A 52,723-nucleotide genomic window follows, 5' to 3' on the forward strand; every position below is an offset into this window, starting at 1 on the left:
TTGACTAGAATGATGATGAAGATGATGCAATGTTGTGTTGCATTATGCTGACTGTTGATCTTCAAGAGGTGACTTTGACCTCGGTGAGAATGTTTTGACACCGTCATCCATTCTGTCCAATATTTTTGAGTATTTTCAGTGACAGCTTGCATCATCTATTCATGGAGCTAAAACCCTGTTAGAGAGAAGTTAGTGCAGCACACAGCTTTAAATACAGCCAGTGACTCAGATGTTCAACATCCAGGAAAAGTTCAGTCCAAGTGAGAGGATGTTCATGTCTTAAGGAATTGGCTTGTTGAGTCGAGCTGTACTATAAGTTTGAAGGGAACATAACGCATAGTATGCAGAGTGTAGCGCAGACTGTGCAAAGTTCAGAAAGAGTTAATGAGTTACACAAATGAAAAATGACCAATTACCCTTATATGTTTAGACTAAAATGTCAAAAGAATGTATGTTTTACAGATAAGGCCTGTAGTCTTACCTGTAAGAGGCTGATTTTAACCTGGTTACTACGTACTGCCTTCAGTTTGTTTGTAATAAAAACCTCTTGCCAGATGAGATTGAAGATTCCTGCGTTAGATAATCAAGAGGCTAATGTGTGATTCGTGGTCTTTGAGTTTATAGTACAAATAAAGTAGTAACCAAACTGTTCATGAAATAGCATTATAGTTAAATAACAAACATGCATTATAGTAAACAGGCTAAGCCACAAAATAGCTTTATAGCAAATTTAATAACCACAAACTAACATTATAGCTGAATAATCATAATCGTTGATAAGTATCCGCCTGTATTTTATGGGCATTGAGGACGTCATTAATCCTGACCAAATCTCCAACTTTATTTGCAGATATGCTGCCCCAAACTTGCAAGGAACCTCCACCACGCTTCACTGTTGTCTGCAGACACTCATTACTGCCCTTGCCAAAGCTAAATATTGTTGATGCAGGATAACTACCTTGTACCCTGTTGTTGTGCTCAGTGTGGCCATGGTGTATGACCTGTGACATGAAACTGTCTTCCACAACCTCACCATAGTAGAGTTTGGCTGCTCCTTTACACAATCCTAAGCCTCCTATATGTTTCAGTTAATGACAAAATTTCAACCTACATATGAAATTTGATGATCATTAGCACCTGCTTGGTATAACTGCTATAAATGTTAATCATACACCTAACTCTGATCCTACAAAATCTCTGACTTTGTACAAGTGTGCAAGTGTTGAACTGATGCTGGTTTAAAGCCCAAGGTTGGTCACACCAAATATCGATTTGATTTAAAAAAATTTTTTCCTGTTTGCTCACTTTCCATTTGTAAATTGATCAACATAAACAATAAATACATACATTTTTGAAAGGATTCTTACTTTACAGCCTAAAACCTTCGCACAGTACAATAAGTTTACACAAAATGTTTTATTATTTTTTTTGTCCAGATAAAACACGCTTGTTGTATCATAGCAATGCAAATCTGTCTCATTCGACCCAGTGCTGCTCTTGGGTCTGAATTGGAGTTCAGGACCACGGACAGCTCCGAACCAAACCCACCCTCTGGGTTTCCACACATTCTCTGGGATTAGCCCCTTCGCGTCAGAGGAAATCCTGACTCACTTCCGCTTCTGGAAATACCATGTGGCAGTGAGCCGATCTTCCATCTGCCTGGCCTCATTCCTGAACCAAAGACGTCAAACGATTTCAGCTTACTTCCTGTGCAGGAACTTTTCACTGCCACATAAAAGGCCTGGAACTAAAATGATAACTTTGTTCCATTAAATTACAAGTCTCGCCTGGCCTAGAGGCCAGGGGGAAAGTGAATCTCCTTCCGTACTGGAATATTTTTGGAAAACTGATGTCTGGCCTGATTTATTTAGAAACAATTAATTCAGTCTGGTCATCGCAGTCACAGTGTACACTGAAACATCCACGATTCATCCATTCTGCATGAATGAGTCATTCATGCAAACCTGATTCATGAACAAAAGATTTGCAATAATTATTTTCTTGGAAATCTAATAGCATGTGTGACCATAAGTGACCAGTGTGTATCAATGACCTGATCATGTGAGTAAGAGTTGATGTGTAAAAGTTTAAAGATTTCTGTGATGAGACATTTATTTAGTATTAATGGAAGGAGTCTCCACCATCAGACAAAGGTTTATGGTTACAGTCATAGACTTAATAAGAACAGGACAAACACTCAACGATGTCACTGATAGGTTTTTTTGAAGAGCGGTTCTGAAGCTACAGCGTGGGAGCTCTGATTATCACTATATTGGCTTTAGCTTAGCTAAAATTCTAACACTGCTTTTAATAGAAAAAAAATGTGTCTAACATAAATTTTTATGACAATGTTACTACTGCATTTGATTGAACTCCATCATCCATACCCTAAACATCGTCCCATATCAACTTAATCATTTCTGGTTGTAAGTTAAAATTTTTTAAAAATTATAATAGGATATCTTCAGGTGTTTTATTCCTTATGTACTGTAGTGTAAGTAAAACTTGAATCTCTACATCTAATGAGTGAGGATTTGGTAAAATAACATTTAAAAGATAGAATAATTATAGAAAAAAGAAATTGATTTTGAGCACACACTCCAGGCTCTGATGCGTTTTACAAAGAAACACCTCCATGTTGGCTGTTTGTCCTTTATCTATCTCTGGCTATTACACAATGGGTTTATCCAGGATGGGCTTGTCTCGTCTCTTCGAATTCCCTCGTTCCCTTGTCTCCTTGTTTTGAATTCTGTGGCTGTTTGTTTCAAGTTCCTTAGTTCCCTTGGTTTCTCATGTATAATTCTCTCGTGTCCTTGTTTCCTTGTTTTTAGTTTCCTAGTGACCTTGTTTCATTGTCTCTAGATTAGTTCTACATTTCTGAACCGCTCTTTTTTCTCCGATGTCTCTAATTCTTTAGTCCTGCTTGTCTCTTTGTAGTTCATTAGTTTTCTGTTTTCTATCTCTCATTCCTCATCATTTCCACTAGACATATTTGTTTGCCTGTATGTTTTAATAACCGTCTACTTTCTACTTCAATTGAGATTTTATTAATTGTTTCACCTGTACTTTCTAATATAGAAGTTGTGTCCTTGTTTCTAATTCCTTTAGTGCGATGAGGCCCGCTCAATTTTAATAAGGCTGTGGATTTGGATCACGATTCCTGAAAGCACCCTAATAATAAAAAAAATAAAATAAAATAAAAAAGCACATCTCTGGCCATATTTACTATCAAATTTAATATACATAATAAGGATATCTAATTATATGTAATTATATATAAAATAATAAAAGTAATATTTAGGTTAAGCCATGCCTCGGTAAGAGTGCGCAGGTTCCATCAGTCACGCTGGCAGTGCAGGAGATGGATTCTGTCCCTTTATCGGTTGTGTCATGTATACAGTAGTAATGTTTAAAACTTTATTATGGTATGTAATGACAGGGTGACTTTTTGCAGAACCAGCTCACTGCTCTGCATGGCTTTCTAAACAAGTTCTACAAACACCCAGGCTTGAAAAACATTAAAGTTCAGGTTTAAGTTATTATTATTATTATTATTATTATTATTATTATTATTATTATTATTATTATTATTTTACTTTACTGGAAATTTAGCTGTTTTGCCCTAAATGCCCTGAAAATAACCTAAACACAGGGTTACAGTAGTAAGGCTCCTTCCTAGTGGTTACTATTTGTTTATGTACATGTACACCGAAAATCAAGGTATTTTAATAAATATATCTTTCACATAATTTTGGAAAAGGGTGCAGACAGGAGGGACGCGAATACAGGACACAACAGATCAGATGGTGTTCTTGAAATGTTAATAAAAGTTGCAATCAGCAATGATCAGAAAACTGAGGAAGTACATTGACGGGCGTATTGGCGCTCGCTGACAGGTTCCGTGCTTGGAACTCGGGGTCAGGTTGGTGAGTGGACTGCGACAGGAAACTGGGGACGGAGGTGAGCAGCGCACTTATCCTGGGACACGGTGGGGTCTATACAGAGATACAGTGGTGTGAAAAACTATTTGCCCCCTTCCTGATTTCTTATTCTTTTGCATGTTTGTCCCACTTAAATGTTTCTGCTCATCAAAAACCGTTAACTATTAGTCAAAGATAACATAATTGAACACAAAATGCAGTTTTTAAATTAAGGTTTACGTTATTAAGGGAGAAAAAAAAACTCCAAATCTACATGGCCCTGTGTAAAAAAGTGATTGCCCCCCTTGTTAAAAAATAACTTAACTGTGGTTTATCACACCTGAGTTCAATTTCTGTAGTCGCCCCCAGGCCTGATTACTGCCACACCTGTTTCAATCAAGAAATCACTTAAATAGGAGCTACCTGACACAGAGAAGTAGACCAAAAGCACCTCAAAAGCTAGACATCATGCCAAGATCCAAAAAAATTCAGGAACAAATGAGAACAAAAGTAATTGTATCTAGGTCACGTCCCCAAACCTTTGAAGCTGGCAGTTATAAAGCCGCTTCTTAAAAAATCTAATTTGGACGCGAATCAAATAACAAATTAGAGACCGATTTCAAACCTTCCGTTTATATAAAAAATATTAGAAAAAGTAGTATCAGCTCAAATATGCACATTCTTGCAGGAAAACAACATCCTAGAAGAATTTCAGTCAGGTTTCAGGCCCCATCATAGTACAGAAACTGCACTAGTTAAGATTGCAAACGACTTGTTTTTAGCTTCAGATCAAGGCTGCATCTCAATACTAGTCTTACTTGATCTAAGTGCTGCATTCGACACCATAGATCATAATATTCTCATAGATCGCCTACAAAATCATATAGGTATTCAGGGGCAGGCATTAAAATGGTTTAGATCATACCTGTCTGATCGATACCATTTTGTAGATCTAAATGGAGTACCGTCTGATGTAATGCCAGTGAAATATGGGGTCCCACAAGGGTCAGTTTTAGGACCTCTCCTGTTCTCAATTTACATGCTTCCCCTGGGAAACATCATTAGAAGGCATGGGATTAGTTTCCATTGTTATGCTGATGATACCCAATTATACATCTCAACAAAACCAGATGAAATACCCAAGTTGTCTAGATTAACAGAGTGTGTCCAGGACATAAAAGATTGGATGACCAATAACTTTCTTTTACTAAATTCAGATAAGACAGAGATATTGCTCATCGGCCCAAAAACCAGCACACAACAGCTTTCACAATTCAGCCTGCGTTTAGAAGGATGTACTGTTACTACTAGCTCAACAGTAAAAGACCTGGGCGTGATATTAGACAGTAACTTGTCTTTTGAAAATCATATTTCCAATATCACAAAAACAGCCTTTTTCCATCTTAGAAATATCGCCAAACTTAGGAGTATCCTATCCGTATCTGATGCAGAAAAGCTAGTTCATGCATTCATGACCTCCAGACTGGACTATTGTAATGCATTACTAGGTGGTTGTCCTGCATCCTCAATAAACAAGCTACAGTTAGTCCAAAATGCAGCCGCCAGGGTTCTCACTAGATCCAGAAAATATGATCATATAACACCTATATTATCATCCCTGCACTGGCTACCTGTTCAATTTAGAATTAATTACAAAATAGTACTACTTACATACAAAGCTTTAAATGGTTTAGCTCCCACATACCTAACCAGTCTTTTGATACGCTATAATCCACCACGTCCCTTAAGATCACAAAACTCCGGACTTCTGGTAATTCCCAGAATTTTAAAATCTACAAAAGGGGGCAGGGCATTTTCATATTTGGCTCCAAAGCTTTGGAATAGCCTTCCAGACAGTGTTCGGAGAGCAGACATGGTTTCCCAATTTAAAAGTAGACTCAAGACGCATCTTTTTAATCTGGCATACGCGTAACTCATCCCATAACCTCATACTCCAGTACACCTATCCTGAATGGCAACTACGCTAATTCTCTCCATCTTTTCTGTATTTCCCTACCCATCCCGAGGCATCTGGAGATTGTGCCAGCTTTAGTAGACAAAGGCCAACCCTGCGAGGTTTCTAAGGCATCTTGAGAAGGACCTGCTCCAGCTAGATTCTGCTTTATGATGGCTGGAGCTACCATCCTGCTCCTGTGCTTCCAGTGATCCAGACGCCATCTGCCCTCTGCACCTACTGCTGAACTGAATCTACACAACTTCTGTTATATTGAACTTTCACCTGCACAACACACATGATGTTATTTCTATCTGTTATCACCCAGATGAGGATGGGTTCCCTGTTGAGTCTGGTTCCTCTCAAGGTTTCTTCCTATTGCCATCTCAGGGAGTTTTTCCTTGCCACTGTCGCCGTCACCCTTGGCTTGCTCATCAGAGACATTTCATTCATCATTCATTCATTTCATTATTATCTAGACACATTTTTCTCACACATACACACTTCCAAATATTTTCTTTTCTTTTCTTTTCTAGAAAAAAAAAAAAAATTCTTTAATTTTTTTTGTGAAGCTGCTTTGAGACAATGACCATTGTTAAAAGCGCTATATAAATAAAATTGAATTGAATTGAATTGAATGAGGCCTCACTTGCCTTAATTAAGGTCAGTGTTCACGACTCCACCAGACTTTGGAGTGGCCTATTCAAAGTCCTGACCTGAATCCTATTGAGATGTTGTGGCATGACCTTAAAAAGGCGGTTCATGCTAGAAAACCCTCAAATAAAGCTGAATTACAACAATTCTGCAAAGATGAGTGGGCCAAAATTCATCCAGAGCGCTGTAAAAGACTCGTTGCAAGTTATCGCAAACGCTTGATTGCAGTTATTGCTGCTAAGGGTGGCCCAACCAGTTATTGGGTTCAGGGGGCAATTACTTTTTCACACAGGGCCATGTAGGTTTGGATTTTTTTTCTCCCAAAATAAAAAAACATAGTTTAAAAACTGCATTTTGTGTTTACTTGTGTTATCTTTGACTAATAGTTAAATGTGTTTGATGATCAGAAACATTTTGTGTGACAATCATGCAAAAGAATAAGAAATCAGGAAGGGGGCAAACAGTTTTTCACACCACTGTATAGTGCATCCGGAAAGTATTCACAGCGCTTCACTTTTTCTCCATTTTCCTATATTACAGCCTTATTCCAAAATGGATTAAATTCATTATTTTTCCTAAAATTCACAAAATAAAAAAGTCAAATCACATGTACATAAGTATTTACAGGCCACTGTGCTTGGAACCTTCAATGCTGCAGAATTCTTTCTGTACCCTTCCCCAGATTTACAAACAATCCCTTCATGTCTTGGTTTGTGCTCTGACTTGCACTGTTAACTGTGGGACCTTATACAGAAAGGGGTTTGTCTTTCCAAATTATGTCCAATCAACTGAGACACCACAGGTAGACTCCAATTGCGTAGTAGAACCATCTTAAGGATGATCGGTGGGAACAGGATGCACCTGAGCTCAAATTTGAGTGTCATGGCGGAGGCTTTGAGTACTTATGTACAGTACGTGTGATATTTCCATTTGTTCTTTGTAATATATTTGCCCAAACTTCTTTAACGGTGTCATTATGAGGTATCGTCTGTAGAATTTTGAGGAAAATAATGAATTTTGATTCATTTTAAATACATTTTGAAATAAGGCTGTAACATAGCAAAGTGTGGAAAAAGTGAAGCACTGTGAATACTTTCCAGGTGCACTGTAGCAGGTGGTCTACTGTAACCTGAGGAAGACTTGAGCTCATTAAAGGGTTAAGACAGGGGATTAAGGAGTGAGTAGCTTAATCAGTACGTACACAACTCTTTGGTTTTAAACACGTACCCACTTTCAGCAGGTTAGTTGTCTGAATCAGGACAAAATCACAGAAAGACTCAGGAAACCCCCCTGACCATCGAATGCCAAGGCATGGCTCCCATAGGAAGTGCTCCAAACAAGATGGCCACCAACCCAATGGAGCATATCATGGCACATGAGTGTGTAGTACACCTGGATGATTGTCCAAGCCTGGCACTTGATTTTTACTTTAGGTTTAAATTAAGTTTAATGTTTAGGTCAACAATTATATATTAGCACGTGAATAGCTTTTATCTTAATTAAGGCAAAATCGTCTAACATGATATCATTACAAAACACATATAAAATACATCCATCTCCTGTTCAACTTATAGTGTGCAGCGCTGCAGGGAGACTGAAGCCTATTCCTGGGAGCTTAGGGCACAAAGCAGGATACACCCTGGATGTGATGCGACCTTATCGCAGGACACCAGCGCACACATTCGAATCATATACTGTACCAAGGGTCATTTGGAAACACTAATCATCCTAGACCACATGGCTTTGGACTATGTGGGAGGAAACACAGCAAACACAGGGAGAACATGCAAACTCCATGCAGGCAAACCATCAGCAAGATTCGAACCCTGGATGCGTGAGGGGACAGCACTAACCATTAAGCCACCGTGCCGCCTAAATCTAAAATGATCAAGCCTAATTTCAGGAATTTTTACTCATTTCAGTTCATTGATATCGCGTCATTTGTATCGTCTTGTAGTCAGGGTTATCGTATTTATAACAAAAGTGTCCAGTCTCATCCAGAAAGCGCCGGTTTGGGTGCAGGTTTTTATTCCAACAAAAGACAAACCACACCTTCTAGTCTGTTGAAAGCCAAGCTTGTCTGTTCCAACATAAGGTATCAGGTGTGGCTGGAATGAAAACCTGCAACGACACAGTCAATTTGGCAAAAAGATTACTGAGTTATATTTAGGCCAAGTTTCTGGTTTCCGTCTTTGACATTTAAACAAGTTTCCAAGTTTGTTTTGTATGTCCCCTGACTTGTGCCAGGTCGTTCACCAGGTTGTTTCTGCTCATCTGGGATTTGGTTGCTGTTGGCAAAAATAAGGAACCCAAAAAAACCTTACGCTGTGACCATCTCCACCTGTCGTATTAGTTTGAGTCATTTAAACAATAAACACTAATATATAATGGATTTGAAATGACTAAGAATTTCTGAAAACAACAAGCACTAAAAAAAAAAAAAACAAGATAAATTGTGTTGTGTTTAGGATCTGATGCTCCATCCACAGAGTACTTTTCAGGACACAAGTATTCCGAGTATTAAGACTGCACCATTAAGTGATTGTGATTGGCTCGCTGATCTTCTGTACATCGGCTGTAGGTACAGAGGTCCGGTTACATAAAATCTTTTGAGATAAGCGGCTATTTTGACGGACATCGCTTACTGTTTAATCCTTAGCGGTTAATGATTAATTCATTGATATAAATCAGATATCACTTTGAATTGGATTAACTTTGTCCAGGTTCCGGGTTCGATTGCTGCCTCGGGGGCTGTGTGCATGGAGTTTGCATGTTCCGTGCTTGGTGGGTTTCCTCAGGGTTCTCTGGTTTCCTCTCACAGTCCAAAGACATGCAGATTAGGCTAACTGGTGTTCCCAAATTGCCTGTAGTGTGTGTGTACTGTATACTGTATGTGTGTAAACCCTGCGATAGATTGGCACTCAGTCCAGGGTGTACCCCGCCTCGTGACTTAAGTCTCTGGGAATAGGCTCCAGGCCCCCTGTGACCCTGTATGCAGGTTCGGGTGGTAAATAACTTTGTCTAAAACTAAATAAAAACTAAAGTAAGAATAAAGGCATACTTCTCTGTCCATAAATTTTTTTATATTCTGTTTTATGTGATATCAAAGAATCGGACCAGATATAGTAAATTAAATAAAGAATCTACAAAATTCTGTGAAAATACTTCACTTTCTGAGCTAATGTTTCTACGAATCTTTGGATGGCTGTATATGATTGGATAAATGTTGGGAGAGTTTCTGTCCATTGAAACGCTTAACTTGGTCAGGACCATCATGACCCTGCTCCACCTGTATTAAACCCTACTGGCTGTTTGAAATGTCAATCAAATGGCATCTATTTCAAGAAACCTAGTGGGTTCTCAGACTTCATTGGATTTTATCTGGTTTATTAGCAGGGTTCTAAAGAGCTTTATGACTTTAAAGACCTTGAAAATTATCTTCTGAGTTCATAACCAGAGTACGAGCTGATGAGATTACTTAAAAGATAATGAAGATACACACCTCCTGCTGCATTTTTAATTATCTGTGAATACAGCCTGGTTTTCTGACCTCTATCGAACCCTTGGACTCACACACAGGCTGATATGAAAGCTCTGTGATGTGTGTCTAAATACCGCTTTTCACAATTTGTCTCCAGCAGCTTCTGACCCTGATAAAGATAGAAACTAACGACAAACAATTATGATGGTTTTGCAACCTGTCTAGACCGAGTGAGATAATATACTCTTTGCATGGCAGTACATGAAGTGCTAACATTTGAATCACCCCAGGGTATTTTGGGTGCAAATGGATTCAAATATGAAATTTGTAGAAAACGATCGGCGCATTGCACAGTAACCGGTTTAACTTCTCAGCTTGTCCTCTTTATCTGTTCCTGGTTCTCAGGATTCTTCTACCTGTTCCTATGAAATGGGACGTTAAAGACAAACCGAGACTGGGATGAAATTTCCAGTAAATGAATGCGATTAAAATTTACAGAAGACTACGAGCACATAATGAGAAAACTTTCTACCTTGATGGTATTTAAGCACTAGTGAATGACTGGGATGAGTGCGTTAGTGTAGCAGAGGATTATATAAAGACATAAAGGGTGTTTTACTCTCAGAACTTTGACACACACACCAACTTTGCAGGAGTTCTGAGACTTTGTGTTAGCCTGAAGGAAAAGTAACATATCGGACCTTTAATCGCTCAGTTCTAATCACAGCCTTGTAGTTCCACATTCTTTATTTATATTTATATATTACTTATATTATATAACGTGATCATATTTTGTAATGAATAACTCTAAGTGTCATGTGTTTTAGGAAAACAATCATTGCCAATCAATTGTGGTGTAAACATAATCAAATCAGACCAGACAAGAGAAGTGCTTTGCATAATTTTATTCATATTTTCTATAGATTCTTTTTTAGTTTTATTTTTTTCATTTTTTTTGGTCTTCCAGCAATTCTGCGAAATACAAATAAACTCATAGGCACGTACACATTGAAAAAGCACACCCTGTTGTATTAGTGTTCAGGATGATGATGTGTAAACATGGTATTAATACATTAATACAGCACGTTAAAAACAACAACAACAAAAAAAAAACTATTTGCCTCTGTAAATATGACAATGTTAAACAAAAACCAACAGAATTAAAATTGACTATAATATAATATAATATAATATAATATAATATAATATAATATAATATAATACGATGCTACAGTTTTACATCTTCATGAAACGTGTGTGGTTTCCGTGGCTACGGTTTGTTCATGCATATAACACACCCTTCAGGAGAGCGAGCGACAAAGACCACGCCCTCCTGATGCTTTTTCTGCCCGTGACGTGTTAGCACCCTGAAATGAGTCGGATTAGTCCGCATAGTGGGTTAATTATTCCTGAAACGAGTTAATTAGTCCCGGCTCGTGGGCCGAGGGTCGTCCCGCTCCGGCTTGAAGGCTCTCACGGACGGCCGGTTCTGCCACGACGGGATCCGCCAAGACACCGATTTATCTACCAGAAACCAGAATCACAAGACAGTTTTTATTGTTCTCTCGTGCTCGGGTGTGTTATAGACAAAATAACAGAGTGCAGCAGCAGGAGTGTGTGTCCCCAGCATCATCTCTACTAATCTCACATGCCAAAAGAATACACGAACAATCCCTGTGTTTTCATTCCCGTCCTTAACGCACCAAGCCACTAGAGATGTGGAGGAAAAAAAATCACCAAAATAAAACATTTTTGAGGTGGTAAAATGTTGCCGTTCCTCTATAATCCTACAGGTGGTGCACTCTAAACTATTCACACACTGGTACAAAAAACGAGATGTTGCTATAGAAACGATAACGCTGTGATCCTGGGCTGACCAATCAGGAACGAGAACTCAAAACGGACGAACGCACAACTATCTACAGTACAATGAAGTTCCAAATAATGTTACAAGAAATGATTTGAACTCCACGGCTAGATTTTGCTAACCACTATAGCTAGTTTTCAAGATTGACTTTGTAGTTGTTTCTTAGGCAGCAAGATTTACTCACACTTCCCAGCCCAGACACAGTTTGACTTGCTAACTGGCTAAAACTGTTTTGATGGCACTTAGTATCAGTGTAAACAGTTCTGTCACTTGTCATATATGAATAAAGAAAGAAAAAACTAAACACATACAACTGAAAAGTTATTGTCTGAAAATATTAAGTATTTAATTGCTCAGCAAGAACTAAGTGAGGACTCAAGTAGAAAGAAGCGCGAAAGTGTGAGACAGTGAGTTTAAGACAGAACGGAGACACGTGGTGTGGTCACTGATTTGGAATTCAAATTCTCTAAGAACGGCACTTGTGTTGCCAGATTGGGTGGATTTCCATCAATCAATCAATCACACCAATTTGGGGACACTGGTCACGCCAGATATGTTTTTCTACCCAAATTAAAACTAAGAGACTTAAAACGTTAACTACAAATGAGACAAAATGAACAAGTCCTTGTTGGAGTAAAATTGATTTGCTTCAAAAATTTAGATGAGGGCATTAGTGGGTTTTTCTCCTGCCCTGTGCAAGGCCCGGGTTCAATTCCCACCCAATGCCCCAAACCCAGCCACTGGATGCAGTGCCGGTCCCAAGCCCATATAAAATGGGAGGGTTGCGTCAGGAAGGGAATACGGTGTAAAACCCGTGCCGACCAACAACAACAACAACTGAGCTGAATATTTGGAAAGATATACATGGTAATGGTTCCTTGGGTCACGCTGTACATCACGAAGCCAAAAAAAACCTCGACCAAAATGTTCTCTGTGTCAGATAACAAACGATAGACGTCCTCAACTAGCTTGATCCGGAAAATAAACTTATCGATAAACAAAAGCATTGTTCAGAGTAATAATGAGGTCACAAGGGAGATGCTTCTACCCATTCTTATGTTTTGTTTCCATTCCGACAGCGCTGCAGTACGTGGAGCCGTCATGAGTTTCACGTGATCCTACACCGCTGTTAGACGAGCTGAGATTTAAAATCCAATATTTCTCAAACAAGTTTGTTGTTGGCTGTCTTTTGTCGCAACGACCAAACAATTTTTTTTATTTGATGCCAGAACTAAAGGCATCAAACACGTCCAGTTAAATTAGAACGAGAAGAGAAGACGTTCCTCTGTGAAAGGGCTTTTGGATTGTATTTCCGTCAGCCTGAGTAAGCAGGCGAGGTGTAAGAATTGTTTAAAACGACTTGCGTTGATTTACGTTGCCATTTGATTTATGTGCGCGCGCGCACACACACACACACACACACACACACACAAACACACAAGATACTGCGTAAAAGTCAACAACTACTATTTTGTTTTCAGGAAAATGCCAAATATTACAGTACAGGTGTTGAGCTAGAAGATCTGTAAATGTTGTCTTTTCAATATTAAGTTTACGACTGCCGTGGCGTGCCTGAAAATGGAATTAATAGACTGTGTGTATTCTTCCATCAACCATGTTAGAAATTAGATTTAGTGAAGACATAGCACCATGGGTCCCAGGAATGTTATTAAAGACAGTAGCAAGAAGAAAACGGGGCCACATTCAGTTTCGTTTTTTTTAAAGCAGCCGGTGCCAAGAGGAATCGTAAGCAAGGTTTAATGTATTGGTAATATTTTTGGGGGGCTGAAACGAATTATCTGCATTTACATTATTTCCTATAGAAAAATGTGTTTTGCCCAAAGTACTCGCCCCCCAAAACGAATAAAATTCTTATACCGAGGTACCGCCTTATTCACACCTTTCGAGGGTTTTTTTTTTTTAAATCTGCAAGTTAAACCTCCAAACTACCTCCAAGATCTGTGAGTTTAGAATTCCACCTCCTGCTGCACCACACACACCTACCGAGCATCCACTGATGCACTTCTTTAACTAACCAACTCACCATGCATTATTATATTAAACTATTTAACTATGTCCATTATGGTAAGTGTGTGATGACAAATATCGGCCAACGAATATGCCTTGCCTGATAACGCAGACATTATGGATTATTTTATTTTCATCCATATTATTGCTTAAAATCAGAAGTAAAATGTGTTGGGGATTTTTTTTGTTTGATAAATAGGATTTACATGACTGAGAAAAAAGTCAACCAGACTCCAAGGGGAAACTATAACGCATATGCATAATAATTAATAATGATCTGTTTATCATCGTAGCTTAAAAAGAGAGATATAATTTAAAAAAACAGTCTTTGTTAAGAAGTTTGTTTTATGTTTGTAAAAATATATATCTTAGTGATGTCATTTTATCTTCATCTCCTATCTTAGTTCCACTCACACCCGCCCCAGGTGGAACCCCGCGAACATCAAGCTTCCATCAGGGACTGAATATCAGTGATTATTGCTGTAAAATCTAAACACACACAGCCCGAGGCACGGAGACTAAACACTGCAAGAGTGTACAGAACACACACAGAGTCAAGCACACACTGACGAAGGTTCGAGGGATGGTGGTGGTGGTGGTGGCGGCTGAGTTTAGTGATTCGGATGAAGTTTTAGTGATTGGGATGGATTTTATGGGTTCTGAATGCTCACTGGAGGAAACTCGGTCTCGTCGTCCAGACACACGGGACCGGCGGCGAACTCGTGCTCTGGAATCACCTCGCCCTTCATCACCCCACCGTCCTCGGAATATCCTAAATGAAAAAACACACACGCAGATTATACAAGTGATCCCTTCGACCTTTGAGTAACCAGAGAACCTCGGGAAACACCTGCATTTCAATAACATTCATTGTTGGTTTTTAGTAAATACTATAAACATTTTGAACTTGTATAATTCCTTGTCTCTGTATGGAATACAAAAACAATCTTTAATCTTTAATAAACTGTCCGCAGAAAGTATAAACATATATTGATCTGTCCATTTATCTTTGAAGGTTCAGTCTGCAATAGCAGGAGTAGTTCAGTGGTTAAGGCATTGGGCTACAGTTTGAAAGGTTCCAGGTTTAAACCCCACCACCACCAAGTTGGGCCCTTGATCAAGGCCTTTAACCCTTTTACTGGCATATTAATTATATTTATTTGAAAAGCATTAGGATCCTGGTAGAACTGTCACTCGGTCCAGATCCGGACCGCGGATCGCCATTTAGTGTTGCCTGGTCTAGGAAAATAAATCAACGACAGGGTGATATAATGAAGCAGAGTCACTGTTGTGGTTTGAATTGTGATTCATATCTCTTATGTCTCAACAGCAATTTGACAAAACACTGTAATAAAACCTTAACTATAGCTATAAACTACGGCTATAATTTTCTAAATGCAGGATTTTGAAATGGAATAATGATCATGTCACGTTTCTGTGTATGCCGCGTGTGTGTGAGTGTGTACCGGTTAGCTTGGCAGAGTCGGGTCCGCTGGTGCCGATGGCCGCCGTGGCAGCGTAGGAAGGAGCCACCGTTCCCTCACACGCCTCGGCCTCCTCTTCCGATCCCAAGAGCCTGGGGGTCAAAGGTCAGTCAGATACACTGGAATGAGTCAGGTGACATTAGAAACTAAAAGTCTTAGCAAATGAACAAGCAGGAGTCTTGTGACTGACTTGTACGCCTTAAACACACTTTACCAACAGGGAAGCTAAAATCTGATCAGTTCACCTGCTCATCTGGTTTCATTGGCACTGGCGAGTATGTATGGGATGGAGGGAATAATACACCGTTCATGCTGTTATGGGAAAATAATCACCTCCGAGGTGGTACGACTAACCCCACGCTGTGTCAGTTCACATCGCACCACACCTGCCTTGATTATTTTCCTGTACGCGGCATGACACGCCACATTTCCTTCATTGTATAACGCCAATGAGGAAATACGAAACGTGTGTTATTTTTCCTTTTATGTTTTTAAACTGAACGCTGCAGGATGAGAAATGAGCTTCGGGAAAACTCGGACAAAGTGTATGAAGGCGATCACATAGTGTAAGCGCAGGTCAGTTTCATTAATCTAGCAAGAGGTGTAACGTAGAGAAGAGAGACAGCGCACCCTAGTGGTGACCGGCTGAAGCACAGTGTGTCGTCTCGGTGTAGGTTACCCACATCAATACACCACCGTTTGTTGTTCGCTCTCACCTGTGGTTGTGTACCAGCGTGCACTCTCCTCCATCCTGAGGGTCAATGTTATAAATAAAGAGCTGCCCTTCGGACGAGGCTACAAGGAGCCGTGGAAGCTTCTGGATTCTGAAACGTAAACAACATGATACAGCATACAATATACTGTTTAATGCACCATAACAACAGGGTCATGAGATTGAGTGTGTTCCCACAACATAACATGATAAAACATGTGACTGGGCGGATGGCGGGTGGCTGTGTGCTTGTGCTTTTGTGCTTGTGCGTTTGTGTGTGTCAGCATGCGAACACTCACGTTGTTAAAGTGCAGGTGTGTTTGTGTCCGTGTGTGTTGAGGCGGACCGTTGCGAACGCTCGATCCTGACTCATCATGCCTGAAACCTGTGCCGGCAGGTAGCTGCTCGCCGCCGAAAACATCTTGCCCACGTACGCCGACCACGAGGGGTTCTCCTCCTCTCTACTGCACGCACGTTAAACACACACACACACACAGTCTATAGAAAATCTCTTCATGTTGCTTTTATAATGTTCTCCGTATCTTTATTTATATGACTGTGTGAGTGTGTGTGTCACTACCGTACCCGTGTCCGTGCTGCTCCAGTTTGAAAATGTGGACTGTCTCGGTATTGCTCGAGGCACACAGGAACTGAGCATCGGGACTGAAGGACAGAGAGCTGATGTTCACGTATCTGCGTGCACAAACACACACACATACACACATTCAGCACGCATGCAAACGAAAACGGTTCTAGAAAACGTAGCAGAATAAACTCTGGGCCATGTGGCGAATTCAGACCTCTTCATTCCTCTGCGAAACTCAAACAGTCTCTGTCCCTCTGGAATGGAAAACACTCGGATCACTGTGCCCTAGAAAAGTACAGGACATACAGTACAGTCTGTTAATCCCTGGTTATGTGTGTGTGTGTGTGTGTGTGTGTGTGTGTGTGTGTGCATTGGTGTATATACTGTACAGGATGGCCACTGGATCCACAGACATTTCTCCTTATATGATCATTTCACATTTTCTTTTAACCAAAATAAAAACTTAAAAGAATCAATCTCAACAACATCGGTTCTGATACATTAAGAAATGCTTAACGTTCTTGACGTCAGCGTATACACAGTGTCCACTATGTTTAAAAATCACCTACGGATCCAGACTTCTATTGGTATAAAACTTGGTATAGTTGTGCGTGAGTGTGTGTGTGTATGTGTGTGTGCGTGTGTGAGTGTTTACCCTCTCTGAGGCGCTGGCCAGTTTGCTGCCGGAGGCGTTGAAGGTGATGGCGGCTAACTGACTATCATGAGCTGGAATCACGGTCACCGTGTTCTGTGAGTGGAAAAAACAAAGACAAGAACATAAACACGGACTCAGCTCTTGGAGCTAACTCTCAGAGATATGCACTATCAGGGATTTAGATACGATAGCTAAAAAAATATATTTATAAACCAAATCTGTAGCCACAATGTATGTCTCCAATCCACTCAGAATAATACGTAATAAAGCAGAACATCTGTCAAGATGTAATCTGCATCTTCAACCAGTATCCTGCCCTAATGATTATTATAATAATGATTGTGGTGCGTTTACCAGGTTGTTAGCGTCGTAGAGGATGATTTCTCCGATGGTGGCGCTGCCGGGGTACGCTAGGTAAGAATTGGAATGGTTGATGGAGAGAGCACAGAGACCTGCACAGGATCACAAAGAGGTTAGGACATGGCTCTTTTACAAAACTTCAATAATTCTTTTGATTGTGTGAAGCTGCTTTGCAACAATGTCAGTTGTTAAAAGCGCTATACAAATCAAATTTAATTCAATTCAATTCAATTGAAAAAGGTGTTCAAGTCAAACCAGGATTGTGGTTGTGCATAACAACAGAACGCAATTATCCAAAAAAAAGCTACTTTTATTTCTCTACATAACATACTATTCAGATGTTTTAGTGTGGCTACAAGACTCAACCCTGTACTGTGATTAAAGTCTTCAGTAAATTTCGATCACTTTTACACCCTTTACTCATAAAAGATTTCATCACAAGTCTCCGTTTGACTTATATATTATAAGCAGATCGAGTGTACAAGAACATGGGTGTACAATTATATTAAAAGTTACAAAAACAGACCTTCGCTTAGACTACCAGAAAAAGTGATTACTTTAAAAAAATGATTGATTGAATCAAAAATATTTTTATTTTCTCTATTTAATTTTTTTTTATATTCTTTTTATTTTATTTTATATTCTTTTTATATTATTTTATTTCTAATATATGTAGAAGTACATAATTACTGAATAAAAATTATAATAAATAAATAAATAAAAAAAAATGACAACTTAGAAAAAGAAATATTTAAACATGGCTGACATAAATGGCATGGAATAATAATAGTAATAATCAATAATAATTTTTTACTTTGTGTCCAGAAGTGGAGCAACAGAAAAGCGTTTGCTCTATTATCTGAAAATTGCAATTGGATTTAAAACTTAAAGATGCTTAAACTACCCACCACCTGGAATTAATTGACCCAAACTATTTTCTACTATCAGGGTGGGAGGGACAACCCACTCCCACTGACACAAGACAATCATGGGCATCAATCTGTAGGCTCATCTATTCAGAAGAAGGTAGATGGTGATTCCCACTAAGCGGGTCACAGCACCCTGTGACGCAGCATAAACAGCAATTTAAAAAGATGTTGGCACTGCTTTTACATGTTTTGGAAAACTCACGTGTGAACCTTCGCATTCCTGGTTGCTAGCTGCTATGTGATACGACACTCCATGAGGGTCAAAAGTTTATAAAAGCACAATTAGAGTTATTGTGTTGTGAAATGTTCTACGTGAGGGACCTCAGAGCGAGCTGAACAAAGACACAGTGCTGTTGTTCTCTTCAGGGGGTGCCAATAGTTTCGAAACCTTTTGTGATTGTTGTCCACTCTCCAAAAAAAAACCTTAGTATACATATTTTCGCTCAACAAAACCACTCAACGCCTACACACAAACACAGTTTTCCGTCTCACCTGAGGGGTTGGACGGTGTGTTCAGAAGAGTCTTCAGAAGCTTCATGTCCTTTATGTTGTGGATGTAAATGGACTCTTCCAGACAAACCACCAGCCTCTGCAGAGTAACGCACGCACACAGAGTCATCTAAGGTAACTGTTAAACCATAAATGAAATTAAATTGCCCATCGTTGGTTTAAACTGTTATGTTAAATCTGGCTTGAACACACATTTTTAGCTAAGTTAAGTTAAGTTAAGCCTTTATTTGTCACATATACATTGCTGCACAGTGAAATTCTTTCTCTGCATATCCCAGCATAACTGGGGTCAGAGCACAGGGTCGGCCATCTGGAGCAGATAGGATCCCAACAATGCCAACCTGGTAGAGCTGGGGCTCGAACCACCGACCTTCTGATCAGGAACTCAGTGCCTTAGCCTTCTGAACTACCACTGCCCCATAATTTATATATTCATAATGTACATAGATTTATAATGTATATCTGTATTTATTAAAATATACAAACATGTCTTATTTAAATCCAGACACATTAGTGCTGAACTTGTGACAAACTACCTACATTTTAACATCTCCTAAATCAGCAACGTTAACATTCCTCAGTATGGCGGATCCCACAGAAGCTGAGTTAGCAGTTTATGCTAAGTATAATTAAAGGGCAATTTTAGACTTTTCACAGTAATTTTCCCACATATCTGAGGAAAATGTTAATATTCTGAACCCTTTTGTATCATCGATCTCGTCTCAATTCCTTCACGTTTGCTATAAACGAATTCTAAAAACTAGCTAGTTTAATTATCAGTTAGTTTTCTGTTGCCTAGCAACAGTCTTCTGGTAACTTTAGCCTCTTGCACTTTTGAATAAATGAATTTAAACCTTTACTCTGTGCTTCAAAATAGCGCCTTTGTTGTTGTTTTTATATTTAACCGCTCACAGTATGAGTGTGACACAGCGTTAAGTGTCACATCAGCAAGTCAGATTGAGAACTTTAAGCAACTTTGACCTTTAACAAGCTAATTACACTTAGCTTAAACTGCTTACTCAGCTGCTGTGGGATCCGTGATACTGAGGAATACTAACTAAGTGTAATTGAAGGGTAATTTTAGACATTTCTCATTTTTTTCTCAATAACTTTCTCACATATTTGAAAAAAATTTTGATATTCTGAACAATTCTGCGTCAGTTATGTCGACTCTGTTCCTACACGTTTGCTAAAAACGACTTCTAAACTAGCAACTTGCTAGCTAGTTCAATTCTCAGCTAGTTTCCAGTTGCCTAGCAACAGTCTTCTGGGAACTTTAGCTACTTCACGGCATTCTTTTCTTCATATTTTTTTTTAATTAATGAACTCAAACCTTGTGCTTCAAAATGCCCGCTTTGTTGTTTTTTTCTTTTTTTTTTCCTCTGTGACTTAATTTTGTATATTTTTATTCTTAACCGCTTAAAGTATGAGTGTGATATAGTGTCAAAAGTCATGTCAGCTTGAGAACTTTAACCAACTGTGGTAAATGTTTCATGATTCAGACATGCAGTTTGATCAATGCTAAACTAGCGGATTTACTGTATATACAATATCCTGACTTACTGGCTAGGTTAGACTCCAGTACACTTTCACACAGCAAGCATCAGTGATAACAGGAAATCGAAACAACACGCTGTGCGACTCGCACTGCTAAAAATGAGTAAAATCTAGCATTCAGACAGTAACATGACACTGATTAGGTCATATCCTGGCCACCTGTCGGTTGAGGCGCACGGCGAGGATAGAGTTGGAGTAGCTGTAGTTGCAGATTTCTGTTCCCTTCTTGAAGTGATAGACGTTCATGCGGCGCGGCATCGAGTGGCTCACCACCACCACCAGGCTGCTGGAGAACAAACGTTCCACAATGTAGACGTCCGGATTCTCTGCTGAAGCGTGACGGAAAACAAAACAACACATGCCTCAAAGTCACCGCATATACACAAAACTGTTGAGAAGACAGCACAATAAAGTGTCATGAAGTGTTGATTATTTTCATAACAGCAACGCATCTATGACATCAAATCATAAATTTACTTTAAAGGGCATCTATTAGGAAATTATGCTTTTTAGTCATTTTAGACATGTAGATTGGTTTACAAACAAACAAATCAGATAATCCCCTATTATGACCTCATATAAGATGATCCCCTCCCCCGGCTTTGCAATCTTCAAACAGGTCTGCAGTTTCCTGGAGGAGGTGTGGCTTAGCAGTAGTTCATTTACCTAGATACTGAAATGGCCCTTTTGGTAAAAGAGTAAAATAAAGGGAGTCTGAGATTTTAAAAAGTGCATTATCTGCGAAATACTCAAGCTGGAGAATTAACACACATTTTGGGGAGCTCTGAGACCTGTGTTAATATGTTAAATAAATAGTAGGATATGGGACCTTTAATATGCTGGATTTTTCATATGTGTGCATTTCTATATTAAGAACTTTTGTGGAAGGAGTCTCCAATGTCAGTACTTTGTAGCAGTCAGTATCGATACTTTAGCGTTTGCTGAAACAGGGAAACTCTTCAGGATGGACAGATTTGTGATTTTTTTGTATTATAAGAAGCTGCAACTTTTGTTTTCTTGCTTTGTGGAAGATTCACAACATCAAATATGTATTTGTAAATGGATAGAAAATGAATCATTCATCAACAAATACAATTGTTAATCATAGTTAAACTGCTGTGTTATAGGAAAAATAAAAAAAATATATGACGGAGAGGTTGCTATATACTAAAGTGCCCAAAAAATACATACACACTTAATGCATAAACAATAAATATATGCCTCACTTCTGATGTTTATTTGATAGCATCAACAATGGTGCAACTTCTGACATCTTTAGAGGAAACATAATGCTTCTGTAATTAAATTTGAGTTTTAAAAAGATAGGGCATAGATAACAACTGTTGAAGCGTACTGAATATATCAGCTCTGTTGCAGTAATAGCAATGCTGCTTGACCTTCGGCTCTGTCACACCATCACCTCGTTGATTATTTTCCAACATGCCCTGTTACCTGAGAGTTATGTAAATATTATGTTCCCAGTGGTAGTGGTACATTTTCTGCACCAGACCTACTTGTAAACCTATTCGCATGAAACCCGATGGGTTGCATGGACATTAATAAGAAGTTCATTATACTTACCACTTTCGTGAATACACTCCAGTTTATCCACGGCGGTGATGGAGAACAGTCTGTAACCTTCCTTAGTACCCACCGCCAGCGACCTGAATACATAAAAATGTAACATGTTAAACAAGCAGTTACAACAAACAGATAAAAATATAATTAACTGTATAAACTGTTTTATGTTCCATGCACTCACATTGCATACAGTATGTTATTTAAAATGTTCAGATCTTAAAAAAGCATAAAAATGTCTTTATTTTGTCAACGGATGAACTCATGATGAAAATAAATAAATAAAATTACTATCAATATACAGTATGAATATATATGTAATATACAGTATATAGCTAGTAATATGGCTATTCTGAGTGATATAGTGAACAGGAAGAAAGTAAAAACCGATGTAACCTGAAGCAGTAGAAATTCCTGTTTAGGATTGTGAGTCATATAACTGAGTGAGTCATATACGCAGCTCACGTCGCACCATTTGAACACTTTTGAGCTTTAGGGTATGAATTATGGCTTTACTCTGTAACTAAACCTTCTTCATTATGGAGACAAGAAGACAAGTGAAAGATCCAAATGCCACGTCTACCAGCAACCTTTATTTGTCCTCTAACAACAGGCTGTCCAATAATAAAAACGCTGAACAGCTGGTTAATCAAAAGGTTCTGTTCCAGCAACACTGGTATTCTGTTTAACTGCAGTCACTGAGTCCCTTCAAGTCCAAGAACAGACATAATAATACACAATATACAGACTTTCTCACTCCATAGTGACCTGTGGACTGCTGGGCAAATAAAGACAAACAGACACAGACAGTTTTACTGATAAATAAACCCATAGAGAGACAGACTCTTACAGAGGCAGATAAATAAATAAATAGGCAGACAGACAGTTTGGGATCAAGATATATTTATGATACTCGGGTATTCGAGTCAATAGGGGACTTCAGATTGTATAGAATAAAAAAAACACAGTTAAGAGAATAAAAAAAACTCCCTTTACTTTTCTATATAGTCCCCTGCTACAGTAATGCACTTTCTCTGTACAACGGAACAATTTTAGGAACTCCTTTAATACTGGCCCAAAAGTATAAAGAATTTAGTTGGTTTGGAAGCATAAATATTGGACTTTGAAGTAGGGAAAGAAGGGAAGAGCATTAAGCGGTGCACCCATCATGCAAAGAGGCCGCTGTACACGTCCCTGAGGCAGTCCGTTGGTGCTTAATGCTTTTGTCCTGTGGGACATAACGCACTTCATTTTTGAACTTGAGTCGATTCTAATTTAAAATGCTTTCCTGACTGACAATACCTCTGCTAAGATGCTTTTGGATTCCTCTGAGTGTCTCTGTTGTGCTCTCACTTGCCTAAAGAGCCACCCCGAGAAGGAAAACCCATCAGAGCATTCTATTCAACAGGATTTTTATCATAAACCCACCCAGTTTGTTTATTTTCGATCCACAGAAACGCAAGCTGCTGTAATTCCATACGTCTGAAGAGCGTTTATCCCTGCAGGCAACACAGTGAGCTAACATGGTTGTTGATACCCACATCTGTCTCACAGCCTTTTCATTCCTCTCCACATAGCTGTTCGTGTCTGTTCCTGTCAGGCGCGCTCTTCCAAGTAACCTCTCTTGCAATTAAATCATAACTTCGGCTACATAACCAGCATTCCTGTTGACAAGTCATATTACAGTGTATATATACTAATGTGTGTGTAGTGTAATAAAGAGACAAAGCGCATGCAGCTGGGATAAGAAACACAACGCAGCAGGAGGACATTTAATACTAAAGTAAAGAGACAACAACACTTAAATTAGATAATAAGTATAGCGAAAATCTCTTCAGCATAAACCCTGGTGAGGAATTAAGCACCCTCTGAGTGATTTATTTACATGGTAAATATTGTAGACCTAGAGTGAGAACTAATACATAGCATAATATACTGTATATTTACAGTCTGGGTGTTCATTCAGAAAAAAGCTAATTATACAACAATCTGACATGAACATAATGAAACTTTTCCTGCTACAGACAAGAACTCATCCAATGTCAGCACTTTACTAGTCCATTGCAATGTTGTTGTTCAGAATTAGTATGAAACCATGCAAATGTCATCGAAAACCTCAAACTGAATTTCACACTCCACCAACTCAGACTCAAAAGCTTTATCCCTTTCCATAGGAGCGCAGTCATAAATGTTAGGCACCAACTACATTTTAGTTAGGGGTGAAACACAACACAAACGTTTTCCGACTGTATCATGGTTTGAGAAAAGTTTTTGCTACTTTTTTTTGCTCAATCATGTGTGGTTAAAATGAAAATAATGAAAATAAATGAAATGAAGATTCATCATATCGCCTGGGTTGTGCCGTAAGAAGGATATGACACACTATATTCTGCAATCGCTCAGCCTTGATATTATCGTTAAAACATAGTCACGCCAAAAAAATTATAATAAAACTGTTCTGAACTTGTTTAGATGATATAAACACAGGCTGTTTTTCTCTTCCTATTTTGTCATTAATAAAACATTTCCATATTATAAATAGAAAAAAAGTGGGAAATCTTGTGCCAATAATATAAAATAGGCTAATTTTATTGAAACAAAGTATGTGCATTTATTTAAGCAACACTTAACTGATATCCCAGTGCTGATATGTGCTGTTGTACTGTATATCAGCATGGCTGGGATGCGTTTATAAGCAGGGAGGCATAGGCCAAGGATTCAAAGATATCATAGCTGTGCTGATATTCAGCACAACAGCATGACCTCGGGTGTGATATTGCTTTTGTACAATGCTTCCACGAACACTGGGCTGTTTATTATCAACAGATTATGATTTGTTTGTTTACTTAACTAGTTATTTTACTCCATCCACACATATCATTTCGCTAACTAACTAACAGAACTAACTGACTGGCGGGTTAGTGTACCACGTTATCCTGTACACAGGAGGGGGGGCATGGAGCCTATCCCAGGAGATTCAGGGCACATTCACACACTACGGGCAATTCGTGAATGCCAATTAATCTAACACTAATTTGTATGTCTTTGGACTGTGGGAGGAAACCGGACGAAACCCAGTAAGCATGAGGAGAACATGCAAAGTTGGGAATCGAACCCAGACCCTGGAGATGCAGGACAATAATAACACAACTAATAATAATAAAAGTCAATACTGATTATATATAGAAGTGTAAACATGTCCTAGGTTTAAGGTCAGAATGGATGAGGTTTTCATTTTAATGCATATATGTGTGTGTTTTTTTTTGTTTTTTTTTTTACTTTGACATGAACACTAAAATGTTAAACCTAATCATATTGTTAGATAAAGATAATAACAGGGTGATCCCTGGAGCCCCTGTTAAAGTGGATGAGTGAGTGATGGAGGAAGTGCTTACGTGGAGTCCTGGTTAAAGGAGGCGCAGCGCAGTGCCGGGCCGCGGGCTCCACCGCCTCCTTCTCCGCTCTCCATGCCGAACTCCGGCGACCTCCGCCCGGCCCCGCCTTCACCGGAGCCCCCGGATCCACTGGATCAGCTTCAAGATCTACAAGAAGGAGAAGGAAAAAACCCGCAAACATAAAGACATCCACCCGGGGACGGGGTCTGCTCAGTGATCTCCTCTGCGGTAACGCTAATAAACGCTTAATAACTGCACGTAATAAATGTTTGTTATAACTACAGGATAATAAACAGACCCGTAATGATCCGAACAGGAGCAAAACAAAAACAGCTGATGGCTCTTGCGTCACGGCAGAGCGCGTCACGTGATAGTGGGCGGGGCTAAGGCAAAACCGTTGGCGGCTGCTGGTTCATTCTGATTGGTCGGATGGACAAAGGCGCGCGCTGATTGGTTTGCAGAAGCAAACAATAAAATAATGAATATATGGCATATTACAATATGTAACATAAAAAAACATATATAACATCATATATCTCATTTTATAATTATATATATATATTTTTTTTACACCATAATATAATAGGGCCAGGAGTAGCTCTCATAACTTTCATAAGTCACTTTTTATGCATATTTGCACAGCCATTGCCACTTTAAAATACTTTTTTTTTTTAATTATATATATATTACCCCTCCTATATTTCTATATTTTGTAATATTTTTATTATGCCCTTATTTGTACAGTTTGTTTATTTTACTAGTTACATTTATTTTCTTTCGTATTTCAGTTCTTTTATTAATATTTATCCCTTATATATAGTTTTTATTTACTTTTTTTTTTAAGGTCACCGGCGGTCGTACAAGCATTTTACTGCATATCATACTGTGTATGACTGTGTATGTGACAAATAAAATTTGAATTTGAGCTCAGTGGTTAAGGCATTGGACTACAGTTTGGAAGATCCCAGGTTCAAACCCCACAACCACCAAGTTGCCCAATGGCCCTTGAGCAAGGCTCTCAACTGCTCAGATGTGTAATGAGATAAAAATGTAAGTCGCTCTGAAAAAGAGCGTCTGCCAAATGCCTAAATGTAAATAACACAATGAAAAGACTAGAAAAAATATATAACATACCATATACACATTTCTCAATCCATGCTCTCCTCCCATATTTTCTTTGTGCTGTGTCTTACTGTAGTATTATATTATTAGTTTCTTATTGTGTTAGTATTATTCTATACCCAGTCATTTAAGTGTATAGATAAAATTAACAGAAAAACTAGAAGGAAAAACACGCACACACATATTTCATATTTCGTAATCCCTGCTCTCCTCCCATATTTTTCTTGTGCTCTTAGTGTTATTCCTGCTGTGTTTGATTGTTGGATTATATTATTAGTTTCTTGCCATGTTAGTAAAATTATTGTTTACTACAATTATAATAATTATTATTTGTTTTGGCTTAAGGGTTAACAATGTCGCTTTACACCTCCAGGATCCGGGTTCGATTTCCGCCTTAAATGTGGGCAATGGATTGGCAACCCATCCAGAGTGGACCCTGCCTTGCACCCTAACTTTCCTGGGATAGGCTCCAGGCCCCCCGTGACCCTGTATACCAGATAAAGTGGTATAGATGTGTAAGTAAATTGTTTATTTTTTTGTATTGTTGTTTATCTGCTAACCCTAATCACTAAGCCACCATGCCACTTGAGTTTCCTATCTTGCTTTGTATTTTTGGGGGGAGAATTAACAAATAAAAAATCTATCTATGTGTCTATGAATCTATCTATCTATCTATCTATCTATCTATCTATCTAATTGATTGATTAATTGATTGATTAATTAATTGTGAGTATATAGTACTACTGTGTTTTTACCAGATTCATAAGATTTTTATAAACAAACAGTTACACGTATAAATGTGCAATAATCAATATTTTATATATTATATATTTATTATATATGTATAATATCAATAAAAATTATATATAAATAAAAAAAAATTAAGCTGTTGTATCAGAACAAGTGTGTTACCTAACGGAAAAAAAGCCTTCTGGTTAGGAATGTTTGTTTGGATTAGCTTCCTGTCAGTCATCTTATAGTCACGCCGCCAATGCCAGATTTACATCATTATAAATCATTATGACGAGAAGGTTTTTTTTGGTAGTTTCTTGCTAATGGTAACTCGTGGATGTGGTACGGTGCTTTTTGTACAGTGGAATTGAGGTTTGCTTCAATTAATAAAATTATATAAAAAATTTATTAAACTCCAGCTATAAAACTTATCTTCCCTGTCTAATTCAGCTCTACCAGGAGCTGATCTGGGCCTGGTAACCTTCTGTTATCCCTAGGAACTATTTTAATTGGCTCCTTTTTGGAGCTGGAACACTCTTAAGGTTATCCCAGACTGTCTGCACACTTTCACATAAAGACAAGCGAGCAAACTCTCTGGAGGAATGTTGGTAAAAGAGGATTGGTGATGTTGGTGTAGTTTGGATGATCCCACTGGAGAAGTATCACTGGGAGCTTAGTTCTTTGGCCAGCCTTGGTGAACAGATCTGAGGGCAGTGGTTGGACAAAGACTGATCCTCCTTAAAGGTACAACGAAGATAAGTCTACCTTGCCCAGGTTAAGGTTACGCAGGACGCAGCCTTGGAGCCATCTGGTGATTTATAAAACCCAAAATGGTGAAGTGGAGCCATCTTGTGGTCTCACTGCACATGGAAGGTCAGGTGCCATGGTTGGTGCACAGTGGTTTATGGATCGGACCTTGCAAATAATACAGTAATAATGATTTTTGTAATGTCTAAAATCCTTATTTGGTGCTTGGTATGTATAACACTAACAAAAACAGTCATGTAAAATTCATGCACTTGTATTTGCTCTCAACTGGTGGATTTCAAACGTTCTGACTTTAAGACCGCCTTTTAAATGTCAATGCAAAAGAATATTCAACTTCTAAGTTTGAGAAGTCTTGAGAAGTATAAAATTTCATTGTGGAGAAGAATCCAGGCAAGATAGAAACTAATCACAAGGTCACAAAATCACAAAATACTTTTTTTATTTAATATGTCAAGAAAACAAAAACTAAAGTCTGTGTTATTAATATTCACAGAGTAATACAATTTGTCTGAGTAATTACAGAAATTAAAAATACAGTATGCTTATTTTGTAAAAGAAAATCAAATGTTGACCTCAAACAATATTTGGAAACACAGCAGCAGAATGACACTGAGATTCTTGGCATGATGTCGTGTGGAGTGATGTGGTGGGGACGCTGGCTCAGAGCTTTAAGGCTGTAAAGAGAAAATGAAAGAATGAAACATTAATTAAAAAAATGTAAAGCCGACAGTTGGAAAAAGTTGTTTTTGAGTGTGTTGCAATGTGGAATAGGTTTAAGTCGAAATCATCCGTCAATCATCTATGCCGCTTATCCGGTGTAGGGTCATGGGGGTCTGGGGGCTATCCTAAGGCAGGGTACACACCGAATGATGCGCCTACCCACTACAAGTACACACACACACACACACACACTTCTATTCATACACCACAGGCAATTTGGGAACACCAGTCTACCTACTGTACAATACAAGTCTTTGGACTGTGGGAGGGAAGAACCCCCCCATATGAGGCAACAGAAATGATGCTTGAACCTTTTGAGACCCCGAATGCCTTCATATATCAGGAAACAATATCACAATTTTATCCAACTAATCTGCCTATTTGGCGGCACGGTGGCTTAGTGGTTAGCACTGTCGCCTCTCACCTCCAGGGTTGAGGGTTCGATTCCCACTGTGGGGTCTGTGTGCATGGTGTTTGCATGTTCTCTCCGTGCTTGGTGGGTTTCCCCCGACAGTCCAAAAACATGCAGATTAGTCTAATTGCCGTTCCTGACTTGCTTGTTGTGTGTGAATGAGTGTGTGTGTGTGCCCTGAGATGGATTGGCACTCTATCCAGGGTCCACCCTGCCTCATAGGCTCCAGGACCCTGTGACCCTGAATACAGGATAAAGTGGAATAGCGATGAGAGGATGATAATAAATTGTCTCTATCCTGCAGAAGGATATTTACAGTGTTTCTGGTGAAATAGGAATTAAAGTAAGTAATCAGTTTAAATGCATGTCGACATGTCTTATCTGATCCGCAGTCACTATTGTAACACACTGTGTAACACATCTGTATACCAAGCTCTATCCACTGGATATCGTTAATAGTTGGAGTCATGCAGTACCTTGAATTCCCAGAGCACCATGGATCCATCCAGACTGACACTACTGAACTTTTCCACTTTGGCCTTGTCTCCCTCCACCACACACAGCTGGCTGCAAGTCAAAAAAAAATTGTAGTCGATATGGAGCCTTCTTTTTAATAAAAGTGATTATATTGTCTGTTAAATTTGACGTTCGATAACATTAAATCATATGTCCAAGTTATACAATGTTCCGGTCAGGACAGAATTGTAGCAGTGAGACACTGGTTGCAAGGTTAAATATTACAATCATTCATTTTGCATGAGTAGAAAAAAGGCATCAAGCCTATTTATTTATTTATTTATTTATTTATTGTCATTGCATCAAGAGAAAGTAATTGAACGAGTCAGTGTTTATGTTTTCTGTCCCTACGTGATGCTGTTCTGGTGTAGACTGTTCAGCTCGTTGTCCTCCTCGTCGGCCGTGGCCTTTTTGTCCAGGTTGCGGAAGTGCTGCATGGCCGACATGCTGTTTTTGGACGTCTGCTTGGCGATGCCCAGCTTTCGCACGAAATCCAGCTTGCCGCTCCCCTTGTAGGAGAACTGGTAGGGACAGCAGTCGTGGCCCTGGAACACACAAAAACACCAGTGAGAGGAAACGCCGCAGACTATCCAAGATATAGCACACCTTCAAACCATTCTATCTATTTCTTTATCCTGACTTACCGCAGCCACAATCTCCGTCTCGTTGACGTACAGCACACTGAGCAGCGGCAGATGTTCTGTAGTCAGCTGCGTAATCCTGCGAAACCATAGAAATAATCATTACTGGGACATTTCATCCTATTTTTACAGTTTTAGGGTTCGTGCAGTTCATCCTACATGCCTATTAATAACAACCAGCTCCACAATTATTGGCACCCACAGCAAAAATGTCCAAGAGGGTTAGCAAGAAAGTACAGTACAGTATGTGTCCCAGTCAGTAGAAACCAAATGCATCATGTAAACCAAATGCAGCTAAAACATGATAATAGTTATATTTAACACTTTTACATGACTTTATTTGAACAGTTCTAGAGCTGACTGTTCGTTACGTTATAGTTAGAAGGGGAGTTCAAGTCAAACAGGGACTTGCGGAAGAAAGAGACGCATCTGTTATTGCCACATCCGCCGTACAGTCCTGACCTCGCTCCAAGACATTTTCACATGTTAGGGTCATCAAAGGAGTTCCTGGGAGGCCAGCGTTTCAGACGTGAAGCAGGCGGTCCGATTATGGCTCCGGCGTACTGAGAGAACTTTCTACTTTGATGTGCATTAGTGTAGTTTGGGATTACATAGAGATATGAAGAGAGTTTTAAAAGACTCAGAACTCGCAAATCAAAAGTCCCGGTTTGACTTGAACACCCTTCCTAATAACTCACGTGTCATTTATGATTTAAAAATGTACACAAGATAAATGAAATGATCCTCGTTATGTGTCTGGACTGTAAATAGATAAAGTCGGGTGTTTACTCTTTGCCCTGTGTGGCGTCTGCGACGCTGATGGAGCTGTTGTGGCTGACCCAGGCCAGCGTGTCTCCGGACGGTGAGAAGGCGACGCTGTGCACCCAACCACCACAGTCTTTATTCTCCAGAAGCATTTCGCCAAACGGCATCTTGGCTCCCCATGGTGTCGGGCCGGGCTTGTCCTCGATTTCCTTGATGTACGTGGAGAAAACCCTGCGAAATCAGGAACGTAAACCGTCAGGCCTATACGCTACTGTTATCTCTAAAATGCTGGTTTTGTGACTCATGCGCAGGAGGTGGACATTTAACATGCATTACATCTCATGGTACACTATTACATCTAATCTCAATCTGATCTCCGTTAGATCTAGTCTAGATTTAAACCATAAGGCAAGTAGCTTGTAGCTCGGTTGATAACAAAGAGAGTGAATTATTTTGAGGAAGTAGACTCAAAATGGAGCCGTGAATATTTTTAGACATCCATGTTGTACCAAACACAACAGCAGCAGTTGTTTTTAATGTTCGGTTTACTTTTCATACGAAGCTACAAGGGTTGCCAGCCCTACTTCAGGGTCTGTGCTGTAGTACGCCAAACGGCTCCCAAGCCTAAAACACTGTTTAAGAATCGTAAACATCGCAACATTTATTATCCCTTCACTGTGCTTTTACGTAACAGCTGTTTGCGTACCCATGAGCTCATGAGAATAAATGTTTGCTGTTAAAAAAACAAGTTTTTAGCACGAGTTATACCAGAACGTAACCCGGTTCTTTGGCTAACCACCAAGCGTTCTCTTCGTGCTGCGACTCGAAGTTATGCCAATGAAACAGCATTTGGTTTGTTTTATGATGCTTTGTGGTCTTTTATTTCAGGTCACATGTTGAACATAGCAGTTAAAACCCCAGGTTTCTTTTAACAAAGCGATACGATGCGTTCTAGACGAAAAGCTTTCCAGCCAAACAAACATCTCCAAACAGGATTCTGTTGACTAGAAGCTTTTAGGTCTTAAAAGATACAAGCTTGTGTATTACAGGAAACTGTTTTAAATGTGTGTGCGTGTTTACGAGATATACAGCTGATGTGAGCCATGACAAATAAAGTAAACTATGTTCATACCCATAAGACCTTTAACCTTGATATAGGTGCTATGGTAGTCTCATGGTACTTGTACCAAGGTGTATAGTACCACGGTACTTATTTTCTGATATACTACACGCACTACACGGTGGTACATGGTTCTACCATGGTACATAAATGTGGTACAACGGTACCTACCGAACCATTCTGGAGGACCATGTTCACCCAATAGTTCAAACATTGTATCCTGAAGGCGGTGCCGTGTATCAGGATGATAATCCACCAATACACACAGCAAGACTGGTGACAGAGTGGTTTGATGAACATGAAAGTGAAGTTGAACATCTCCTACGACCTGCACCAGAGTCACCAGATCTAAATATTATTCAGCCACTTTGGGGAGTCAGAAAACGTTTTTCCTCCACCAGCATCACGTAGTGACCTGGCCACTATTCTGAACCGGTTATTAATCACACAGAGGAGGTAGTGTATGTAACCTGCAGTGGAGATCGGCTGATCCGGCTGCCAGCAGGATGTTGTTGGGATGCCAGTCCAGACTGAGCACGGTCGAGCAGATCCCTTTCTTTATGTGCTTACTGAGCCACCTGCACAAAAACACCATGACGAACCATTAAAAGTGGTAAAGGGTAAGATTAACTGCCATGTGTATGTGTAAAGAGGATTAATATAAACTTATTTTAACGATCTCTTTATGTAAATATGTTTCTAATGAACAATACTGTGCTGTTTTTACTTGATTCATATTTGGAGGCTTGGGATCAAGAAGAGATCGTGAATATTGTGAAGGCTTTTCTTAAATTGCTCGTTAAACATCAGTTAAAGCTGTAACTTTAGGACAGAGTCTTCAAGAGCGAGAAAAACAGAAGACATTTCCAATATGTTCCAAATGTAATTGTAAACATATTTCAAAGGGTATGATGTGATAATGTGTGCTTTGATGTGATAATACAGTAAAGCCGCTATTGTGTGCAAATAAAAGAGAAATGTATCTATCTGTGTCTCACCAGTCGTTCTCTTTCTCGAAGTAACACACCGAGATGAGTTTGGCTCCGCTTCCAAGAGCGAACTTGTTCTCCAGAGGTGACCACTTGACACACGTGGCGGCTCTGTTGATGCGTACGAGGACGAGAGTCGGCTTCCAGACGGCATCCTTCAGCGTCCAGACGTAGGCGTTTCTGTCTGAGGCGCATGTCACGATACGGTTCGACTCCGGGGCCCAATCGATTCCTGAAACATTGTTACAGCAGAACTGTAAAACTTCTGGTCATCTGTCTGTCTGTCTGGTTGTTTGTATGCCTGGCTGTATGTTTGGTCTTCTGTCTGTCTGTCCCTCTGTATGTCTGGTCATCTGTCTAGCTTTGTGGTAATTTGTTTTGTCTGTATATCTGTCTACCTGTTTAGTCATCTGTCTGTCTGTTTAATCTTTCTTTTCATCTGTGTGTCTGTGTGGCCGGTCTAGCATCTGTATCTGTCTAGCAATGTATGTCTGATTGTCCATTTTCTCTGCCTGTTTGGTTATCTGTCCGCCTGTCCATCACTTTGTTTATCTGTCCGTCTGGAATTTCTCTGTCTTGGTCTATCTATTGATCTATCTGTCTGTCTGTCTGTTTATCTGTGCATCTGTTTGGTTATATATGTTTCTGTCTTTGTGTCTATCTTGTTGTCTGTCTACCTGGTCATTGATATGTCTGTCTGTCTGTCTGTCTGTCTGTCTGGTTATGTAAGTGTTTGGTAATGTGTCTACCTCTCTGATTATTTGTCTGTCTGTCTTTCTAATCATCTATATGTCTGCTAACCTGTCTGTCTTCATCTAATCAGATCTGTCTGTCTGCAAGTGTGCCTGATCAGCTGTCTTTCTCTCTGTGTGCATGTCTGCCTGGTCATCTGTCCGTCTGTCTACCTGCCTGTTTGTTTATCAATCTGTCTGGTAATCTGTCTGCCTTTGTGTCTGCCTGGTCATCTGTTTGTCTGTCTGTCTGTCTGTCTTTGCGTTTGTCTTAATCAGGTTTACCAGAACCATGATAATAACACACAGGATTGTGTGTGTGTGTGTGTGTGCGTGTGTGTGTGTGTGCCACTGTGTATATGCCTAGGGAATTTCTAGCCCTTCACCCTGTAGTTTGTCTTGTGAGTCAGCCGCATACAGTATGTGTGTGTGTGTGTGTGTTGCATTATCAGTGAGTTACTGACTAACAGAGTGGCCGCTTCCTGTTTTCATTTACCTGTGATTCGCCCGCTGTGCTCCTTCAGCTCATGGATTTTGCTCCACTCCTTCCCCTTCTTCTGGTAAATGTACACCACACTGCTGTTGGGGCTGACGGCGATCTCTGAAAGGCAGAAGCATTAATGATGATGATGATGATGACGAGGTGGAGGAGGAAGAGGATAATGATTACAGTAGTGATGCTCTCCGGTTACATGCACTTTATGCACTTAAAGGCTCTCTCAGTGCTGCTAAAGTGGATAGTGAGGCTGCATTTAGGAGATTTAGGTAAAGTAAAATGCTGAGTGTTCAGGACATAACTTTACAGAATGGGATCGGTGGGGGTGTAATGGATGATTACGGGAGGGTTGGGGGCGCGAAAGGATGGATCTGCGCCCGGCATGTTCACACTTACGAGTTCGGTCTTTGTTCCAGGCGTGACAGGACAGAGGCTCTAACCCGAAGCTGTACAGAGACATGTTGGGACAGAGGAGTTCTGGAATGCAACACACACAAACACACACACACAAACACACATACACACACACACACACACACACACACAGTATTAAGTCTTACAGAAAAGAAAGAAAAACAACAAACGGTAAAAAAGTGGGTATAAATAGGTTATTATTTTGATTATTTTGTACATTAAAAAGCTTTAGTATAACTCAACGTGAACATGACAGAAGCATTACTCACATCAATGAAATAAACCCTCCAATGAAACCACCCACAAATCAACATTTAATCTATTGCATTAAACTAAAACAGCTTTTTTTTTTGATTTCTCTAAATCACCGATGACACTCAATATGTAATTGCAAACTAAAAAAAAAAAAAAAGACTTACTAGATGATACACAGAGACATTTCAATCTAACATTATGATAAAGCAATAGTTCACCTAGGTTTCTCTGACTCGGTCTATTCTGTCCTGAGGTCAGTTGTGAGGATCCGTGGACTCTGGGCAGTCGACACGAATGCAGCAGAACACTGAGGCACTGGAAAAATCAGATAGCGAGAGAGAGAGAGAGAGAGAGAGAGAGAGAAGGAAGGAAGAGGGTGTGTCTGAATACTGACTGAAGAACAGCACCTGAGACGAGTTCATGCAGGATTTAAAGAAAAAGTTCTACCTGTTTTTGTTGTTTAATACTAAAATATTAATGATGTATTAAGTGATTCTAGTAGCAAATTGCTGGTTGGTGTTATATTTGTGTATTTGTGAAAAATTGTAACAATTTTGCGATAGTCAGTTTTCACTAGAAGTTCTTCACCATCATCACCATCAGCATCATCATATTACAAAAATCTGAGAACCAGCCACTAGAAGTAGTGAAGATCGAACACAAACTCTGGAATGACTCAACATCCCAGAATGCAATGCACCTACACGATGCTGGGTTAGTGTCGTAGTTTCGACTCTAAAGATGACAAACCTGATGGAAGTGACGGCAATAATGACGTAAATGTGACAGCTTTTTAAGCAGACCTGCTTGAACAGAGTGATGTCTTGAACAGCCTGTATGTCTGGTCATCTGTCTGTCTCCTTTTCTGTATGTCTGTATGTCTGGCCATCTGTCTGTCTTCTTGTCTGTATGTCTGGTCATCTGTCTGTCGTCTTGTCTGTATGTCTGGTCATCTGTCTATCTTCTTGTCTGTATGCCTGGGCATCTTTATGTCTCCTTGTCTGTATGTCTGGTTATCTGTCTGTCTCCTTGTCTGTGTGTCTGGTCATCTGTCTGTCTCCTTGTCTCTTTGTCTGGCCACAAGTCAGTTTCCTTGTCTGTCTGTCTCCTTGTTTATATGTCTGATCATCTTTCTGTCTGCCTGTCTGTATGTATGGTTATCTGTCTGTCTCATTGTCTGTATGTCTGGCCATTTGTCTGTTTCCTTGTCTGTCTGTCTGTATGTCTGCTCATTTATCTCTCTGTCTGTCTCTTTGTCTATATGTCTGGTCCTCTGTCCATCTCCCTGTCTGAATGCCTGGTTACAGTTATCTGTCCGTCTGCCTGTTTGTAAGTCTGGGCTTATGTTTGTCTCTACTAGTTTTATGTCTGGTCATCTGTCTGTCTGTCTTTTTGTCAACATGTCTGGCCATCATATCCTTCTGCCGTGTCTGTATGTCTGGCCATCATATACTGTGTGGTGTTGGTATAAAAGGATTGAGTTTTAAATACTGTGTTAAACATTTACTGCACTTTATAACACACACTCCTCCCTTGGACGTGTACATGTAAAGTCTACAGCTTATCTTTTTCCATGCACAGTGTGTGTGTGTGTGTGTGTGTGTGCGTTAGTCATCTTAAAGACTTTATTCTGTGCCAGATCTTATCATAAAAGTGCTGTTTGCTGGAGGTGTTTTTTTTTTTTTTTTAGTTTAGTGGACTCTTATCCAATGCAGCAGCACCTGAGACTGGGGTGTGTAAAAACCTGCAAACACTAGCAGCAGGTCATTGCAGCACAGCTCATTGATCCTCTTTTTGCATTGATGGACAGATTACATAGGGGTGAGAGGCTGTACAAAGTAGCACACGGTGTGCCAACAGTGTCTTGTTGCATACCTACAGAATGCAGGCAATACCAGAGAACATTATCGCCAACTGCTCTAATAACTGCATTATTTTCCACTGCTCTAACTTTCATCATGCATCAAAATAACAAGCTGTGTATATAAGACAAAATGCAATAAAAAAAAAAATTTGGCTTGCTTATTAGCACTTAATTAAAATGAATAAACCGGTATTACTTGCTGTTTGCTCTGGAATCATCCTGTGTGCCACTATCAGGGAGTGTCTTTCTAACATCTGATATGAAGGGAAGAAATCTGATAAAGTAGGCTGTGCTTACAGGACTATACTCTATACTATAGAGTAAGACTATAATGTTTCCTAATTGGTTTAAATGTCTAAAAGGCTTGAATGGATTGTTCCTAATGCTTCCTGGTATCTTTAAACATATTTATTAGTTTTATTCAATATTAAATTCTTTATCCTGGTGCGCTGCAATACAGTTAGAGTGACAGAAACCTTTCGGTTCAGTTATATGATAACGAAACCTTGCCATGGGCATAAACAAGTCAGTGCACTCTCAGTACTGGCGCCAAACCTGGATAAACTAAGTAGGATGAAATTGTGTCAGGAAGAGCATACAGAGTAAAATCTGTGCCAAAATAAATACAGTAGCAGGCAAAAGCTAGGACACGCCTTATAGTTCCATGGTCTTTCCTGATTTTTATTTCTTCCTACACTGCAAAACAAAGCTGAAGGCATCCAAACAATGCAATAATCTTCCATAAACAGTTGATATTCAGATGTATCTGCTACTCATGCTCTGTAAATCCTTCATAACGGCTCTGAGGTGCTGTTTGTTTATTGGTGATTTCTAAGGCTGGTCACTCTAAATGAACTTCTTCTCTGCAGCAGACGATTTTAAGCACACATCTATGCATTTGTTTGGACTGTTCAGGCAATTAGATTCATCAGTCCACCTAACTGCATGTTTTTAGGAGGTGGAAGGAAACTGGAGAACTTTAAGGAAACCCACAAAAACGACACAAATCAATTTTATTTCTAAAGTGCTTTTTCTTTCTTTCAACAATATTTTTATTGATTTTAAAACAAAAAACCTTATAAATCCCTATAGCACCCACCCCACCCCTCCCCTCCCTAGCTCCAAGTCAGCTTTACAAGTATAAGGAAAGGCTAGACACCAGGCATAACAAAAAAGGAGAGAAAAGAAAAAAGAACCTGGAGCTGGAAGTTTTTTAGTTTTGCATACAACAACAACAAAAAGGCAAGGCAAGGCAAGGCAAGTTTATTTGTATAGCACATTTCATACATAGTGGTAATTCAAAGTGCTTTACATAGAAGAAAATAAAATAAACATGAAATGAAATAAAAGATAGTAGCAATAAGACATTTTAACAAAAACTTTTAAATTTCATTTGAAATAAAAATAAATGGAAAAGGGAAAAGAAAACAAACAAACAAACGATTAATGTGCTTTTAACAATGGTCATTGTCACAAATCAGCTTTGCAAAATCCCCCAAAATTATGGAAGCAAGTAGTAGAAAAGTGTGAGGAAATATATATATAAAATTATACTTTTTCAGTTTGTCCCTGATGAGCAAGAAGAGGGCGATGGTGAGAAGGAAAAACTCCCTGAGATGGCAGTAGGAGGAACCCTTTAGAGGAACCAGACTCAGCAGGGAACCCATCCTCATTTGGGTGATATCAGATCCTGGGACTGTTTTGGTATTATACTGTGTGTTAGGAGGCTGGATGTTCAGTATACCAGAAAAGGTATCGGAGGCTCAGGCAAAACAGGGGACTCTGGCAAGACTAACTATGAACAGCATAACTAAGAGAGAGAGAGCCATAAGGAAAGACTTACTCTCATGCAGGAAATATACTCTATGCAGGAGAGGCTTGATATGGCACCACAGCTCAAGAACTTGGTAAAGTAAAAAGCTATATAAGAGCTTTTTAGAATGGGGGTCTCCAATCAGGGCAGGAAGCACTTCCCTGGAAAGAACAAGGAAGCTGAGGAGAAAGAGGTCTATAGGTGGTGGTGATGTGCATAAATGTGTCGAGAAGAAAGAGTGTGTGGAAGTACCACATAAAGCAGATAAAGAGTTAAGTCGAGACAAGATCTGGGACGGACGCATTAGATGTTTTTAATAAAGGCTTAGATCAGGCAAAGATCAGAAAGAATGAGACTATTATTTAGTGGTAAAATAACCTACTGGGTTCTAACTGTTGGTAAACAAAAAAGACGAAGAAGAAAAAGAAACACAGCTATTTGTACATGTTCACTCTTTGTTCTAACTTGCTGTCCATGATGAAATCGCAAAAGTGGTAACACAGGTGATCATAATAGCACCAGTTGCACAGCTCCCGATGTACTGTATACAGGACGATTACTTTTGACACACTGACTTATGCAGGTCGGTGTTCCCTGTGATCCGTCGGCATGTTACAAAACTAGTCTTGAAAATTTTCAATACTAGTTTTGTTTCTAATTTTTAAGATTTTCTGCGTGAAACTGGGCAAATCTGCCACAAAGACATATGACATGATTTCTCACATTAGCAGCGATGCTGCAATGAGACGTTTGAGGGGTTTTGAGTGGCACATGTGCTTCTAGAGCGGAAGAACATCACTGGAAGAGCACAAGGGATCAGAAAGGCCTTTAATGAGCTCAACCTCCTGGAAATTTCGAAACCATTCAGAAACTTGTGCATGATCTCCACAACATTGCTGCCATTGTCAGTGTGTCATACAGAACAGTCCAGGCAATTCTCCGGTGTGATTTGAATATGTGAAGTGTTGCTGCCAAGTTTTTAATCCCCCAGGCTGCTGACCCAAGAGCAGAAGGAACATCGGGTCAACGTCGGCCAAGAACTGGATGAGGATGACGTGGATGAGGATCGAGGATCATTACACATGAAGAATCTTGGGTATATGGGTACGGCCCTGAGACGAAGCAATGCTCTTGACAGTGAAAGAGCCCGTCATCTCCACAACCAAAAAGGCCTTTGCGTCATTGTGCGTTAAGAATTCGCCCCCAGGGGCCAGACCGTCAATAGAGAATTCTACTGGCAGGTTGTAAGGTGTCTGAGGGAGGACATACGCTAAAAGCGACCAGATCTGTGGCATGTGAATCTCAAAAAATTTTGGCGCCCCCACATGTGTGTGAAAAGGTGGAACCAGAAAAGTCCTACAGGACACATTTAGGAATATGACTGAATTCATAATAGTTTTTAAAAAAATAGTATTTTTATTATTCATTTGGAAATATCTCTAAAGTCGTGGGTTTTTATTTTTTAGAAACAACCCCAAAGCCTCGAGGGGGAGAAAACTGACGTCACTGCGTGTTTGCGTCCGGTAATGACGTACTTCCGGGTTGAAGCACCCATCCAAGCGAGGGAGAACGGGAGTGTCACTGTTTATTATTAAAGTACCAATAAACGCAAGAGCAAAACATTACTGAGGAAACATTCTCTTCCCATAACTCAGGTAAGACCTTTAGCACAACGACACCGTGTATGCTTCGTCACATTTTAGCGGGAAAACGAAGTCAACGCTGTGGATTTCCGTTTGTTTTGATAACGGTAGCGTTTACAAGATGGCGCTTCTCCTTAATGGCTCTCTACGCGCGTGATCTTTTCCCACCACTTTTACGAGAAACGTTGTTGGTCCGCGCGGCTATTGGACGATTCCCGTCCGCCCCCTTGGCTCTCATTGGCCGTCATTGTGCCTTTACGTGAGGGGGGGTGGTTGTAGCGAATCGACGCGCAGAGAGCGGGAAAGGGCTAGCCAATAACAGGGCAGGGGGGCGGGATTAATCGAAAGCGGATGGGAAATGAAAGTAATAAAAAATAAATTAATAGCTGGGAAGCTGCGTTAGGTTTATTTGACATATCGCTCGATTTGAGGTGAGATTATACACGAAGTATGTTTTGTTTATCAGCATCTATGTGTGGAAACGTGTTCACACATCTACATCTTATAGTTCACATGATGATTTGTTTTTATTGCTTTTTGCAAATCCCACAAGTAAAGGAAGTGCATGTGTCACTAAAATAATTTTTAAAATGCATTTTGTGTGTGTGTGTATGTGTGTGTGTGTATGTGTATATATATATATATATATATATAAATAAATGCTTTTTTTCATACTAGGGTTTAAGTCTGTATGCTCTTCCTGTAATGAATTCTTTGATTTATTATGGTGGATCCTCAGGCAATCACTCCATCACATGGCATTGTGCACACACACACACACACACACACATCTACTAAAGGATGGGAATCAGCAGGCACGTCACGATACTTCTGTGCTTCTGAAAGTATCACAATCTTATAAATATACCGATTCCATATGGCTATAAACCTATTAGTTTATTATCTTTAATCTTTAAAAAAATATAAAATGCAGAGCGCTATTCAACAATTCTGAAATTATTTTTCTCACTTTAAGCAGTTTCCTTCTGGGATTTATAAACATTTGTTTACATTTGAGTTTAAAAACCAAGCACAGCATTCAAAGAATCCAAGCTAACTTCAAATACATTTACATTTGGGCATTCGGCAGACGCTCTTATCCAGAGCGACTTACATTTTTATCTCATTACACACTAAACCAGTTGAGGGTTAAGGACCTTGCTCAAGGGCCCAATTACAAAAGTTTGGCATTTAACTTTAAGTTAAATTTAATGTAAAGCTACATTGTTACTTAACTCTCTCTCTCTGTTATGTTACCCTTTTTAATTATTATTTCTAAACAATCTCAGCAAATTATTCCCTCCCACCACACGGGATGCCAGTCTACGAATCGTTGTTTTACCGTCTCCAAAGTCTTGAAGTGTGAGGTGAGAGCACACAAGTGAGAGATATCGGAATCGATTTTGGAGTCAATCTGGCGCTATGTGAATCAACACACAAAAGAATCACGATTCGTAACTGAATAAACCCCCCCCCCCCCCCGGCTCATCACTAATATTTACACTTTTAGGATAATTTTGGAGGGTAAAACAGAGGAATCAGAACATCCAGGGTGAGAACAGGCGTGTACAGTCAGTCATACGAGAGTTTTTACACTGGCTGATGTAAATGTCATATCTGTTATTCCTTTTGTTTTTAATAATAACTGAGTAAACATTTCAGCAGCAGACCTGAGACCAAAATTTTACCGGTTTGTCCCATTCAAGAAAACCCTTCTCACGCCTTGTCAGGGCGTTCCGCGCTCGGGAACCGTGTCCGAGTCTCCAGGAAAAGCTGCTCTTGAGAATGAGACAGCGTACCCGAGTATGTATCGAATCGGATACGGAAAAAATGCTGGCGAGTGGGGGGAGGGCAAGAGGGTGAAACGGTTTCCTGGGAACGGTACTATTTAGTCATGTAGTAGTACAGTGTGGGAACTCTCTTAAGGAAGCATTAATTAGTTTTACACTTTTTTCCCCCTCTAAGAGTTTAATATAATGAATTTTGTGTAACACCAGGTAATATACACTACATCACATTCATACAATATGTCCTTGTTTAAGATCCCATCCAAGAATTCGTTATTATAAACACCCATTCATCCAGAAAGGCTTTCCGCTAGAATTGAAAATGTCGTTGTAGGGATTACTGAGGCTTGGAACTGAGGTCAAGCCAGAAAACAAGTATTTTTAAAACTTTTAAGAGTAAGATGTAAATGGGCAGCGGAGGTCCAGTGATTATGGGTGGCTCTGGGATCAGAAGGTTGAGGGTTCAAGCACCAGTATTGCCATGCTGATGCTGTTGAGCGCTCGAGGAAGAGTCTTAACCCTATCTGCCCCTTGGTGACCGTATTATGGCTGCTTTTTTAAAACCTTCTGATTGGCTACGGTGCAAGCTTGAATGTTGATGTAGTTGTAAATGACTATAGTCGTTTTCAACGCGCGATGTGTCTTCAGGTCATCATGGCATCCGGCAGCTCGAGCAGTGAGGAGGAGAGGAGCCTGCGGGAGTGCGAGCTCTACGTGCAGAAGCACAACATCCAGCAGCTGCTGAAGGACTGCATCGTGCAGCTGTGCACGTCCAGGCCCGAGCGACCCATGGCCTTTCTCCGGGACTACTTCGAGAGGCTCGAGAAGGTGCACGCTTTTATTTGCTGTGAATCATGTAGAGATGTGAACATCCTTGTTAGTTGTTAGACATATTTGTTTCGCGAAGAAGCAGAAATGTGCGTTTAAACTCACTGTAGTTGTGATTTTAATATTACTAATTCATTTTGTATTACCGTCTCAGGAGGAGGTCAAGCAGACGCTCAGCCAGCAGAAGTCCGGCTCTCGCTCCGATTCTCGGGAGGACGAGATTTCTCCTCTCATGAACCCGGTGGTGAAAGGTCGGCGTCGCCGCGGCGCCATCAGCGCGGAGGTTTACACCGAGGAGGACGCCGCGTCCTACGTCAGAAAAGTACTGAAACGCTGCCAAACTCGCAAATCTAAAAACTGAAGCATACTCTCTAACAAGTTACCAGAGATGTTTTAGAAGCTGTGGACAACTTTTTGCCCCCTTTTGTTTTGTTTTTTCTCCCTCGTTTTCGAGATTGTTAAACAAATTTTTATATTACAGGAAAAATAACCAGAGTAAATACAAGATACAGATTTTAAATAATGATTTTATTCATTAAGAGGAAAAAAGCTTGTCCAAACCTATCTGGCCTCATGTGAAAAAGTAATTGCTCCCCTGAACTTACATGGCTCCACCCCCCACCACCACCACCCCCCACCCCCTTGGTGGCAACGACTGTCATCATGCAGTTTTTTTTTTTATTTGTTTCATGATCTAAATCATTAAAGAAAAAAATTAGGAAAGGGGCAAATACTCTGTCACAGCACTGTACAGCTACATCTTCTCATCATGACAAAAAGAAAAAAAGAGTCACTTTGTCACCTGTCAGTGTTGAGGTCTTTGCATTTGTTTGGATTTATTTTAGTTTGTTTGCTAATAATTTGGTGAACTAACTAGCAGTGAAGAGATCTACTTGAGCAAACTTCTTATAAAAAAAAAATATGCTAATTAAAATATATAATTTTAAACAAGCACCCTGTTAGTTGTTCACCTGCGAAGATGATCATGTGCATGTTCGTTTCCAGGTTATTCCAAAAGACTACAAAACCATGGCTGCTCTGGCTAAAGCGATCGAGAAGAACGTGCTCTTTTCCCACCTCGATGACAACGAAAGGAGGTGAAGTATTTTTTTAAACATTCTTCACTGGATTGATTTTTATTATTATTTATTTTACTTAACATATGTTCTTCTAAACTTCCATGCAAATTTCTTTTATTCTAAAAAAGGGATGTTTTAAGACATTAAATTGTATAGAACTGGGCTATAATGTACATTAGGAAGTGAAACAGCACCATCTTGTGGTTATACTTCGACACAGCCTGATCTCTTGTACGCAAGCTTTCTTGTAATTTCTTGAAGTAATATATAAGAATAATTCCCCTGACTTATTGAAAGCATTGTTCCATTATAGTTATTTATTTATTTTTATTAAGGCATGCTTTGAGCATATTGGCAGAGACTTTTATTTTTTTATTTTAAAGAAATTTGTAAATTTTAGGGAACTTGAAAGTTTACTTAAATAGTTGATGAAGTGACAGTCAGTTCTGTTTTTAAACTACTTCTCAAGAGTACATACAAAATACAAGAAAGTTTGGAACCAAAATGTAAAGAAAGAGGGGTTGCTTATGATTTTTGTGCAGTACTCGTGTGCAGATCATACATGTCCTGTGTTGTTAAAGTGACAGGAATGATTTAAAAACTTGGGTTTCTTTAAGATTGCTAATTATTTTTACTAATAACTAATATTAACAACAATAACCGATTATTTATCCCTGCTAATCTTTGTTAGTGAGCCCGATTTTCCTTTCTTCCTCTCACTTTATATCAAAATGTTTTCTTTTATAGTGATATATTTGATGCCATGTTTCCTGTGAATTACATCGCTGGAGAGACTGTCATTCAGCAAGGTGCGCTGTGTGTGTTACTGAAATGTTTCTGTCCCAACATATATATATATATATATATATATATATATATATATATATATATTTTTTTTTTTTTATTTTTTTTTTTTCTGCCAATCCAGTCCAGTAGGTGGCAGTAATGCCCCAACCACCCATAAAATTAAAAGCAGAAGGTGCAATATTTTCACCAAAATATTGAAACAGTTTGTATTTTCCCCAGAGACTAGTTTTTTTTTTGGTTTGTTTTTAATTTGTCAATTTTAAAGAATTTTTATCGCTTTGTATGAGACGTGACATTTAAACAAACATACAACGCAAGTTAAACAGCATTTTAGTGTTTATTAGATACATTTAGTCATTTTAATACTATTAAATCTTTAAGAAATCTTGAGTCAAATAAACATTAGTGTTTACTGTCGAATAGTGTCGAATAACACAAGAAATTAAGATATGTTAAAATAAAAAACATTATATCTTTCCCATTGTATTGTTTGCTTCAGGTGACGAAGGCGATAACTTCTACGTCATCGATCAAGGCGAAATGGATGTAAGTTAAGAGTTTTTTTTTTAATTTATTTATTTTTTTTAAATCACTCGAGTATACACGTGTCCAGTTTGTCACATGTCTGATCGTTGCGTAGGTGTACGTGAACAACACTTGGGTGACAAGTATTGGAGAAGGCGGAAGTTTTGGCGAGTTGGCGCTGATTTACGGCACCCCTAGAGCAGCGACCGTCCGAGCCAAAACCAACGTCAAACTCTGGGGCATCGACAGAGACAGCTACAGGAGGATACTGATGGTACACACACGCACACACATCGAAATATGTCCGGGCTTCCGGGCAACATTTCACTGTGAGATTGTTAGATGTGACTACGGTTTTTGGCCACATAACTTCTTTTCTTTCTGGCAGATGATGGCAGAGATTTAGTCAAGTGGTATGCTTTACGTTGTATATTCGTGTCTAAGGGGTATAAGACTTACTTTGTCGGACTTAAGAACAAATCCGACTTACGAACATGCTCCCGACCTGTACCGCCAGTTCTTTCGCCTGAGACGGAATCCCAACTCCGGGTGTTTTTATCTCGCGCATTAAAAGTCGCTCCTGTTTTGCAGGGGAGCACTCTGAGGAAGAGGAAGATGTACGAGGAGTTTCTGAGCAAGGTGTCCATTCTGGGTAAGCGTCATCACGTGTGCCGTTCCATCTTCAATCAATTATACGCACTGATATGCTAACAAAGCGTTTTTTTTTTTTTTACCCATGTTCAGAATCCCTGGATAAATGGGAGAGGTTAACGGTGGCCGACGCCCTGGAGACGGTGCAGTTCGAGGACGGGCAGAAGATCGTCGTCCAAGGCCAACCCGGAGACGAGTTCTTTATCATCCTCGAGGTGACGTTTAAGAAATGTTTAAGAAATGCATCGAATACAGACGTTTATACAAGATGCAGGATAGGACTTTCAAATAGTTACACACACACATTTTTACTATCTAGAGAAAATCCTAAATGTTGCTCAGGAGGAACTTGTTTCACTCTCTTGCCACCTTTTGAAAAAGGAAGTAAAACCAAATTTAAGTTTTAAAGTTTTTTTTTTTTTTTAGAAAAATCCTAATCTGAATCCTAAACCTCTTCTCCAGTTTAAATTTTAAGTAACTAAAACTGAATCTCGCCATAAATATTATGAAGCTATAAAAGCTGGCACGGGGTTAAAGAAAGAAAGAAATGCATCGACGTTCTGAGCTAGAGTCTGAATATGTTTTAGATAGTGATGTAACACCTACACACACACACACTAATACACCTTGGTGTTTTAGGGATCTGCTGCGGTGCTTCAGAGACGCTCAGAGAACGAGGAGTTTGTGGAAGTGGGCAGACTCGGCTCTTCTGATTACTTCGGTGAGTGTTTAAATGTTACGTTTTAAAGCTTAAATAATATTTCACAAACTATTTATTATCCTTTCATCCGTTTATACTCACCTGTACGTCTTTGAGCAACGAAAATGTGTTTTGTTTTTATTATCTCCTTTGAGTTTAAAAAAAAAAATGTCCTGTGTGTGTATTCAGGCGAGATCGCGCTGCTGATGAACCGTCCTCGCGCCGCCACTGTGGTCGCTCGCAGTCCTCTGAAGTGCGTGAAACTGGACCGTCCCCGGTTTGAGCGTGTGCTCGGGCCCTGCTCCGACATCCTGAAGAGGAACATCCAGCAGTACAACAGCTTCGTCTCGCTCTCCGTTTGAATCTCTCTCTCTCTCTCTCTAGTTCCTTCTCTCTTTCTCTTTACACCTTCTCTGTTTATCGCAGGGTCCAGCTACGCTTTATTTTCTTACTTTTGTTTGTGTACGTTTCCTTCGTGCTCGCTCTGTGTGTGTGTGTGTGTGTGTGTGTGTGTGTGGTAGATTTAACCCCTCGAAGGTAGGACTGTAAAACGAAGCCGGAATTCAACAGAAACACCAGGAACTGCTCTCGTTATCGTTTCTTCCGTCTGTTCGAGTAAACGTGACGCATATTGATTTAACTTATTTAAAATTTTTCAGCAAATTTAGGTTTTTGTCCTCATAATTTCTGAGTATTTCGAATCAGATGAGATCTCTTTTATTTCTCATGTTCTTGTGTTTGTTTGTGTGTGTGTGTGTGTGTGTGTGTGTTGTAGAGTAATCTTAATTTGGTCAATCTTCACACAAAAAAAAAAGTCAGAGCTCAATAAAAAGACAATTCCCTCTGTTACAGATGAGCCTCATCCTGTTTATAGGTACAATAAATTTATTTCATAAGCCTTTAACTTAGTGTTACTGAATCCCGGCGTTCCGTACAGCGCGTGTTCCCGTTTCGAGCCAGGTATTCCCAGCGGGATGAGCTCTGGATCACTCACAATCCTGATTCTGACCTTGTTTTAAGACTTAGTTTCAGAAGTTTATTTCTCTGTTGGAGATTTTGATATTTAAAAGACGAGTTTAATTTACAGAAAGTAAAAAAAAACAACAACTCCAGTATCAATTGAACGGTTACAGAAAATTAAAATAATTAAACGTCAGACTGTGATTTCAGGATTAATGCGTGATGGAAGAACAGAACCTTATTTTTCTTACAGATGAGCCTTAGCTTGTTTATCCTTTTTTTTTTTTTTCCTCCACAAAATAAAAAAAAAAATTAATCCTAAATCCTGAGGGCTGAAAAATTGTTTTTTAAATATCAGATTTTTCCAAAATTAGTTTTTTTTTTCCTCTCTGTACTCAAACTAAGTGCACCGTACTGTCTTAATTTCCTGTGCACATTCTTTTCTAATCGTGACTTGTTTCAGCTTTCAGTGAAGATCAGGGGCGGCGGCTTTTCCTTGTCGTGTTCGGAGTGTGTTGAGTCCCGAGTCTGTAAACCGTGCGCGCGCTTGAGTCCGCACATTTTAACAGTGTTTACAATTTATTTTGGATTGTGGTGACGCCAAAGGCGCACGTGTGTGTGTGTGTGTGTCTGTGATTCCTGTTGATTCTGTTTGTTCTCCCGAGGGTACTGAAGTTGAATCATTAAGATATTGTGTGTGTGTGTGTGTGTGTGTGTGTGTAGCGTAGCGATCCGCTTTGCTCCTTATCCTTCTTAATTGCACATTTATAGCAGAAGTAAATGATAATAAATCACCATCACTGTATTTTTTGCACACTTTGGTATATATATATATATATATATATATATATAAAAAAATATTATATTAAGCTTCTCTCTATATAAATGTAAATATATATATTCATGTGGCGCTATTTTTTCTTCTTCTTTTTCAATATTGTTGGTTCGGTTTTGTTTATTTTACCAAATTTTTACTTTAAAGTCCAGACCGTCTAGTGTAGACCTGTTCACGGCGGACAATAATGGTGGTTTGGGACAGCTGAGCTCAGATGAGGTGTGTGCAGCGAACGAGGTGCAGTTTGGGACACATCCGTGTAAGACTGACGATGACGAGTCATTAGTGATATTAGGAGCCCTTATTAGTGAAAAGGGGACGTGGTTTGGGACGATTCCGCCGAAGACAGATCAGGGACGGGAGTTTGCAGTGGCTGTGAAGCCTGTATAGTAAAATATAGGGTGTGGATTGGGAGTCTGATGACGATTAGACATTATAGACGACCCCTCTTTAGTGAAGAGGGCGTGGTTTGGGAGATTTAATCATACGTAGACGAGCCCACGATAGTGAATAGGGCACGGTTTGGGACGCGTCCGCAGTGGACTAGTGAGAGGGGTGGGGTTAGTAGTTTTAGACCGATGTTTTAGCGAAGAGGGCGTGGTTTAGGACATGTCCCCAGTGGATCAGTGGTGGAGACATGTTTGCGTATGGAATAGGGATAAAACGTCTCGTGTTTTTACCTCACAGTGCTCCTGTGCTTCATGCCGAAGTTTAGTTTAGATATCACGTGCCTGTTGTGGATGCGCGTTGGTTCAGTTTAAAGATGTGACGCGTCGCTGAGTGAGCATCAGCACACGTTTGGTACTCTGGGTATTTAATTTTTAAAAAATGTACGTCTATTTAAGATCCCTGTAACGTCATTGTGTTCTGATTATATTTACCGTAAAGCAGAAAGTAAGATCGTAGTTACTGCAGCGATCGAATGGCTTTTATTTCACCTGGGTTAAAGTAGCAGTATGTCATTTTTTTTTTCTCTCCCTAAAAGTTTAATTTGTCAGAGAAGAGGAAAGCACTCGGTCCTAAAATCAGTTTAAAGACCTAGCTCGTAGACGCTATCGCCAAAATAGTTACATACTGCAGCTTTAATACGTAACGTTTGTATAGTATTAAAGAGGACGGCGAGTTACAGTTTTCCAAATGTTGTACTGTATTTCTTCAAAACTGACTGAGGAAACTCGAGCTGAAAAAGTGTGTTTGTTTAAGTGTATACAAGTGAGAGCTGTAAACCCATACAAGAATCTCTTTTACGCTCATTTTAGTTTGTGGAAGTGCCTAATTTTATTTTTTCTTTTAACAATTTTTTTTTTTCAAAACTCTTTTTTTTTTTTTGCTTTTGCTTTGGTTTTGCTTTTGCTAAGCGCAAATTTGTCAGTCTTTCTGTTTGAGCGTAGGAATAAATCTTTTAATCGCAACATCACCTCACCTTTAGCACACAGTTTTACAATATGAAAATGTTCTCGTTCCTACGTCCATCAGAGTCGCTTTGGGTTCAATCGTTAATCTGGTCTCAGAGAACTGAGATGGTTTATTAAAAAATATTGTTCGTGGATGCAGTCAGTCATAACTGGAGGAAATTCCACGATTGTTTTTGTATAAAACTCTGGAATCGTTCAAATTTTCTGAGATTAAAATACAGTCTGGTCTAACTAGTAAACTAGCATGCGGCATTTCAGGTGAATGTTTATTTAATTCTTTATAAAATAAACAACAACAAAAAAACCTAGCTATGATAAAGGTGAAAACTACAAACAGAAACGATAATGACTTATAACTCATAAAAGAGGCCACAAGCTACAAACTAGCATTTGCTAGCATCAGAGGTGGGAGGTAACTAAATACATGTACTCCTTGACTGTACTTAAGTACCTATTTCACGTATCTGTACTTTACTTAAGTAGCTTCTGTACTTTTTACTTTTACTCCGCTAAAAAAGTAAAGCAAACACCTGTACTTTTACCTCACTACATTTCTGTATGGCGTTGCGTCGCCTGACGACAGTGCTGTGTAGTATTTGAAGCGGGAATGTCGCCACCTGCTGCCTTGCTTTTTTTCTCAGACTGTCACAAGTGTTTGCAATCAGGAGCCGTGCTGGTGCAGACAGAGACAGCGCGTTCACAATATGAGAGAGATTTCTTAGTATATTAAAGGCTACTGTGAGCTACTACAAGCCCCGTACATCAGACACTAAATTGTGTATGGCAGTAAATTGTGATGGCTAGTACTTCTGTACTTTTACTCAAGTACACAAGTAAATGGACAGCTTCTACTTTTACTTGAGCCATATTTGCCTTAGGAAATCTCTAAATCTACTCTTCAGGAGACCTGGTGGACAACGTGGCTGCCCTAATTGATGAACAAGCGTTTAGATTTTTTTTTCTGATGCATCATAACAACAATATTGTAAACTGTGTTAAAGAGTTAAGTGACCGTTGGAAGTGAAAATGTAATATTGGTACTGTGTATTAAATGAGCCAATTTATTATTATTATTTTTATTTTTTTTTATGAGTGACTGGCATGTTTTATTTTCGTATAGTATAACACTGCCTGAACATCCTGTTTCCTACATTTGTATATCTTGCGCAGAAACTTGTAAAAGCACCAAGTGTGACGTTCTTACACGTTCCCTGACGTTGATTTCTGCAGTATTTGTTTTTAGGAACTGGCTCTTGTAACACGTTTCTAGTAGAGATGCTTTTCCGCGCTATATAGCGAGCGGCTGCTCGACACGCTGTTTATTATTATTATTATACTGATTATTAAGAAATGTTCACAGTTCCCGCTTTAAACAGCCATATTTTTCCCTTTTTCATACCGAATCCCTTTTCTTCATCTCTTGTGTGTTCGGCATTCCCATGTGTTATTTTCAGAGCTATTTTATGGATAAAAGCTAATTATTATTATTATTTTAATTTTTTTTTTTTTTGTGTCCATCTGCGCTGCTTTTTAGCTTTGCTGAGGACCATTTTCTCTTCTCTGTTTTTGTGATGTATACAATTTAATTTTCTTTTCTTTTTTTTCTCCTCCCTTTTTATCATATCATATATATGCTGATGTTGTAACCCTTTTTGGTATCGATCATCCCAACGGCAGGCCAAGCAATAAAAAAATTCTTAAACATCTCTCAGTTTTTTGTCTCTTTATCCATGGAACTCTTTTTGCCTTTTTTATGTAAAGAAGGAATGTGATTTTATTCTCACTTGGTAAACTTTCAGGGCATGCCTAATAAAAGGAATATAACCCACGCCTTGTGGTTTCCTGCGTTCGCATTCACAGGTAAAAAAAATTGCTTATGATGCTTGTTGTTTCAGTTTTGTGGGCGTGGCTTATCCAACATTTTGTTTAACAATAGAAGGTTAATTAAAGGAAGAATTATTTCTTGATGTATGCGCTTAGATCACGTCCAGACAGCCACAGTCAAACACACATGACAGCAAAGAGAGTATATTTAATGTCTTTTGGTCAGGCACCCTGTGTCGCATACTTTTAAGCTTGAGGGAATTTCATGAATGTTGCTACAGTAAGTATTAGTGTACAAGGTAAGAGGAAGCACAACAAGGAGGTTATTTTATGGTCATATGCTATAGAACAGAGAGATGTAAGAGATAGAGGCACGGGATACCTTCTTCGTTTCCCAAGGTGTCTACAGAACATCCAAACAGCTCGTGCTTGTGCTTGATGTATTGACGGGTGTACGTCATGCGTATTTACTTTGTGTTTACTCGGGGTGTGTGGATTAGGACTTGTATACCTCTTCATTCTGTGAATAAATCAGAGAACATTCAGACACTCGAATGTTTGCGCATGTGTTTGTGTCTCTCCTGATCGGCAATCGTGTAGAATCACAGTGGACAGTGCTAACGGTTTATTTATCATATTTA

General features: G+C 39.4%; 3 protein-coding genes across 4 annotated transcripts; 1 reads left to right on the top strand and 2 right to left on the bottom strand.

The window, feature by feature from the left end:
• Positions 1–10,944: 10,944 nt before the first annotated feature.
• wipi1 (WD repeat domain, phosphoinositide interacting 1) lies at positions 10,945–26,033 on the bottom strand. 2 transcript variants are annotated; one of them, XM_053514955.1, is made up of 14 exons: positions 25,969–26,033; positions 25,671–25,817; positions 22,279–22,361; positions 20,857–21,026; positions 19,123–19,219; positions 17,696–17,793; positions 17,342–17,434; positions 16,901–16,971; positions 16,686–16,793; positions 16,400–16,564; positions 16,105–16,212; positions 15,371–15,480; positions 14,576–14,676; positions 10,945–11,533 (listed from the first exon to the last, which is right to left on the bottom strand). In XM_053514955.1, exons 2-14 carry the CDS (start codon positions 25,742–25,744, stop codon positions 11,483–11,485), a joined length of 1,329 nt encoding a protein of 442 aa, XP_053370930.1. In that variant the 5' UTR covers positions 25,745–25,817; positions 25,969–26,033; the 3' UTR covers positions 10,945–11,482. The 2 variants fall into 2 exon arrangements, with proteins under 2 accessions (XP_053370930.1, XP_053370931.1); XM_053514956.1 differs by having other exon boundaries at positions 20,857–21,023; positions 25,671–26,011.
• A 2,685-nt stretch (positions 26,034–28,718) lies between these two features.
• Positions 28,719–35,679, bottom strand: zgc:86896 (uncharacterized protein LOC415190 homolog). The gene is made up of 10 exons (XM_053514878.1): positions 35,570–35,679; positions 35,079–35,159; positions 34,683–34,787; positions 33,465–33,687; positions 32,937–33,044; positions 31,371–31,577; positions 30,585–30,660; positions 30,292–30,485; positions 29,901–29,991; positions 28,719–28,966 (listed from the first exon to the last, which is right to left on the bottom strand). Exons 2-10 carry the CDS (start codon positions 35,140–35,142, stop codon positions 28,961–28,963), a joined length of 1,074 nt encoding a protein of 357 aa, XP_053370853.1. The 5' UTR covers positions 35,143–35,159; positions 35,570–35,679; the 3' UTR covers positions 28,719–28,960.
• Positions 35,680–40,556: 4,877 nt separating this feature from the next.
• Positions 40,557–51,964, top strand: prkar1aa (protein kinase, cAMP-dependent, regulatory, type I, alpha (tissue specific extinguisher 1) a). Its single transcript, XM_053514682.1, has 11 exons — positions 40,557–40,683; positions 43,107–43,286; positions 43,441–43,608; positions 44,292–44,383; positions 45,113–45,174; positions 45,672–45,718; positions 45,813–45,971; positions 46,289–46,349; positions 46,442–46,563; positions 46,988–47,069; positions 47,238–51,964. Exons 2-11 carry the CDS (start codon positions 43,113–43,115, stop codon positions 47,408–47,410), a joined length of 1,140 nt encoding a protein of 379 aa, XP_053370657.1. The 5' UTR covers positions 40,557–40,683; positions 43,107–43,112; the 3' UTR covers positions 47,411–51,964.
• The last annotated feature ends 759 nt before the right edge of the window (positions 51,965–52,723 follow it).

This window comes from Clarias gariepinus, chromosome 16 (assembly GCF_024256425.1).
Source record: "Clarias gariepinus isolate MV-2021 ecotype Netherlands chromosome 16, CGAR_prim_01v2, whole genome shotgun sequence".
Taxonomy (NCBI): Eukaryota; Metazoa; Chordata; class Actinopteri; order Siluriformes; family Clariidae; genus Clarias; species Clarias gariepinus.

Excerpts from the sequence above, each read along its gene's own strand:
- wipi1 (XM_053514955.1), bottom strand. The coding sequence starts at position 25,744 with ATGGAGAGCGGAGAAGGAGGCGGTGGAGCCCGCGGCCCGGCACTGCGC. Across the intron at positions 16,794-16,900 it reads TTTCGCAGAGGAATGAAGAG|ATACGTGAACATCAGCTCTC; the intron begins GTCTGAATTCGC and ends TTGTGCACGCAG. Across the intron at positions 14,677-15,370 it reads CGACTCTGCCAAGCTAACCG|GATATTCCGAGGACGGTGGG; the intron begins GTACACACTCAC and ends TTTTTCATTTAG.
- zgc:86896 (XM_053514878.1), bottom strand. The coding sequence starts at position 35,142 with ATGTCTCTGTACAGCTTCGGGTTAGAGCCTCTGTCCTGTCACGCCTGG. Across the intron at positions 34,788-35,078 it reads CTGGAACAAAGACCGAACTC|AGATCGCCGTCAGCCCCAAC; the intron begins GTAAGTGTGAAC and ends TCTGCCTTTCAG. Across the intron at positions 30,661-31,370 it reads GACGCCACACAGGGCAAAGA|GATTACGCAGCTGACTACAG; the intron begins GTAAACACCCGA and ends ATGGTTTCGCAG.
- prkar1aa (XM_053514682.1), top strand. The coding sequence starts at position 43,113 with ATGGCATCCGGCAGCTCGAGCAGTGAGGAGGAGAGGAGCCTGCGGGAG. Across the intron at positions 45,175-45,671 it reads AGAGACTGTCATTCAGCAAG|GTGACGAAGGCGATAACTTC; the intron begins GTGCGCTGTGTG and ends TGTTTGCTTCAG. Across the intron at positions 45,972-46,288 it reads GCTACAGGAGGATACTGATG|GGGAGCACTCTGAGGAAGAG; the intron begins GTACACACACGC and ends CCTGTTTTGCAG.